The sequence below is a fragment of the Meleagris gallopavo genome, chromosome 9, assembly GCF_000146605.3.
Source record: "Meleagris gallopavo isolate NT-WF06-2002-E0010 breed Aviagen turkey brand Nicholas breeding stock chromosome 9, Turkey_5.1, whole genome shotgun sequence".
Taxonomy (NCBI): domain Eukaryota; kingdom Metazoa; phylum Chordata; class Aves; order Galliformes; family Phasianidae; genus Meleagris; species Meleagris gallopavo.
In genome coordinates, this window is record NC_015019.2 from 12,242,231 (window position 1) to 12,306,378 (window position 64,148).

Sequence of the window (64,148 nt, forward strand, 5' to 3'; positions counted from 1 at the left end):
CGTTCCTGATGCAAGCCAGGATGCCATTGGTCTTCTTGGCCACCTGGGCTCATGTTCAGCTGAGCATCTATCAACACCTCCAGGTCCATTTCCTCTACGCAGTCTTCCAGCCACTCTACTCCAAGCCTGTAGCATTACCTGGTGTTGTTATGGCCAAAGTGCAGGACCCGGCATTTGGTCTTGTTGAACACCTTTGTTTTCTTCCCTTGGAATATAACAACTCAAAGGCAGCTGTAGTGTTTGAGTAGGAGAGAATGGAGTGGTCAGTTGCAAGTTTTTTTCTTATCAGTTTTACTTGCTACAAGATGGGACCACGAAAGGAAATTGATTGGAAACTTGATAGAACTAAGGCCATGATGTCAAAACTATTTCTAAAGGAGCAATCCCAGTTCCATCTGGCTTAGATGTACATCTCCAACTATATTTTTTTGTTGAATTACAGTGTAAAACGTGGAAGCTTATTCCAGCCTGCAAGTGTAGGGATCAAATCTGATACAGCTGACATGATGGATTGGTGATGCCTACTTCAGCATAAAACTTGCATATAGAAGGTTAACTTGTTGTGTTTTATTTAAAGCAAATGGGAGCTGAGAGACTAAGTTTAAATCATGTTAGTACTTTGCAGTATAGCTGCCATGTGGATTGTGCAATACCATAGGATTTACTGTAGGGTCAAACATTAATCACATTAATCGATGTGAGTAAAATTAAAAAAAAAAAAAAAAAGTAGAAAAAAGGGGAGGAATAAGAGTGAATTCAATGTAAAAAAACAATTCTGCAATTTCTAATGCACTGAAATGTTGGTCGCTGGGAGAACTACACCATGATCTTGCTAGGTTTGGGATTTTTTTCCCAGTACTGCAAAGTTCTCAATGCAAATATATTTTCCTCTGCAATCTTTACACTACACTGATGAATAGATGATGAATAGATCTTTTCATGCAGATAGACTCCAGGGTTTATAGAAAATATTGTCTGAAGAGAGAAAGATCCTGTGGTTCGGTATGCAAGCTTTCTTTATTTGGCAGCCATCTAGGCAAAAAATCATTCCAATGTAAAACATCAGTAATTCAGGGAGCAGATGATCAGTGCACAATTGATCCATTTTTATCACAGAAAGCTTTGTGCTGTCAATTGATAAGCCACTGAGTGTCAGCACTGGCAATCGGTAAATCAGCAGGACATCCATCAGAGTACTCCCAACGGTGGACCTTAAAGAACTGAAGAAGCAGGCGGTGGTGGGACTACGACAGTGACTTATGCATGAACACGAGCCTAGTATTTGCTCCCTATCTTTTCTGACTATGAGGCAACGTCAGAGCAGGATAAAAGTGGTTTCGTTATACACCGGTAACCTAAGCAGCAAAATGTTAGAATTATTCAACAAATGGGAAGTGGAGCATATTCTTCCATTTGAAACAAGAGATAAAATAATGCTCCTGGAGCAGTCTCAGAGTATTTTATAATGGTATTTTATGGCATTTGTTTAAGACAAACAAATTGTGTTTGTCTCTTTCTTTTCCCCTCAGTAATGTACGTTGAGTAACCAGCTGAAAATGTAGAACATTATCAAATGGACAGCAGCAGAGGAATGAAAAATACTATACTTTACTTCCATGAGTGAGTTCCTGCTCTTACAGCAGTTTGCTGGGAGATGAATGTCCAGTGATGTGCAGAGATGGCAGCTGAGTTCTGCTGATCCATAGTTCATTTCAGCAGTAAAATCTTGTAACAGAGGACTGGGACAGATGACTGTGGACAAGCACCTCCACACCATCTGCAGCAAGAATGAGTGGAGATGATACACAACTACCCTCACAGGGTCCATCAGATGCAGAACAAGCTCTGATTTTTCAAAACCACTTAGTGGATTTCAGTGCCCAGTTGACATTAATAATAATTAATGGCCTGTGCATGCATATCTCCTTGTCAGCTTCAAAAAAAGCAGGATCAGGGTAGCACTGTATTTCAAACACATTGTAAGGGAAAATATATTTGCATTGAGAACCTTGCAGCAATAAGGAAAAAATTCCAAACCTATAGCAAAATCTTGGTGTAATTCATCCTTAAATGTTTTCAGTTTGGTAATGTATGTACAGCAAACGAGAATTACAGCACTTTTCCATGGTAAGTTTAATGTCGTTTCCTTCAATGAGGGTAAATAAATTTGCTTGAAATCCCCTAGGGTCTTAAAAACTGGTAATTTGGTATGCAGTGATAGATGATGAAGAATGCTTGCTTTTTTTTTTTTTTTTTCCTCTAGAAACATATTAAAATAATTTATTCACAATATAGATAAGTAATAATCCAAATGCAGTGAGGTGAGAAAAATCAAAATCTCTTGGGAGCTTCTAAACCTGAAGCAAGAAAGAAAAAAAAAAAAACAAACAAAAAAAACAACTCAAATCCTTCTATATTCCAAGTGTTAGCAGACCCAGGTACTGAGCAGGCAAATGAATCCAATTTACACTAATATACCAGCCCAGAATAAACCTGAAAGGAAATGTAAGATTATAACAATTCCTAACAGTCTAACTTTGCTATTTTCCACCTCAGTATTGCCTACATTGCTTTATGGTGCTGGTTACAGGCCTTCTTTGTTAGGCAAGCAGAAGAAAGTTCTGTGCTTATGTCTTGCACAACAAAATATTTCCATTCAAACAATATCTCAAGCTGGTCACTTTTTAATCAGCATCAAAGAGATTTAAAGTGCCAGGGGAGGAGAATTTTGCACCTTAAAGAGGCATTTTCAGTAATTTGCTAGACTTAAATGAAATCTGATTGGAGATCTTTTTATTAGACAATGCTGCTCTCTTAAGAGAAGTTATGTATTCATGTGGGTACCATCCCTCCACGTGCTATCTTCTTAATTCTCTGCCTGTCTGGGTAACAGGCAGAAAAGGACAAGCCTGTCTGCATAAGACGTGGTGGGGGTATTACTTCTTGCAGTAAAGCAGGGACCTGTGGGGAAAAATATGACTTTTATCTGAGCAAATGAGGTATATTCCTGTCACACTGATAGCAATTCCAAGCAAAATAACACAGGACTGTTAAAAAGCCTCACTGATAAACCATTTCAAAAGATACTGCAACGTTAGGAAAACTAGGCTTTGTCAATTTAACTAAATATCATGATTTTCAAGTAGTACTGCTGAAATAATAAACCTTCAGTTGGTAAGACAGCTGATCTTGTCTTTCACAATATTTTGACTGAGAAAGAGGAACAATGTAAGTCATATGACAAGTATTAATTGGACTGAAAACTAACCGACAGGTCTCAGAGTGCAATTGTAAGCAGACTCATCACTGAGCACAGCACAGTTTCCTTGCTATCGGTTCTTGACCCTGCACCACTTAATGTGTGATCAATGACCTAAAAGAAAGCACAGAATCATTACTGGTGGTTTGCAGGCAAGCCAAAGTTTGGGGCAGGTCACTGATACAAAACCTCATCTGGATCACTTAATGAGCTAAGCCGAAGCACACAACATGTTTTTAAATGCCAACAGATGTAAAGTCATCTGCCTAAGAATAGAATGGCAGCTAGACTGCAGGTCAGGAGACAAAGTCCTAGAAAACAGGGATTCCCAAGAGGAATAATCAGCTGTGATAAGAGGTTCTAGCACTTCCCTGGAAGCCAGAAGCAAGGACACCAAGGAAGATGACAGAGGTTTTTACCTCTGTTGTAGGCGTGGCTGTGAGTGCTGCTGGGATCCCACAGCCCCTTTGTGGAAAGGAACAGAGGAATACTTCCAAGCGGCTGGGCAGCACACCTGTGTAAGAAACACCCAAGAAGCACAGTTCAGTAAGAAAGAAAAGATTAGTGGACACCTCACATGCAGCCTCAATGAGTGTGCATGAGAAATTTAACATAAAGCCTTCTTTATCTGGCTAAGCGATGTTTGGTAGCTGGGTATCAACACTCCATTGCTGTATATGCACTAGAAAACTTTTAGCGTTGGTGTAAGTTGTCCACTGAAATAGCTCACCAGCAATTTGCCTGCTATGGCAGTGTCCATCATTGAAAATATTTCACAATATGTGTGCACTCTCAGGTGCATGAAAGGGCCATTCACCTCCATTTTTAGATGTAGGCAGTGGTCATCACTGGCTACAGCTTTTCAACACTTTGTCTCACCTTGTCAGCATGAATCATAGCTGCTCTGAGCAACACAAGGTGTGGGACGATCAGCATTTGCAAATAACAAAAAACCAAACAGCTACCAGAACAGCTTTATTGCTGGGCCTTTTGCTCTAACTCTGTGCTGTAAGAACGGTATCAGCTGCTAAGAAACATAAGCATGTTATGATGCAAGGGTACCTCCAAATAACACCAGCTTATTGCTGCCCCTTGGCATTTTGAAAGCACTGGGTGTCTGCTGGGTTTTTACTGTTTGTCCAGGGAATAAGGACTCTGGGCAGGTTTTGTGTTTTTATTTGTGTTGATAAGTTAGAGTGGAGGGTTTTTAAAGTGCTTTTATTTTTTCTTTCTTTTTTTCTTTTTTTTCTTTCCAATATTTTACTTACTGTCCTTAGGAGAAAAATGAGAAGAATAAAAAAGGGGAAAAACAGGACAGGGCCGGGGGGAAGAGAAATCTTTCACAGACATTTTCCTATTCAGTGTTGATGGCCCCCTCTTACTTACATTAAACCCACTGTTTTGGTGGTCCCCCACCAGTCCTTATATTTGGATGGTATTTCTGACATCTCATGTGTCTCCTGAGTGTAAGTGGGTGCCTCTTGGTACTGCCATCTGGTTAATCACTCGAGTAGCAGGGGGTCCCACAAAAAGCTGATGCCTCTTCCTTTTTGCAGCTGTTTCACCAGCAAATGATAATTCCTCTCTCAATGTTTTGCTCTTTCTGAGAATTTAAAAATAACTTGCCTAATGAAGCAGTGCTGAGCAGCTCATGTGTCCAGACAGATAGGAGTGAAATGCTTTGGTTTAAAATGCAAAGTCGTCTGTGGCGGCAGTGCCTTTGAACAAGTTCCCCAAGGCCATTTTACAAATAATCTCAAGACCAGCTGAAATTAATGCAGAAAGAAATTCAGAGAATTGCAGGAGAATCATGTTGGAGGGCCTGGGACTGGGGAAGACAGTCCTGGATGAGCAGTTATCAGGCCCATCCTCCAACGCCCCATTAGCAAGGCTGCTTAATTACTCTGTTGTGGACAGAGTTTCAAGTAAGTGTTCTTTAGCGGGGACATCAGGAAGATGAAAGAAAAGTGTTACTTGTTCTGAACATTTCACGAAAATCAGTTTATCTGTCCTGCTGCTCCCCGGTTAGAGCAATTTGAAGCCAGAGGCTACAAGCTCAGGCATCTCAGAAGAGCTTCGCATGTAGGAAAAAACAACCTGGGGATGTAGGTGCTCCACTGCGGCAGGACACGTCTGTTTGGCCAGGAAGGCAGCACTGAGCATGTCCGTTCAACAGGACAGGGCCTGTGAGAGCTGCGAAGAATGAACAACTGTGTATTTCCAAAAGTAGCTGCAGAGGTGATTAGAAAAATTAGCTGGGCATCATATCTTGATGATCTTAAGGGTTTCTTGCAACACAAGCCATTATGAGATTCTACAATATGCAGGGAGGCAGCACAATGCTATGAAGAGACAGGCACAAGTTCTGGGAGATACTTGGTTTCTTAGCCTGTGCCAAGACTGGATACAGAAACCCCTCCTCTGCCCATTTCTCACTTTTTTAGCTGCTTTGATTGATTTTCAACATATTGTTTTCTTGTTCTTCAGAATCAAATCATTTACAGTGCGAATCCTTGTGGTTTCAGGCTTACTTGTGTGGGTACCATAATGCTTATTAGAGAGCATATGTTATTCTTTCTAGTATATCAATGATAAAATCCTTTTTTTTTCTTTCTTCCCAGCTAGTTGAATGATTATTACATTCTTCAGTTCTCATTTTTCTGTAATTGCTTCTGATGCCCTTGGCCCTTTGAAACGACAGGATCTGTTGTGCAGTGAGTTACGAGAGATCGTTGATCCTAGAGGATGGTGGTTTTACTTGGGCCAGAGAGGGTTTGGGAAGCAACTGCCAAACGAATTTTCCAGACAGAAACTCATGCTACTGCCTATGAGAGCCTACAAGTCCTATATGATGAGCTGCATGTTTGCATGTTTTTATTGAGTTTTCTTTAGGAAATGCCAGCTCTAGAGTGCAATTTGTCATTCCATTGAGTCGTGTGTCAAATATTCTGTAGTATAAAAGATTAACTGAAGCCAAAACAGAAGGATTGTGTGTTTCTTTGACTTTGTGCTCGTAAAAATAACACAAAGCAAAGGGAGTCGAGGGACTTCTGTCACTGAGATGCAGCTGCTCAAAGATTGGGAGTTTTCTCCCTCTGTACAGAGTAATGAATCACCATCACCTCAGCCTGGACCTCTGAGGACACTGTTCATAGCTATTGCCCAGGCACTGAGAGTCACAACAACTTCATGTGCAAATTCTTTATGCATGAGCACACACATCTGTGCAAGGTTGAGGCTTCTCTCTGCAGGCTTAAAATTATAGTGCAGCTCCTTAGGACAAATGGAGGTCCAGTTCACAGGGAGATTTTCCATTAGCAGCTGCAAGTGACCTTTTGTCTCCTCAGGAGGGAGAAATCCCAGAAGCTGTGTCTGCACTGTGGCCTCCAACAGCTGCTGATCACCACTGCTGATCCTTGCCCACGGCAGCCGACTCAACATACCACTGCTGTAGCAGTTGCCTACCATTAAAATGTACCCCTTATCTCTCAGCCTGCAGTTTGTGCTCTTTCTCTTTATTGCCCTCATGTAATCTCAGACATTTCTGGGTTTCATCATGATAAATACCAGAGACTGTTGAATCTCTAGGGCTACCAAGAAATGCATTTCTGCATAGCAGAAATAGAGCTGCTTTTTTTTTTTTTTTTTTTTTTAATAGCTTCCTTTAGTTTAACATTTATTCCTGGTATTGTTGTTCCTAAAAGGATAAATAGGGCTGCATCTTGCTAGCAAGTTACTCCAAATACATTAAATGAAAGAATAAATAATATGATCTATCAAAGGCTATGAAGACTAACTATATTACATAGAGATAATCATGTAAAGGGTATAATAATGTGCTATTATTGTACAGGTGCACTGCAGATTTAAATTAGATTGACTCATCTGTTGGTTTTGCACCTTACAGTGCTCAGAATTGGCAGATATTTTCCTCTGAACCATCAGTGCACTGAAATAGGAGCATGTCAATCACAGCCCTGCATGCTGCATGGTAAAGGCTTTATGATCACACTACATTGCATGATGTAAGGCATGAGAGATCCTGGTCATCACCACTTTGGTAGAACATCTGAAGATGTCTTTTCTATCTCCAACTTTCTAAATGCCATGGGCTTCTCTTTTCCATCTTCTCAAAGAAGATAGGAAATGTGCAATGTGCAAGAAGATAAGAAATACATGGCACGTGATAGACAGGTTGGTAAGTCAGGCATTACTCAACTTATTTGCTCTAGATCATCATCTGAAGGAGCATTCAGCGATGCTGAGTGACTCTCTGAAGTGGGGATGCTTTGATAGACAAAACCAACTCCCACTGACAATTACTGTTTGCCGCTGCAACGACTTGTACTGCAGTTTCAGACAGCAGGACAGACAGTGCTCAGTCAAGCTCAGTTTCCTCTTTTCCTTGATCCAGTCCCCACATTGCCAGCCTGCAGTCAGCATTCCCAAGCCACTTCTGCCACACAACCTAGCTATAATAATTTTTGTGCTCCAAAGAACATGTTCCTCAGATACTTTTCACTGTTGTCTGCAGCTGCATTTATAGCCACCCACTCCAATTGTTATTTCCACTGAAAGGCTAGAAGCCTAATCTTGCATAATCATGCAGTCTAGAAGATCTCTAAGTGAATTTTAATGGTAAAGGGAAAAAACAATGCAGGTATATAAAGGAATTAGAAATAGCTCTTACACTTCATGTGGGGAAAAAAAAAAATAAAAAAATTGATGCATAATGCAGCAGAAACTCACCTACGCTTGTCTCTCTGTAGCACAGAGGCCATGCCCAGGACCAGACCATGCTGTCCTTTGGCGGCTGGGGGAGCCTTGGGATGGCCTCACCCCCGGAAAGGCTTCTGAGCCCTTCTGGCTCTGATGGCCATTCCCTCTCCAGGTGTCAAATTGCTCCCCTTTATACATGTTAAGACAGCTCAATATATGAACTTGAAAAGGAAAATCCAGTCAACCTCACACAGCTTATAGTATCTCATGGTACCAGAGACAGAAAGACTTCGATTTTAATACACCATTTCTTCCTCTGAGTTGCGTTCATGCACATTGCAGTAAAGCAACTAACAATAGTAAAGCAACAGTAAAGCAAAGGACAATCTAAAACCCAGATTCAGTTTTCTCATGAAAACCTGCACTTCCCTTCAAGAACATCCCTACAACCTAGAGGAGCAGGAAATGATCCTCTTTCCTGCCAGTATGTATGAAATAAATTATTATCCAGAGTCCAATCTCCTGTTCTTGAGCCATTTCCAGGGGCCATGTTCAGCCACAACACTGAACACCTCTGCAGCTAGTGACAGTTCCTGTGCTACCGCACAGCCCTGCTATCCTGGAGCCAAGACCATCCCGAGATTGTTTCTGTGAGGCTGTATTGAATGTTGTGGCACCTTTCATCTCCATCTCGAGTACCTTCCCAGAGCAGACCTATCCTTTCATTTCTCCACAGGCAAAAGCTGTGGGTAACATACATCTCAACTTGTTTGACTTCTGCCAGCAAAAAGACAGAAGCATTGCTATAGGAGGATTCTCTATGGCATGAAACCTGTCTATGTCCTTAAATGTAGGGATGGAGACACTCTTGAGCAGAGCTGGAGGGATAAAACATCAACGTGTGGCAGAAAGCAGTAGGTTCAATGAAACCCAAATTTTCAGCTGTTGTCTCAAGACTTGGGATGATGATTCCTGACCAGCGCTCATGGAGAAAGTTGGGAAGAAGGGATTGAGGTTGTTCAGGAGTAGCATAGGGAGCGCAAAATGAAAGGATAGCAGAGGATGGCAGACAAGAAATGTTTGCCTTGATAATGGGGAACAGAGGCTGTGGGATGGCATGCTGGGGAGGAGGAAGAGCACAGATGTTCCTTTCTTTTGGAAGGAACCAGAAAGATGTTGTGCAGAGACAGAAGCACAGAAGGAGGGGAGTGTTTGAGATATAGTTTTTTAGGTGGTAAGAGATAAAAATTGAGGGGGTATTCAATGAAATGAGAAAAATAAGGATTTTGCAGCTTGGCAGATAATGAACCCAAAAGAGAAGAGGAATAAGCTGGCCTCCCCAGTTACTTCCTCACACCCAGGACACAGGCAACAAGGGACATAATGACTCTTATGGTCTGGGAGACATGGTGCAGAGTGCCACCAAACACTGCTGGAATACTTTTCTTGCATTGTGAGGATTTAGACATTTTCCCTTTTTTCAATTTCCTCCAAACATTCTGAGTCTCATTTCCTTCTCTCACATCTGCAAGAGCTTATATCTTCCAAAACCTTGTAGGCAGCTACCACATCTTCCCTCGCATCATTTACTATGTAACTTCAGCAAGGAACAGTAAAATGACAAAAACCCAAAGAAGCAGAAAGGCAAAGAAGCAACATAGACGTTTCACTGCATTTGGCAGTAAATCAGTGACTCCTATAGTTCAGACTGGTATCACTGTTGTGCATTTAAATTACATGCACTTTCCAGGCATGCAATAAAATAAATGTCACAGCAGATATCTCAGACCTATGTGTATTCAGGGCTTTAGAGCATCCCAAACCATCAGCAGTGCAGGAAAGCAGAAGCGAAGTTTCAGCCCCACAGCAAGGTGGTCCCAGTGCTGGTGGGAGCAAACTGCTCTATGGCACCGATGCTCCTGCAGAAGCGGAAGACCAGCTGCTTGCTGGTGTCAAACCTGTTGCAGCTCTGTGTCTCTGGAATCCCCTTTTTCCCCAATTAGGAGAAATTTATCAGGGAATTCAAAAGCTATGGAAGTGACCCCAAAGGCAGGCTGATGATGCAAATTGTTGAAGCTCTCCTTCCTTAGGAAATCAGCTTAAAACACTAATGACTGGAGAAACTGCTTCACAGCCCATTATTTGGTGGCCATTTACATTTCAAGGTCTCTATCTCCAGTGAGAGAGCATGTGTGAATCCTTCCTTTCTCGTAATTAAAGCTTATGAGCTGGAGACTCATTTTTAAAGTGCCTTGTTCTATTGATCTGTAATGCCACTTTAGAGATGAAAACTAATTATATTAGATTTTAATCAACTCAGATTTGGTCATGGATAATGCTTTCAGCTGGAGGAATCGAGTTAACTGTCTCTTGCATTTTCCTATTTACATTTTAACTGCATTGTGCAAGAATAATGTAGCATTTTCATTCCAGAGGAACTAGTCACTTTCTGTATGTAGAAATCTTCAGCATGGAGTAATCTCACACATATTCAGCTAAACAGGTAAGCACATACTGAAGTCTACAATTAAAATCCTTAATTAAATCCCTAAATTAAGCACATACTTAAATGCTCTGCTAAAGAGCGATATACTCTAAAATGCTTAAGATAAAGTGCATGTTTAAGTGTTTTATTGAACGAGTGCAACACAAAGTATGTTTGTGAAGTAATATTACTGTAGGTGTAACCCCCACTGAAACACCTGCAACTTGTCTGTGAAAGCCTACGTGCCCTTATCAACACCAACTCCATTTGGCTTGTGCTGACTGTTCCCACCTGCAATTTGGGACCTGTAAAAGCCTATGTGGCTGTGGCTGGGTTGGAGGAAGTTTGGGGTCTGGCAGGTGGTCCCTGCAGAGCTGGAACCTGTCTCAGCACAGCTGCCAGCATCCCTCCTTGCCTCCAGGAGGCTGACATGAAGCAAATCTTATCTCCTGTAATTGCTACAGCACATGTGATTTCTCTGTCAGATCCCAGTGCTGCTCTGTGTGCAAAGGGGAGCATATTCCCACTTCCCACTTTACTGATGCAGCATGCTGGTAAACACGTGGAACACATGAGGGTACAGCCGTGTGTGAAACTGGCCCTTAAAAATGTGCTTTACCCCTCAGCTGCTCAATGGGTTTACAACATCATTGATTCTGTTTGTGCTGCAACTACTTTGGTAGACCCCCCCCCCTCCGATCTCTATAATACAGTCCACGAAAGCATAGCAAAGGAACTATTAAAACAACATATTGACTTTGAGGAGCAGCCTAAACACTGTCAGGTTCAGCTTCAAACATTGATAGGAGGCAGTGAGATTCCCACAGGTGCTGCCCTATGTATGCAGGAGGAACCGCAGCTGTAGGAAAGGCCAAGAAATTGGATGTTTCCTAACAAATACAATTCCATTGGGACTTACAGGTCAGAAACTGAAAGAACTTTAGGACCGGGGCTGGAGGAAGCAGTAGGGAAGCCAGAGCAATGCTTTTAATTCCAGTGAGCAGTTTGATTTGGCTGTGCAGCATTTCGTGGGTGTTTGTTGTGCTTTGCAGCACGTCAGCACATCCCATCCTGTGACTTCCCCATGTGGGATGGCCCCTCTATGCCCACAGTGAGAGCTCAAGTCCAGCAGCCACATTGGCACTATTGGCCATGAATCACAGCAAATCTAAAGCTCTCAGTCACTTTGACCTGATGCTGCTCAGGATTTGGAAAGCATTTGCATTCTCTCTCTTGCACCTTGATGTCATTAACACTGACAGGCACATTGCTGCGTGCACAATGTCCTGATTTCTGTGCAGGACTTGCACTTGTGCTGGAACTATCTCCAGAGTGGTAGCACTTGTCCCTCTCAGGCCAGTAGCCCCACCACCTTGCGCTTATCAGAGAACAGAGACCAGCTAGCAGTTCCGACTCACCACTCTGCATCTGGCATCCCAGCACTGGCACCACACAACGTGGGAAACATCAAAATCTTGTGCCATCACTTCGGGCTGAGCTTCAGAGGCAGTGCTTGTCTGTCCATGAATCCAGGCAGCTGTCTGCTCGTAGAGGTGCCAGGTCTGACTTCTGAAGGTAGCTTCTCATTCCCTTGTCGACAGACCCAAGAACCCAGTGAGTGCTCACTGCCCACGGCACTGTACCCAGCTTTCTTCTGGCAGAAAGAGAGACCTCACTTCATCATTCACATCAACGTGAAGTGCTAATGAAAGGAATGGCAATTTAGAAAAATGTTTTCCAAGAGACAAAGAAGACCAGCCAGCCTGCGCTGCAGGAAACCTCTGTGCCCTGGGCAGTCCTGCTCCAGGAGGCAGACCCCTACTGCTTCCAGCTCCTGCCCAAGTTTCCATTTTCAGTGCAGAAAGCCTCAGGTGGAGAAGTAAAAGCCATCCGAGCATTTTTTCCCATTTCTTCCAGTCCTGTTGCACCCCTGTTTCCAATGTGATTTATAGTAATTAATGTGAGCCCAATTAAACCAAAGGGCAGAAACCATGAGTGCGTGTGCGAGTGGCAGTAGGACAGTTATTGATTTATTTCTGAGGGTAGCAATTTGTTTAAAGAAACAATTTCTAATATTCAATAAATGGCAGTTTTAATTTCTTCTTCATACGTGATCTTAAAATGAGATTTTAATTTTTTTTATTTATTCCATAAACAATATAACAAAACTCAGCAAGTTAACAATATGACATTTTCACCATACAGAGTCAGTCACAAATATTTAAAACCTTTGCAACAAGAACAACAAAACCAAAAATATTACAAGAATAATTTACAAGAGGATCTATAAAACAGCAAAGCGCTCACAAATTTTCCAGTTTCCTTTACACAATATCACTACACTCTTTCACAACATTTCTTTTTATTACAAAATTTCCAACAAAAGTTTAATTTTTTCTTTGTATTTTGGTTTTTAAAACCAGAAACTTTTAAGTATACATCCTTTTATTAACACCCGAAGGTGCAAAAAAAGGGAAACCTCACACATACAAACACTTCACAGCACTTTTCTAAGAAAAATATACACTTACAAAATATTTTACAAATTGGCACACTTAAAAATATACAAGATTTTGTAGGCGTCTTAGAGTGATCCTTAAGAATTATACTTCAATTGACTCTACAGAATATTTATAAAGCTTATTCTAAAAGAAAAAAGGCAAATAATTTCCAAACATGTTAAAATTGCAGTGTAAAATGTTAAACAGAAATGGATATGTTACATTCATAAAAAGGGCCATTTAATATTTCTTAAATGCTCAAGGGGGATAAAAGTTTTCTTTAGCACCATAAAACAGTAGCAACTTACTCGCGAGGTGCCTCTAGTTCTATGGAAGTTAACTCAAGGAGCAGTACATTCAAATCTCTGTAGGCAGCAGTCAGAACAGCCGCAGCCGGCGCTGTGGGATGTGAAACAGAGCATCTCCTTCAATTCCTACCCTGCTTCCCACGGGGAGTAAAAGACAAAAGGAATTTAACCAGAATCCTTTTTTTTTTTTCCTTTTTCTATTTTATTTTAAAGTCTTCCCTTTGTTGCTTTTTGAAACATTACTTTTTTTTTTCTTTTTCTTTTTTTCCTATCTATCGAAGGGTAACGGTGAATACAAATTTTATTTCTTGTTTCCTTTTGCACCAAGTGTTCAAAGGCTCAGTAAACGTGTCTGGCAACCCAAGTATCCTGTGGGACGGAGGACATCCTCCTTTTCTAGATCTGAATTCCCTTAGATGGCTCTTACTCCACTGTCATTAGTGTCACTTGTTTACCTGAGAAACAGATTTGAAAAGCCTTGCTTCTACCACAGACATTGTACTTTGTTTACTCTATATATTCTTTTTTGCATTGTTTTACACGCTGAAGAGATAAAGAGGCACATTCTCAAATAGATGTCAGCGCCTTGAACCATGCAACTGCCACCGGACTCTGGGAGCTGCACAGGCAAACTCCAACACGCTCAGTTGAGAAAGTAAGACCAAGGCCCTGATCCTGCACCGACTGAAGTCCATACACCTGATCCTTTTCTCACTTACACTGTCTTCAGTGGAGTTTTCTCCTGGCTCACGCCAGAGCAGACTGCGGTCCAGGAAAGCACTCGGGTGAGCAGTGGCCATTTGCTGCAGGTGCTTCTTGCCCAAGTGCTTTGCTAGACTGGGACCTCACAGAAGGAATAACATGGTCCAACAGGCATGGGATTAAAACTCTTAGAATGTCTTGATTTTGGTTCCTGGCTCATTTGAGTGTAATGCCAAAAACATAACAGTGATCTTGATTTTTTTAAAAAACCAGCTGCACGGCAACTGCTGCACAAGTGACTGAACTTGGCTTTCCTCTCCATGCAGGGCTGGGCTCAGCAGGACAGAACCGTGCGGCATGGCTCACCTCCCTCCATCAGATACCTTGCTAAACCTGGTCTGTAATTCACAACTCTCCGTTTTTCAAGAAAACCTCTTATGCTTAGAAATTAAAAACAAAAAGTGAGATGTAAACCTGATTTATTTATTATTTTTTTTTAATGATTACTTGAATCCCCATTGTCGATATTTTTATATTTACAAAACCTCTATATGCAAGTACCTCCAGCAAAACTGTGGCTATCAAGGGTGAGCTGGCTGCTGTCAGCTTGCTGTAGGGTTTCTCGTGGAAGGACATCGTCCTTGCTACGTATTCCCCAAAGGAGAATGGCTGCTTTCTCTGTCCTGTGGGAGACACGCTCTATTGAGGATCGTGTTAAACTGCCCCAGCTTGGTCTCAACCCACTTTTACAGTCATTTTTTGCAAGCAGCTACTTTCTTCCTAATTTTGCTGCTGACTACAGTTTGCCCAGCTGCCGTGGTCCAGCACGGCACAGTTCAAGAGCAGAGCATTACACATCAGAGTCCCTTCACAAGATGCCTCTAAAGCAGGGGTGGAACAAGATCAAGTAGAATAGACATCCTAAGGGATGATGCAAAATAAACATCTTTGTGTAGTTTGAATTAATCACCCTGAACAGCCAGGAGCCTGACAAAAGATGGCTGGAACTGCATGGGGGTCAGATAAGACAACAAGTTTTGGATGGGAAAGCCAAAGTGAATGAGCCTGAGGGGTGCATGGAAAGAGGGTGGAGGAAAGATGGGACAAATATCCCATGGCTGCAAGCAGCACGTGGAGAAATGAAAATTGAACAATCCTGACAAAGGCAAAGGGAAAAACTGAAGTTCTGTGACAGGGAATGAGGCAAAGGTGGGAGTGATTAAAATCTTGAGGTAGTGGTAGGCAGGTGGAGATCAAAACCAAAAGGGAGAAGAACAGATGTTTGGCTCAAGGCAATTGTCCAGATTTGGTAATTTTGGAGCACATTGACAGGGGTATAACTTTCAGACACAGAGAAGGCATCAGGGGTCTTGAAAATTTCCGTAGTCAGATGTGGGATGTGGGATGGCAACCAAAGATGGCAGAGAATAAAAGGAGTGAAGGGAGAGCAGCAAGGAAGGCAGCAGGCAATTGTAACTAACACTGTCCTGAAATGTCTGGCAGCTGTGTTATTCCTTGGTTTTCCGTATTTTGGAGCACCTCTCTTAAGAATAAATGCTGAGGCAGATGGACTTGTTCACCTTGAAGAAGAGAAGCCTCTGGAGAGACCTCACTGTGGCCTTCCAGTACTTAAACAGAGCTTATAAACAGGAGGGAAACCAACTTTTTACACTTTTTACAACGGGGAATGGTTTTAAACTAAAAGAGGGGAAATTTAAATTACATGTAAGAAGGAAATTCTTTACTTGGAGGGTGGTTAGGCCCTGGCACTGCTACCAAGAGAGCTGTGGGTGCCCCATCCGTGGAGGTGCTCAAGGCCAGGTGGGATGGGGCCCTGGCAGCCTGAGCTGGTGGAGGGCAGCCAGCCCATGGCAGGGGGCTGTAGCTGGATGGGCTTTGAGGCTCCTTCCAACCAAAGCTATTCTATGATATACAGTAAAATAGCCGATATATCTTATGACTCATATTCATGCCCTATTGCACATTTCTCAAGTGCAATAAATATTGCTATCTGTTCCAGTACAACTTTGTTATGGATCACATAGCTTAAACGTTCATCATGAAGAACACAGTGTGGGCCAGTGGCCAGTGCTCTCAACGGATGGTTCTGGATCAAAAAGAAGGGACATGCTACACCCTCACTCCAGGCCTGATCTGTCTCCATGGGAGCAGTGGCTGCAATATACCAAAGAGTGGAGCCAGGAGCCCTTCAGTGTGCAGGACGAACATGTTGAGGGCTTGGATCCTGAATGACTGTATGGATAGAAAAGACAGCTACAGGGGGATGCAGGAGAAAGCACCGTGGCACAGGTAAGCCAAACATCCTGGGCTGGAGCCCTTGCACAGTGCTTGTCTCCAAGATTCCAAGCACCTTCCAAAGTCCAGAGGCAGGGTGGCATCGACACTCACTCCTGCCTGCACCAGCTGTTTTTTCATTAAATAAAATGTAATGTGATCGTTGTGCTGTGCTCTCTTGTTGAGGGTGACAGAACACTGGCACAGGCTATCCAGAGAGATTGTGGGGTCTCCTTATCTAGAGACATTCAAAACCCGCTTGGATGTGTTCCTGTGTGACCTGATCAAGGTGTTCCTGCTCCAGGAGGGGAATTGGACTAGATGATCTTTCAAGGTCCCTTCCAATCCCTGATATTCTGCGATTCTGTGATTCTGTGAATTGCTATACTTCAAGATCTGAGAATCCACAACTACTGGAAACACTTTCATGCCGGTTTGACACTTTGCATCTCCAAGTGTTTAATGAGAAACAGTCCATGTTTTTTTGCTAAATCAACCCAAATCTTGTGTTCAGCCACTCCTGATGCTTTGGCTTTCAGCATGGGCTTGTACAGAGAACGAAGTCTAGTCCTGTGATGTGTGCAACACCACCTCTATGCTTGTGAGCATGAGAGTGATCTGTCGGCTACATTAAGGCTCCATTTCTTCACCCCTTTCTATTGCGTAAGTGTGTCTGAGCCTCACACCCCTCTGCTTCCAACAGCTCCCAGCTGGCAGGTCTCTTGCATATCAAGGTTTCATAAGAAATCAGCAGCAAAATGCACAGGCTCTCAGTTGCACAAGGAAGAGATTATTTGTTTGTTTGCTTGTTTTTGTTATTTTCTTGAAGGGCGAGGGTGCAGTGAGTAGGGTTACAAATAAGGCCTTTCAATAATACATTTAGCATTCAATACTTAATGCTGTCTAACAAAGTCCAGTCACGTATGAACCGGCCCTGATCAGTGAGATCACCAATAGTTCTGATTTCCTCCCTACGTTATGAATTGAATCAAAGGAAAGGCTCAGAGTTGCGTTTAAACTAATGATTCTGATTTCAAAATTTCAAACTATACTGGCATTGCAAGGTTAGACATTTAGGAAACACCGAAGATATGAAATGAGAGCGCTTTTGACAGGCTCTGCATCAAAAATATTTAAGAAACTACTCAAAGTAAAAGTAAATAGCAATAAATGTATGAAACATATTAGTTCCGTTTTTATAATTATTTTAGAATTTATCCCAGGTTATTATAAAATATATAAAACTGAGATACAAAGAATTAGCAATGTAACTTTGCATTTCAAATGCTCTTCAGCTACAGGTTTTGCTTTAAGAAAACAGACACTTGAAAAGCAGCTGTTTCGTAGTCTCTAGATGCAGACACTCGAGTTCCTGTCAAACTTACCTGGAGTGTTTTCTGAACTCCTTCACCATTTCAACTCTCTCCTCTAATGAAACTCAACATTTCACCATTATGTTTTTCTGCTCATGGTTTTAAAGAGAGGACATTACAATTTCCCAGCATCAGTTTCAAAGTTCCTTTTTTCTTTTTTTTTTCCTTTTTTTTTTCTCTTTTTTTTTTTTTTTTTTTTCTTTATGAGCTTTAAACCACAGGGTGAATCCATGAAATGAGGTAAGTAAATTTGGCACACTTTTAGTTATGTCCATAAAACTTTTGGTAAGTTGTATAAGTGAACAATATTGTTTTCATTGTGAGTTACAGGTGCTTTCAAAGGGGGTGGTTAGTACTTAATAACTGGAATGTATCTAGTAAAATCAAAAGGCATAGCTGCAGAAAACACTCACAACCCAATGTTGATAGAGAAGTAAAAATATATACAATACAGTCACTTGTTCATAGTTTGGCACAATTTTTTGTTGTTGTGGGTAATAGTGCATAAACTACTGTACAACAGTATGACTTTTAAAACAGTCTTTCACAGAGAATACCAGATTAGGTTCGCTTTCAAATAATAAATTCCCACAATTTCAAACTCTTCGTTTCAGCACTTACATTTCAACATACCACAAGGCATATTTTGAAAGGAACGAACGAAAAAAAAAACAAATGAAAAAAAGAAACATCAAACGTCTTTTTTCTAGAAAAGGGAGTCTCTTCTTCAAATACAGGAAAAACCAAAAATGTTGTTTCTGCTTTAAGAAGAATGGAGTCTGATTCCCTGCAGAAAAACCAAACATTTTATGCCATCTTAGTTAGCTTGTGTGGAGTCACCACGACAGGATCAAATGTGCTAAACTCTGACACAGGAGATGAAGCTTTATGATGCAGGTTAGGAGATAAACAGCAGAGGGGGCTAGAAAGCACTCAAAATTGCCACATGAAGCTCAATTATGAATGAGTTTTCATTTTCAAACTAAAGAGCCTTTAGTTTAGAGATCTTGGCTTTTGGATGCATAACCTCTTTTTTGTGTTTAGTTTTTTACAAAATGTTCAAAAAAAAGTCTTTCCTTTTCAAAATCATTAAAAAGATTGTGTAATCTTCCCCCCCTCCCCCAATAAATAAGGAATTAAAAACTGAAGAAGCCAAACAGCAGAAAAGAGTAGCCTTGTTAGTGTTTTTCTTTTTTTTTTTATAACCCCAGCCAAGCCAGAAAATTGGTCATTCTTTTAGGTAGCTTGCAAGTAATAAGTATTTTTCATGCATTTTAAAAAAAGAAAAAAAGAAAAAAAGAAAAAAAAGAATAAAAAAAGAAAAAAAACCAAAAACTGTAAAAGGGGAATGTCTTTTTCATGCAACTTTTGCTTTCAGGAAGGAAAAAATGAGGAACAGCGGGCTTAGCAGGTAGTAGGAAAGTTAAAGGGGCATTCCAGCCAGTTTGGTGCAGCATTACCTCAGTTTCTCAAAAGAAGCTGTCACAGGTGGGTCCTTATGGGTCTGTTCCCGGTCTGTTCGCTTTATCTTACAGTTCTCATCCCTCAGCGATTTAGAACTTGATTTATGACGGTACAGTTTTTTATGGGTAGGTCCGTTATTGCCTAAAGTGCTCAGGTTACTATAGTTTTTATCAAAAAAGGGAGAGTGAATGTCTGTATTGTACCCAGCTGAACAGTTGGGGCGACCAGGGTCGCAGGTGGCTGCTTTGCTGTTTTTACTCGAGCCCTTGTTGTTCGACTTATGGTTCTTTGCCACTCCCGGCAAGCTGCTGTTCGCCTTCTTCTTAGACTCTTGGGGCGTCCCTGCTAAAATTTTAAGGGTTTTCAGTTTCAGGCTGTTCGACTCGGGTGATCGGAATATGTCTGGCACGCTGTTGTGGTTGACAGGTCCCCACAGGGGCTCGATGGAGGCCATCATGAACCTCTGGACGTCTGCCATTCCCGAGGCGATGTTGGACAGGATGTTGGAGGGCTCCTCGAACTCCCTCTGGTCATCATCCAGCAGGCCTGTGGTGCTCCCAAGGCTTGTTTCTGACCAGGCTGTGCCACTGTCCTTCCCCAGTGCCCATTCTCCAGCCAGGCCGTTGTGCTTGCCCAGCTTGCCAGTGGCTGGGCTGCTGTGCTGAATGCTCTCGGCCAGCCCCTTGGGCACTGAGGCTGGGCTGGCCAGCTGGCTGACGGCCCTGCCCCCACCCACTTGGGCCTTCTCGCTGCTGAGGCTCGCGGCGTTCTTCCCCTTCCTGGTGGATTTGGGTGCCTGCCTAGAGTTCTTCCCTTGCGGCTTATCGGTGCCTTTGTTGGTTTTGGGAGATTTTTTCCTAGTGGTTTTCTGGGAAGAGCTTTGGTTTGTACCCGCATTCTTGCTGGATGAACTTTTCCTCTTAGATTTCGACACTTTGCTATTGGTGCTAATTTGACCAGATGGCTCATTAAATGTTGACAAGCATGGTCTTTTTTCAAGAAGGCTGACAGAATCTTCATCGTTGAACATATGGAACTGAAACTGGTGATTATTTAAAGTAAACCCATTATCTGCCTGCTCCTCGGTCTGCAGGACCCCGCAGTTCCACTTGACCTTCTCGGAGCTGCTCAGAGCAGCCTGGGCACTCTCCGGGAAGCCCTTAAGGGTGCCCAAGGGCTTGTTGTCGGAGCCAGCTATCTGTGGGGACAGGTTGGGAGTGTCCGGAGGGGACATCTCCGAGAGCGATGACTGGCGGAACTTATCGGGTGTGAAGTTGGAAATGTCTAAAAGGTCCGTGGACTCCTTCAGAGGGGTTATTTCATCTATGCTTTGCTGGATCACTAGCTTGGGACTGCAGTGGGCCAAGAAATCGTCATTAATATCATCGTCACCATCCTTTTCGCAGGACTTTAAAGAGCTGTAATTGCTAGAACTAACTGACAATGAACCCACTGAATCAAAGCTAATGAGTCTGCCATCATCTGTACTTAGTGTACCTCGCTGGAAATGAAAGCGCCCCTCTCCATTATTAAAATGACACGACTGATAAGAATCATCAGGCTGCACTTGCTGGCTATCCGGCATGTAATTTTTTTGGTAGAGCAACTTGCTGCTATTCAGATTGACTTGAGGGTAGTTAGAGGCCGGGAGGCCATCAGTGCCTGCTGCACCACCAAACTCGCCTGTCAGTGCTGTGGTATCCTGCAGCTCGCCAGCGAATTCCTGCCGGTTGCCCCCAGCAGCTTTGTTGGCCGGCCACACGCTGCCAAAGGTGCTCTGCTCCATCTCCAGGTGGCCGGGAGACTGCTGCAGCTCGGACTCAGATGGCGGGGACAGCACACAGCTCTGCGAGGGCTGCAGAGCAGTGAATGGTTTGTCTGCTGGGATGATGCTGGGGAGTGGGTGCTGCTGCTCAGAGGGATGCTGTGCGAAGTATGAGATGCCGGTGCTGCTCGACAAATCCGAAGCGTCTAACAGTGTCTGCAGATACCCTCCAGGGATCAGGGGTACATTGGTAGTGATATTAGCAGATGGCAGAGGCTTGTCTGAAGAGGAGGTGGATGGTAGGAAAGGAGAATTTTTAGCAATCTTATCCTCATGGCACTCTGGGAGATGGGAGCTGTCTGAAGCACAAGGAACGTTTTCATCCTTCAGATGCGCTGCAGAGTCCTGGTTTCCCAGAGCCGAGCAACCCTCCACCACGCTGGCAGCAGCTTTGATTTTCTTACATTTCAACCTGGCTTCACTTTTGAATTTGATCCGGCGGAGCACTTTCCTCTCTGTCCCCTTGTATTCTCGTTCCTGCGATTTGCATTTCACAGCAGCGATGTCCGTGATGTCATTTACGTGTAATCCATTTGCACAGCTGGGGGTAGCAATGGCTAACGCCTGCAGCCCTTTCAGGCCTGCATCCTCCTTACTGCTGCAAGGCTGCTTGTGATCAGAGGAGCAGGAGCCCAGCTTGTTCACTGACTGCTCAATGGCTTTAATTCTTTGAATCCTGTGCCTGTTTGCTAGCTTGCATTTTCGCTTCCGTGGGTGAGGGAGGAACGAAGCATCTGAACCGTTAAGATAGAAATTCTGCTTGTGGTAGAGAGACGATCTGAGCAAATCCAGCCGGCTCTGCTGCCTCTCCTGCCAGAAGCCCTTCAGTGGGGCCAGCTTTTCATATTTACTGAGCAGCTCCTCGTTCAGGGTAACAGTTGTCTCGTTGGCATCCACTTTGCTGAGCTTCACCAGCATATGCTTCTCCCCTTTAAACCTGTTAATGATGATGTACTTGATGATAACAGGGGGCTCCTTGCGAGAGACTTTTCGCCGTTTCTTGGGGCACCACTCGTCGTCATCCTCCTCCTTGGGCCCGTCCGGCAGCCACTCCTTCTTGTCCAGGATCTTCTCATTCTCAATGGAGTCCACATCATACAGGTAGTCGTCACTGTATCGCACTTTCCTCTTTGCCCGCAGCCCATAGTTCTGCTGGATGAAGGAGCTGGAGTGGTCCCGGGACAGGTACCGGCTGCAGTCCTTTATATCCCGCAGCACATCATAGGAGGACTCTGTGCACGTGCTGTCATCGCTGAACTCCCCAGAGTCCTCTGTGGAATTCACAGAGTCCAAGAAGTGGCTCCTTTTGGGGCCCACGTACTGCACCACCTCCGTGCTGTTGCAAGATTTATTTAAGGCAGCTTTCTCCTCCTCCTCACCATCCTCTTCCTCGCCGTCCTCCTCCTCTTCCCCCCAGATGATGCCTTCTTCGGACTTGAATTGAGAAGGGTCGGTGGCACCACCGGGTCCCCTTTTCAGGGTGCTCCTGCTGTCCCTTTTGGTGCAGTTGCCGAAGACGCTGGGGAAGAAGTTGAACTGGGCATCCTCTTGTAGGGCGGTGGTCTTCTCCCGCACGTTGTCCTGGAACGACTCGTATCTGATCTTTAAGGAGCAGACGTCGCTTCCCAAGGTTGAATCATCATCATCAAACATGTAATTATCCACATCTTCCTCAGAAAACAGATTTACAGAAAGCTCATTTTTGGAGCATAGGTCAAGCAGCTCAATTTTACTTTCACTAATGAAAGATTCAAAATAGCCCCATTCCTGGTTGGGATTTGTTAGTAAGGGTTCCTCACCATTGCATTTGTCTAATAGTAATCCCTCGTAATAATTTTTCTGAGTGGGGTCCTCTGAATCACTGTCAGATTTTTCTGCATCTCTTTTGTCCGCTGCCCTCGATTTATGCATAGGGAAGCTTAAAAGCTGGTCTGAAAGCAGTTGATCCCCATATCTCATGGTTTCTCCTGTGCTCATGCAGTGAATCCCTATATCAGAGACCGAACAGGTGTCATAATCCCTATTTATATCCCCCACTTTCAAGCTTATTCCCGGCTCCGCATCAATGCCGTCCTTTGATTCAATGAAGCAGCCCAGGCAGGTCCTGCTCGGCTGCATCAGGCAGTCTCCGGTCAGGGCGGACATGCCTCCAGGCTCCATCATGCTGAAGGGAGCCTTCTCACAGTCGCCCGGCAGAGACCAGGAGCTCATGCCCTTCGTCACGCAGGACGTGAGGGAGATGGCGTGTGCCGAGGAGTCGTCTGAGGTGTGCTCAGGGACATCGGTGAGCCGCAGTGGGGACGGCGGGCTCAACGAGCAGGGCTTCTTTGCAGGCAGGGCTGGCAGCACACGGTGGCACGCCTGGGTTTCCTTTGGGGCTGCTGTCAGGGCTGGGAAGGCGTCGGTGGTGTCGGCAATACCGTATGGCCTCTCCTCGCCGTCTGAGGTTCGTAGCTCTGGAACAGTGGGAGGACAGGAAGGGAGAAAAAGGAGAGTTTACAGATCTTGCAGCCCAGTCACCCTACTCTCTCTCTCCCTGGGTTCAGGAGTGACCGTTCCCCTCTGCAGGGTTGCAGGCTCCTTCCCACAAGATCACACTCTCAGAGCTAATTAATTTCATGATGTACAAAAACCAGAGAGGTAAACACTCTGCCCCCCACAGCCAGCTGGAAGAGGTACAAGAGTACGTTTAAAAAACCGAAACCATCCGTTCTTTCCTCCTAATATACATACCGTTACCTGGATACTGCCTTTCAAATCTGACAAGGTTATTAAAAAACAAAACAACTCTAATAAAAATGTTCCCATTAACATTTACAAAATTAATAGAAAAATAAGATTCTTAAAGAAACAAAACATCCTCCTGGCAGTGCCTGCAGCTGAAACGCACCTGAGCTGCTGCAGGGTCACAGAGTAAGGGCTGATTTAAATCCAGAAGCTTTCCTGCCACTGTCCGTGCGCAGGGAAAGCAGGCAGCGGAGTAGAGCTTAAAGCAGTTATTAGAATTACTGCTGTTTTTGCAATTCTTTCCATTTTACCTAATCTTTAAAATGTCTTTTGCATTATGTAAGGTGTTTGTTTTTTTTTTTTAGCTTAAGGATTTTTATTTTCTTTGCCTTATAGTAGATTTTTATGGCAAAATAAAATTATTTATCTGGCTTCTGGCTCAGCAGATGGTATGACCCTTGAAATGGAAATGTCTTTTCATCCATGAACATGCTCTGATATCTCCATATTAAAAAAAAATACACAAATGTGTGATTCATAATAACCAGAGACCTCTGCTACCCTCAAGGTGACTCCCAGTGCTCACATCCTGGCACATCTTACCTGTTTGGCCTTTTCATGGATAGCTGTGGGTTTGTGGGGCAAGGCCCTGTCTTTGTGAGCAGAGAAGCACTGAAAAGAACATGGAGGAGCATGCCCTGGCCCCACCTGCGAGATGGAGCAGCAGCCTCTCCAGCACGGCTGGGACTGGGATACTCACACAGAGCTGGCAAACATGGGAAGGAGCACCCTGCTACACAGTACAGAGCTACTCTGCTGCACGTGTTCCCCAAAATCCCACTGATCTGGCCCCAAAAGCTGCCACTAGTTCTGGGCTCCTGGTAGTCTCAGGAATGGAACCATCACTGAAGACTTCAGTCAAGACAAGGAAGCTACAGAGTAGGCTTGAACAACTTTAAAAATGCTAAACAAACCAAATCAGAAATGCAATGCAATGCCTGTATGCATCCTGAACAGACAGACTTGCTGGAAATTGGTGCTGTTTCCCTCCCTCAAAAAGGGTTAAAAAGCAAAATTAAGCTCATTTCGGGTTCCTCCCACCATTTTTACATTAGAAATGCAGAGGTGGTATCTTTTTCCTTGAGCAGCAAAACAAATTAACCGATGCACTTCCACCTTACAAGTAAAAGAAAATAAGAATCAGCTTGGAGCTGAGAGGAAGCATGGAAAATTTGAAGATAAAAGAAGACTATGAATGCTGCAGCACTTGAAGAAAGGGGGAGGTGGAGAGCTGAAATTCAGTCTTACATAGAGATGCTATAATATAAAATATACTGTCTGTGTGTTTTTTTTAAGGTTTATACTTGTAGAAGTGAACTTAACTCTTGTGAAATACAAATACCAAAACTTGATTTTGTAGAGGTTTTATTGTTCTAAAATCAGGCATATAATCAATGAAACTCCAAAGTAAATAACACTCCAAGAAGACTGCAATTAAAAAAGAAAAATACTGGAACACCAGAAAACCTTTTCAGGTTTAACTCAACAACTGCCCAAAATCAGACAGGCAGCCTTAGCAGAGGAACGCTGATCATCCCACTATGAGTCAGCTCCAAAAGGAGGCCCATCCCCGAGTGTGCATTACAGCATCCTACGGGCTGTTCTGGATTAAGCCCGACCACTGCAGTGAGCACCAACTCACAGTGAGGGTGAGATGATTCAAGAAGCAACACCCCTATGTCATCAACAGGGAGGTGGTGGCATTAGAGCAACTCGCTGCTTGGGATTCAGCAGCAACTCCTACATGACAATGTTTAATTAAGACCTGTTTAATTGACTTTCATAGAAGTGGTGTCAGGTTCTAGAAATCACCTCAGTCTTTATTGAGGAGGTACTGTCTATCAGATGAGACGAGGAGAGCGTGGCCAGAAAACCTCCTCATAGCTCCTGCAGGTGCCACAAGCGTGGTTTTACATCCTGCCTCCACGTTTGCATTTCTGAATGCGATGGGCTGGCGAAGACAGAGATCTTCAGAACTGCATCATACAAGAAAGTGCCGGCGTACTCTTCACCTGCCACCAGCACATGTTGTGGGGACCTCAGGGCACCTGCGTGTCTGGAGTTGCTCCAGGTTTGATGCCTCTGTGCATTCTCACTAAAGTAAACCTCACGTTGACAAGACAGAAGGATTTGAACACATGGCACTGGAGAACAGAGTACTAGATATCTTACAGGGACCAATTTACACACAGTGCAAGATTTGTAGGTCAATACAAATTCAGAAAAGCCATGAAATTAACCATAAAAACACGAAGAACTGAAAACACTGAGCTCTGCTTCAACACCAGACTGCCGCTGCACTTACTGTGGCTAGTGACAGGAAGGCCAAATAAATGACACAAGAAAATGCTCTGAGGAACTTTATTTCAATCAGGTTTTCAGGCAAAACACAGCGCCTGCTACTCCTACCTACCTAATGTTTTTGAAAGCAAGTAAGGAATAGATTACGCCAACATTAGTCAGATAGTTGGGGCAGGCCGCTAGAAGAGGCTGGTTGTTCCCAGCAGTGTTGCAGAGGCTCCCAGGACGGTGACCATGACCAGCAGTATGACTCCTGCACACAGGTGTTACAGGCCAAGCTGGCCAGCGATGGGCTGCAGAACAAAGGTAGCACTGAGCTCCCAGATCTGACCTTCCCTGCCGGCCACAGCTAACCCAGCTCTCTTACTTCTGCCCAAGCTCCAACTTGCCCTGAATTTGTAGGAACTGAAAATCCTCCATCAAATCTGCCTGAGAGTGGCTTATGTAATTGTGAAGAGGGGGAAAGATTCCCAACAGAGGGGATACATAATCGCATAAGACTTTTTTTCCCTAGGAAACCAAACTAAAATCTATAATTCAAATTGCGTGTGCACAAAAACATTTCCAACTATGCATATGCATGGGGAAAAGCAGTACTTGTTAAGACCTAAAAAGCTGTACATCCATAGCTGGAGTACAGAAAATATCCATTTACACTACTGCTCCACATTGTAGAGATACCTGCAAACCACTAAAATTAAATACATGAAAGGAATTAGAAAAATAAGTTGGCTTGTGAGTTGTCACTGCTCCCTCACGTGCTGTAATTAAGTTCCTTACCATTTTCTTTCACCCCATTAATCAGGATAGTTTCTTGGTCTTCTGAGGCACAATCCTGCTCTTGTTGGTCATCCATCAATTTAACCTCTTTCTGTTCATTCCATGCCCCACTGCATCTGGCCAACCTGCACATTTCCAGAAACATAACCACAGTCAGTACAATTCCCAAAATCAGCTCAAGGAACCGTGAATAAAAAATAACAACAATAAAAATAAACACACGACATTACATGCTGCCCTTGCCCTGCTTAAGAGGACAAATGCTATTTATTTAGGCTACCGTATTTTCATTTTTCCACTCCAAAAGCCAAGTCCAACACATTTCAGCAGGGTTAAAATGATATACATCCCAATTTCCTTCCCCAAAGTCCCATTTTAGAAGGTGGAGTGGTGTTCTACACTTCCACAGCACCTTTCATGTCACCTGAAATTGCTTTGCAAAAGCAGGTAAGTGTTATTATCCCTGTTTGGCAGATGGGTGAGCAGACACATACAGACAGGAGGGGACTCGCCCCAGGTCTGACAACAGCAATTCTGTGGCAGAGTTGGAAGAAAAACTTAGATGTCCCGAGTAATAACAGCTCACACAAGCTGCTAGATAGTACTCTCCTCATCCAGACACTGCCAGGCACGAGAAATTTCACCTAAGGAGCTTTCTGGAATAACTATCTGCAGCCTCATTTTTCACTGAAAACACTTCTTCACCATCAGAACTCCTTCCTCAGAGAGCTGCTCTCGTTCCCATGCCACCTGCCTGCACTCACAATCCATACCATGTTAAAATTCATCTTGGTCCTATTTGCATCCATCATTTCTTGGAGGCATCAAACCCAGGATCCAGATCAGGGCCAGGTTCTCTCCATTCCTCTGCTGAAGATGCCCCATGTTGAAATCGCTGCCCACCCAAGGAGAGGAACATGGTGCAGTGGAGAGACACAGCTGAGTCCTGGCACAGGCAGCAGGGAACAACCAGATGAGCAGGACCACACTTCTTCAACCAGAAATCACAAGCAGAATCTGCTTGTAACTTCTGGCAACCTGAACTCAACTTTCTCTCTCTCTCACAACAGATAATAGATGGAAGCACTGGTTTTTTGTTTTTTTTTTTAAATCAACATTTGTCAATGCCTCGTCTTCCCACAGTACTCACTGCGCTGGGTTCAGCAGCCAAACTTCACTGATATTCAGATTTGCAGTGAAGCCCTCTTAATTGTGAAATCTTTACAACCGTCTTAGTAAGCAAAACCTTCACCGAACTTAAAGATGTTGTGACACCAAGAGTAAGATAAGAATAACAAGCATCAGTAACCCAATTCCTTTGCATATTTAGAAGAATATTTAACTAACCCGCCGAGTTCTACTTCTATGCAAATCCATATTTCAAAGCTCACAACAAATCGCTGGCTCCAGTAAGCCTTCTCTCCCTCGCTGGCACCCCAGGCTGCCACCACGGCTGACAAAAGGCAACTGAGCTCAGCTGAGGAGCTGCAAGCTCCAAACCACACACCAGGCTGGATACTTATGTGTAACTTGAAGTAGATTAACTTTTAAGCATGAAAGCTGCTCAGTGTTTTTGAGAAATCATGCCTCCTTAGTAACACCGGCCTGTTGAATGGGAGGCTGAAGCAATATGTGGGCCAGAGAGGCTTCTGGGAGTGGTTGTTAGTGGCATGAGAAAGCTTTGTGAGCAGGAAAAGCTGAGTTATTATTTAAGGTTATCCAATAGACTGTGATTTGCTCGATGGGTTTTGTACACCTCCATGGTTTGCGAGGTGTGAGAGACCTTTCAGGTGAACTGACTGTAGTTGGGTCGGGCTGGAGTCCACAGTACTTGGCTATGGATGCTCACACATCTCAACCTGCTGCTCACGGGTTCGCTTCAAAGCACTCAAAAAGCATTTGTGGATGATCAGACTGGCATCTTTACAACACAAACAGATCCGTATTCCTGTCTTCTCTGATCTCTGCTGTCTCTCTGAAGCACAGAGGTAATGCTCCAGGAGAGCCCCATCTGTGCCGGCTCATGCTGGGGCATTCTTCCTTCCCAAGGAGCAGGACATGGCACCCAGCGGGCACCCACTCTGACTGCAGTCCCTCTGCTGGGACCCAGCTGTGGGGATGGCTGCACTGTGGCAGGCTGATAATTCTGGTCTTGGTTTTTCCTGATGGTCACCAGCAGATGCAAAGTGAAATGGAGAGGCCGTGCTGTAGCACTTCACTTGTGACACTGTACCTGAGGGACTTCCACACTTTAATTTTTTCATTTCCCAGATTATTTTCTACCTTACTGACACGTTGGCCTCCCCTGCACCTTGTGTGGTACGTTCTGTACCCTGCACGTGGTACGTTCTGTGCTCTGTAAAATGAATCACCTTTTGTTCAGTTTCACCCTGCTGACCTCCAAAGGATGGGCACAGAAAAATGGCCTCAGTCCTAGACAGGACTCTGAGTATGACTGTTATATAAATATTTAATAATAATAACATTTATAAAGAGAGTCATGGCAATATTTCATCCAAATACACAATGTAGATGAGGATATTACCAACCCTTTCTCACTGTTCACTGTTTAACCTATAGGAACCAGGCTGAAGGACAAGAGATGATCCAGAACTTGCTGCAGAAAAATTAATTCTGCACATCAAGTCTCTGCTTTAGCAAAACAAGATGAGGCCTATGGCCACATCTTCAATCTACCCACATCACTCAGAAGCACAAGCATCATCTCTGCACCGGTTTGCTGACCTGATTTTTTGCCAGGGTTTATCTGTTTATAGCAATTTGGTGTAAAATGCCACATGTGGCCTGTTTTCAACTGGTAACATAATCATATTAAAATAAGAGCTTGCGATGAATAAAACATAATACAAAAGCAAAAACAATGATTCTCCAATAATGTGGATTTGTCATTTGCAGTGCACAAAAGATCTCCAGAGAGAAAACTAATGTGGACATAAAACACCAGCAGGCTTACAAAGAAGGATCCCAGGCATTATTAGGAAGGCATCGTCCTATTGCCATTGGGACTTCTTGAAGGAGACAGGAGCAAGGTCTTACGTGTGTGTTTGCAGACGCGTCCCTGCCTGCTGGCTTTTTGCTGCTGGGGTGTGACTGTGGTTCGTGCTGCCCTGGGGCTGCCTGCCAGCTGTGCATGTTGGAAGTGGGATCTGCAAGCGAGATGTGAGGGCAGCTTTGCTTTCTGCCCCTCATCACTTCTCACGGCGTGTCACAGGCAAAACCAAATGGAGACAGCGGGACTCAGTGGGCAAAAGCCAAGCTACCAGCAAGCAGGCAGTCGGACAGTCAGAGGCAGAAAAAGACAGCCTACAGGTGGGGAAACTGGGTGATTTTTCATCGCCTGTTGTTATTTTTTGGGATGCAAGTGCACAGGAGGGAGGGAAATGCAAAAGGAAAGTTTCTGGTGGATGTAATCCAAAGACTGGAGAAGAAAAAGAGGATGATGATATGCAAGAATGAAGGGGCTGTGCCTGCAGACAACTGCTTGCCTCGACTGAAGTACCTTGAGCGTAGAGCTGAGTTCTAGAAACGAGCTGGAAAGAACTGAAACGAATTCAGACAGGGGATCTTCAGATATGGCTGAAGAGAGATGAAGTGCAAATGAAACAGACAATTTAAGGTTTGCAGAGACCTGTTGAACAAGAGGACCTTTCCAGAGCGCTGTGATCACAGAAGGTCAGCTCCCAAGGTGGACAGGGAGAAACACCAGCAACTGTGAAATAAAATTGACAAAGGGGCTTGACGCAGTGCAGAACAAGAAGAAACCGAAGACTGGGAATAACAAAGTGGAGAAGAACAGCTGGGTCTCCGGGAAGAAAAGCTAAACCAACAGAGAGCTGGGGTATAAAGGTGATTGGCAGAGAATATAGTGGGTAGCAGGAGAGCTGAACAGAGCCATATGCAGACAGAAGAACAAAGGGGAGAGGCTTCGGCTTGCAGATGGCGTCCAGCTATTGAAGACACACACAACTGAGGTCACACTATTATGAAGAAGCGGCAGGAGGAAATTCAGTCACTAGCTTGAAGTTTATGAACTTGACCGGAGTTGGAGTGGATGGAGGAAGATGATGGTGAAAGCCATGGTGTTGGACTAACTCCAGGTCTCTGGAGGAGGAGAGCAGGAGCACCGCATGCCAGGCTGGGTTTCAAGTGCAGGCAGGGTGGTTCAGTCACAAGGAAGAATTCATAAGGACAGCCTCGTCCCAACTGCACTGTGTACTTTGGGATCTGCTAAGATCACAGCTGGCATAACTGAAAAATGTGCTAGCTATGAAAGGAGATGGAAAGAAAGAAGTTGCAGAAAGCAGGCACTGGAGCTGGAAAATAATCCAACTTGCTTTCAGCAAGAGATGGACAAATTAATGGGCAGAAGGACAGGAAACAATTGCCTGTGATAGCAGCACACAGAACTCCGTGACCAGGAGAAATCCCTTTCAGTCATGCAGCTGATGTCAGCGGAAGGACTGCAAGTGCCTCAGAAAAAACTTCTCCAGCACAGCTGAGAAAATTCTCCCCTTCTCACGTCTCCTGTACATTTTCCCACTACTCATGATAACAGGGTTGTGCAAAAGCTGTTAGCAACAAGATCGTGTACAGATGTCTGGCAGAACACCAACACAGCACCGAAAGTGGATCCTCCCATTTACCTCTGTCACCTCGGGAGCAGGTCCATGGCCTTGGAGCATGTGTTCTTCAGCTCAGCTGGCCACATAGCCCAACAGTTTTTTGTGTTTTTCTTTAAAAACCCACCTGGTGATTGAGAAACCTCATGGGCATTGCTACTGCTGAAACATCTGTCTCAGAAGACAGATGTGGTCAGAGCAATGCCCAAGCTGAGGCTCCATGAGCTCTCTCTGCTCCTGGTGACATGGCAACAGCCCAAGCACACTCAATATGACACATTTTGTCAGCTGGAGTAAAATGAATGTACTTCTTTTCCTGTGAATTCAACAGAGTATGTATGCAAAGCAACAACAACACGAACAACACTCCCTATAAGAAACAAAACTGGGGGGTGCCAATTATTTACCTACAACAGAGGAGGAAATGCTCGAATTACAAAGCTAAAACATTTGGGCATGTTTCCATGTTCAAGTAAAGTAAAGGACAGGCTTTATGTGCACTTAAAGCAGACACATTTTTATACAGCCTGGATTTAAGCACTTTCTTACTGTATCCATTTTACAAGGGTGAAAGGTTTACACAACTGTGAGGGAAAAATGTCTCTGCTCAAAGCTTGTCCTCTACAAAGACAGCACCAAGCTGCTTTGCTCCTTTCTCACTCCAAAAACACCTTTTTCCCAGCAGGGGAATCCTGAAGGCTGTCTGCACGGTGCACATGTGAGGGTCCACCCTTCGCTGCTGCTGGAGGTGCTGTGGAGCGAGGACGTGCCCAGGGCTGCCCATGGAGCAGTCCTGCAGAAAGCCTTCCTCCTGCTCGTGCTCTCCCTTGAGAGGCAGCGGGCTCTGGCTCCTGAACCCCTGCAGCAGCAATGGGCTCAGCAGTAGCCTGGAGGCACTCAGAGCTGGCCATGCCTGCCATGGAACCAGTGCCTGGTAGCGTGGATGATGCCCATGGCTGTGAGCATCTCCTCATTCAGATGTCCCCAGCACCAGTATCATCCTGTTGGAACTTAATATACACCCGAGCAGAGAAAAAAAATCCACCAGGTAAAAATAAACAGCCTACTAGACTGACTGAAAGCCCACCTACACAAATGGGAATTGTATTAGCTGGACTAGATTATGGGTTAATGATAACTGTTCCATAATTAAAGTTGTGAGAGTGTTTCAGCTTGAAGCTGAATAAACAAAAGGTCACAAGCACCCAGACAAAGCCCAGCGTGCCAATTCCTATTTGCACACACCTTTTACAAATCAATGCTTTTATTTGTTGTAGATCATGAGGGTGGATGGAGAGGGAGTATCCACAGTGAAGGAAAATCTTTTTATGGAGAAGTGGGGGAAGAAACGAAGCAGAAGATGTGGCTTTTTTCTGCAGAGTTGTGAATAAGCGCAGGTGTTGGAATGAGTTCTATATATGCAGTTATATCGTTCAGAAAAAGAGCTTTAGAGAAATTAATTACATGTCAGAGCCTCTGACAGGTCTTTCAAGAATTATGATACTTTTGAATGAAAACATTATATACTTAAAAAGAAATACCATGTAAATGTCTCTGAGATATTTACATTCAGTGGAGTAATAGTAGAAAAGAATTCAGCTCTCTCCACGGTACAAATGGATGCTGAACATGCTGCGCTTTTCCTAACAACATCTTCTGCCCTTGGTGGACTTCATTAACTCTCAGGCAGAATTAAAAGATCGAGTTCAAGGCCATCTGCCACGAATCAGATGCAAACAGCAGTAATGCTCTCCCAGAGTCTCCCGGGTGCAGCTCTGACCGCACCGCCCTTCCCAAAGCAAGGCCACCGTGCTGCATGCTTCCTCTGCGTTCACCAGGGCAGCGAGGCCTGCAGAGAAAAATACCTTCTTGCCTTCTCTTCTCCCCATTCTTTTTGTCCCAATAAAACCCGTGCACACCATAAGATAGAAGAAAAAAAAAAAACAACACACTATGCATGAGGTTTCCAGAACCAGTATGGTTCAAAAGGTGAAGTTCCAAAGGAAAGATACAGTGGGAAATGGTCCTCCCACTCTGTTCATCATGGTGCCCATCATGGCCACCATGGCTACGGATGGATGCCAAATTTCAGAGTCCCAGTTTCAAAGCTAGAAAATTCTCATGAGGCAATCGATCTCCTTGTAGTTTTATGCACTTCTGTCCTATCATTGATGATGAGCATGGGAGAAAAGGCCGAGTGAAGGAGAAAGGCAAGACTGAGGTCTTAGAGAATTCATTCCAGCAGCAAGACATCTAAAGCCTGCAGAGAAGGTAGGGTTCAACAGAATAAATGCTAGCTGCGAATAAGTTTGGCAGTCTAGATATAAATATGGATAAAAGCCTCCAATTAGGAAAAAAAACGGGAAAAAACGAAGTTGATAAAAAAAGAGCTTGCAGAGAAAATGGAGAACACAAAAATCATGAGAAGAAACAATTTAAGAACTCGTGTGTTCCCAGAAGGTGTAAAGGATGGATGGCTTGTTAATATTCATAGCAAGCCTCCACTTTCTTCTCAGCTGAAAGCAGATGCAACAATTATCACGGAGCCCGAGCCCCAACTCCAGCAGACCCTGAGACACGATATTAAGAGCTGACTATTTTAGGGCAGATTCTGAAATAAATGGCAGTTTCTGACCTTACTCTGGGAGGACTTAAGGTGCAAGTGTTTCAAGACCTGTCACAAACAACTTTAAGGAAAAGGGAAGGAAGTGAACAAAATTATAGCCTTCCTGACACAGCACACATAAAATACAGAAGAAGCTTTCTCTGTAAATGTATTCTCACACATCATGAACAGCAGTATATCATAAAGGGAAAAAGGCAGCAATTAAAAGCCTCAAGAAGCTGAAACGCATGAAGGAATGTCTGAAATACAGCCCGTTTCAGCTTAATGGTAGAGAAGGGATTGCTGCTAAACCCAGAAGTACCAGGAGATGAGAGCGGGCTGAAAGGTTGGTACAATGTGGGTGTGCAAGAAGATGGGGTGAGGCTGAGGGGAACTGGGGAAAGCTGGAACCATGTGGGTAGAAGAATATGCAAGCAGCAACGTGGAGACTGGAGAGGCTGAAAAAAATGGGAGCAGCAAGGACAGCCTGCGCCCAGCAACAAACAGCAAGGAGCAAGGGGGATGGAAAGGCAATCGGGAAATGCAGACCTGGCCTCAGAGCAGGGCAGTGCTGTGGAAAAAGAAACCACTGACCCCAGTCCAGAGAATGCAAGCGAGCAGTGGGAAAGCTCATTATTTAGGTAAGGAGCACAGTGTGAGGCTGAATGCGTCCGCAGGAGAAGAACCCAGACACCCTGCACCATGGTGCAGGCACTCGATTTAGAGCTGATTTGCTCTGTAGCTCCATGAAGGTCATTAATAACCTGGGCTCATTATTTCCTAGCAGATCTGATTTTAGTAATTAGGAAATCAAAATGGAGCCAATGCTCAGGAAAAGCACAGCTCTGCACTACGCTGTCCCATGCTACAACATCTCCGCAAAGATTGTCAGAAGTATCTAAGAGCAGATTGCTAAGAAATGGTTATGGGAGGCTGGCAGGGCCAGGACAAGAGGGACTGACTGCATACAGCTTCAAACCGCAAACCGCAGCCACCAGCAATAAGCCACAAAGCACAACATGGGCCAGAACGGGGGAAGGCCCTTTGTAAAGCACCCCTGCCTCACTGCCTGCATTTCCCTGCTTGTGCTCAGCCTGCTGGAGCCCTGGCCATCTCGGTATGGCCGCACACAGACCACAACACCACTGCCCTCCTTAAAAGCAACTGCATTCTGAACACGTGGCTCTCACTCAATGGAGGGATCTAAAGTTAAGATGAATCAGAAAAGTTAAGGGCCCACATTTCTGAGAAAATGAGGCTAGAATAATTAAAAACGCCAGCTCCTGTAAACCTGCAGGGGTTGAGAATGCAGAGTGATTTGGGGGTGTTAACATGACAAAAACACAAGGACCTCTCCAAAGCTAATTATGTATCAGTCTAGCCTAAAACAACAAAAGCCATTAAGGAAGTGTTCTGGGTGGAGATTTCTTGATGGGAAGAATTGCTTCATTTAAATAAAATTATTTTACCAAAATTCTCATTCTATTGCAGTATTTACGTATAGGTCTACAAGGCAGTATCTTAAAAGCTTAGCAAAGCCTTCCTGTGAACCTAATCAGGAAATACGAGAGACCAAGGTTAAGTACATTAATATTACTGAAGCTTTCTAAGAAAAGAGATGCTTCACGGTTCCCTGCACACTGATATTATCAAATAACTCAGCTGAAGAACGGTGTGTAAAATGTTGTTTAAAGACATGGATTAATACAGAGCCAGAATAGCATGAGGAAACGCATTTCACAGAGGTATGCTGAAGAAAAGGCTCCATTCTAAACATCAAGATTCCCTGCTAGAAAAGTTTCTTCTCCTTGCTGTTAAGAACCTGGTTTAAAAAAAAAAAAAAGAGAGAGAGAGAGAAAAAAAATGTGTATGAATTTGTAATACATTGAAGTTTGGACTAAAGAGGGCAATTAAGCTGGTTGGTGTTGGAGGAGGATAGGAAAGCTCATCAGGACAGCTGCAGTAACCCTAGTGAGGTAAACGTCTCTTCTCCAATACTTTCAAATTAGAAATTTTATGGTGAAAAACAAATCTTAGACGAGCTCATTTTTCTCTTATTAGCAATTAACACACATGGATGTGGGATAAAAAGGTGCTCATTTACAAAGTCCACAGAATTTTCTTAAAAGCACGGGTAGAAGAACAAAACTGATGAGGCAGGGGAAGGAATAAGAGTTGCCATGAGGCGTGGAAGGGCTCCTTCATGCTACGGTCACACAGGGACCATCCAGTGCACAAGGGGGCCCTTTTCTGTGTGGCTGCTTTGCCCAAATGTACCCAGATGCATCCAGCTGTGCCCAGCTGTGCCAAGTGGGACCATTCTCCGCACCACCCAGGCTGCAGGGCTGCGGGTCACAGCAGCCCTCGAGAATCCAGGAGAGCCAAGCTGCTAGGGAACAGGCAAAGACAACAGTGGTCCCCAGAATGGCTTTACTTCCCTCCTCCACACGGAAGCTTTCAGCCATTAAAAGTGATTTCTTAGCCAGTCCTACTGGGTCCCCCAGACGAGGAGAATGCAGGAGGGACGTGCACACAGCCCTATGCAGCACCCACTGACCTGAGCGTGTTTCATGGCAGAGCAAGCAGGCTCAGCCAGCTTGCACAGCTGGAGCACCGCGTCCTACAGGGAAAACAGCTTCAAAGTCTCATCCCGTGATGTGCACCTGAAGGAGCTAATGCTTCTGACTAAAAAGGGAAGGGGTAGGTAGGAAAAGCAAATGATCAAAACACTTATCGCACTGCGAAAAGAAGTTATGGGGCCTGATAAGGTGTCTGAATTGATGATGATTATAAGATACCATCCATTTTTAGCTAATAATTCAGAAAAAGGATGAATTATTTGAGGAATAATATGTGATCATTTATTTAAAGACTTATTATAATGTATATGTTCTAGGAAGCAGAGCTAGGGCTGCACGAACACATTAACACTTGCTTGTCTGGACTGCTGTACGTTTAACCAAAGGCAGAGATTTCATAGCCCTGTATGAGGCTTTAAAACCAAGTGGCTGGTTTAGTTTATAGGGCTCCTGCATTTATAAAACAGCAAGTGATTTTACAAGGCCGTTTTATACACACTCTAGTTTTCCTCCACTTCTCTATTCACACTCAATAAATGTGCCAACATTTGCCTTTGAGAACTGGTTCATTTATTTAAAATTCCCAAACAACCCCATCCACAACTCCGCATGCCTTAGCGGTTCACCCAATTAGTTGAGAGTGTCAATTAAATATGAAGATACGTCTCTTAATTTTCACTCAGAAAGATGTTGGGTTCAGCCCAGCACTGGGGGCGATTTCTGAAAGCAAAATCCTGCCTTGGGAGAGCCTGCAGCTCCTAAGAGATCAGTCCAAGTCTCTGCCTGTATCCAGGTAACAATTTGGAATGCTGATATTTAAGAGGAGAACTATCTGGACAGCTGCCCCAACTCCCTAGGAAGCAATGTTTAGTTAAAGTCCTTGGATATCACTGAAAGAATATGTGGAGATGTCACACTGTGGCTGAAGCATTTTTTCAAGTGCTGAATTATTCACCCGTGTATCTCTGATGTGAAATCCAAATGCTCTGGTACTGCCCTGGCTTTAGACAATGTCTAATTCCTTTCTGTGTCACGGCGGGGTCCCTTCATCAGCCTTCTTTCATCTCTAATCACAGTGAGGTCATGGATTATTACTCATATTCACCGCACAGCTCGGAGTTGCTGAGCCCAGGACTCTCAGTGCTCCGCCTGCACCAGCCCAGCACCACCAGCAGCGCGCAGCATCCCGTCCGGCCACCCTTCTGCAGCCAGGAGGATGTCAATATGTTTCCCTGCTCTTTCCCTGTGAAAGCATAGTGGGAAGAAAAATCATAAACAAAGGCATTTATCAGCTTTTGCTGGAGGTGTTGCTCTGCATATCCAGTTGCGATTGTTTCATTAGGAGGAGCTGGGTTACGTCTGCGACGTTAACGAGTCTTGGAGAACAGAGGGAACGAGTACTACAGGCATTGCCACAGCGAAGATACATACGTAAACATCCTGTGCCTGACACTGGTTAATACATCACAGCTTTATTCACTTAAGGCAGCCATGAAATCAATTCTTCAGTAAAAATATAAAATTTGTATCCAAATCTGTGCTCGTTGTATTAGTGAGGCGCAAAATGATGGAACAGGAGGAAATCCACATCTGTGCAGCAGGCTTTATGTCTGCTGGTTTGCCTTTGCCTCATGCAAAGCCCCACTAGGTACTTTGTTTTCCACAAACCATCACCTTTTTTCTTCATTTTTCCTTAAAACCAAATAATTCATCTTTGTTCAGGCTCCTCACACAGCACACTGCCACATTCTCAGCCCCTCGAGGACAGTGCACACTGTGGTTGCGAAAGGATCTTGGGCCAACCAGCAGCACTGATACAAACGACAGGAACTACTACAAGTAAAAAACCCTTTGAAAATGCTAAAAAAGAATTAACAGAACACATTCTAAACCAGTCGAAATCATTCTGGATAAAATTCTGAGCCTTGCACCCTAGAGAGTGAGACAAGGACAAAGCCAAAAAACAACTGTCGGTTCAAGCGTAACCCCAAGGATGAAGTCACAGTCCCTTTCAGGCTGAGGTTCTTATTCCCCAGTCTGCAGTTAAAGATTGCAAGGAGATCTTGGGGATCCCATGCTTTGTGCAAACAACTTGAATCCCGTTTCAGATTTTCCAAACTATGTAGTGCTTTTTGGACAGCAGCCGTCAATTACATGGGAGCTTTCAACTATTTCGAGCTAAAATTGATCAGCAATTTTTGAAGAACGCACTGCAAATTGCTCTGCTAATCACAGCAACTCAAGCCATGCAACTGTATTAAAATAACATCAGTGCTAAGCCAGAAGCCAAAGACAGCAAAGAAATGCTGAGTTCAAGTTTCCTGCTTTGGGTTCTTCATCTTGCCCACTTGTATCTGCATGCTGTCGCCTCCGTGGCTTTTTCCTGGCGATATTTCGAGATTCCAGATGGCTGCTCACCAATTCAGTGCTAACACCACTTTGTGTTTCAATGATGCTTTAGTTCCTCAAGCACTGGGGCATGCTTTTGGAGGATGGCCTTGTTTGGAGCACTGAGTACTGACCTCCCTGGGCTGCCGGCACGTGGCACTTACCAATAAGGATCTGCAGCCACGCAGTTTCACAGCGCAAGCATCAGCTGCACCTGGAAAAGACTTAGCTGAAAAATAACATAACCCTTTGAGGAAACATTGACATGCAGAATAAGAAGAAGATATTAAATTCCTTTCATGCTAACTTGCCTCCAAGCCCTCTAATGGAGACCAGGAGAGACAGAGACACCACAGGTACACAGGGTGATTTGCTCCTGGGTGATGATGTCTGCTCTGCCTCCCTCCCAGCACTCCAACCCTGAACTCCAAGAGCACTACAGAGATGAACAATCGAAGCACCCAGCCTGCAGTGTGCTCTAAAAGCACTTTCTTCTTTCCCTGTGTATTATTTTCCAGCTATGCAGTTGAGAGGAGAAAAAAATCAAGATGCAGAGCTTCATCCAGACAAAGCAAACATCTTCCAGATGTGAACCCAAAGCTGGTTCCGGTCATGCCATGCATCCCCATCACTGGATACCCCCATCACTGAGGGTCCCTATCACTGGGCATGCCCATCACCAACTGTCCCTATCGCAGAACCAATCACTGCCTGTCCCCATCACCGAATGCCCTCATCAACAGGCAAGGACAGGGGAACAATTCCCTTGCCACCAAGGTGACAAACACAAAGGTGATGAAGGAAGGAATAATAACCCAGCACTCCCCTTCCGTGCATTACACTTACGCTGGTGGAGAAGTCTCCACAATGGATTAAATCAAAGTCCGTCGCCAAGTTCAAGAACACGTTTAATGCAGATCTATTCATTTCAAGGAGGGTCTGCACAATGGATAGCTTTCCCCTTCAAAAATTATTCAGACCTGCACGCTTCCTTTTCATTCTTCTGTATCTTAACATTTAAAGGAGAAATACAACATATTTGTAACTGGAGAAACATTGCACAAATCATAGCTTGCTGTAAAAGTGTATTTCACAAAGACTTTACATGGTAAAGGGACAAGGACCACTTGTTGATAAATTACTTTCACTCAGAGAGGAATGACATATTTGTGTGCACTGTAAGTGGTGCCATTGTGGAGCAATTTGATGGAAGTCCAGTAAAACATGGTGTGCAGGTTCCATTTAACCTCTTCTACATCAAATTAATGGACAGGGATGATGTTGGTGGACAAAGTAGACAGCTGTGTATGCATGCACCAAAGCACCAAAACACCCAAACACCCATCCTGCACCATCCCCTATCGCTCCCTTCATTCCTTTGGACCTGCCCACAGAACGAGGAAGCAAGTAGCTGCATACTGGGGACAAAGTGACGGCCTACAGGGGAAACTTATCAACCAGCAACACAGAAATTAAGTACTGAAGTGGTGCCCGAGCTGTGTCCACAGCTATCGTTTAAGGCAATGTTAGCATAACATCCTAAAGTCACTGAGGGGATTTCTGTCCGTTACCACAGAGAGATGATGCTGTGAACGACGCAGCAGGCAGTGCCTGATTTTTCACCCTGGATCTTAAAAATGGGGATTGGCACATCAAAGTCCATCCAAAGGACGGAGAAAGGCTGCTTTCACAGCAGGACAAGGCTTGCAGCAATTTAAAGTGATGGCTTTTGGCATGCCACGTTTGAGAGGTTAATGGAGAAGGTATTGGATGGCATGTCTCAGCCAGTTTGTTAAACCTACATGATGTCCTGGTGCACGCTAAAAATCTCTGAACAGGAACCAGTAAATGGGCTGCAGCAAGCTCCGGGCTGCAGTGCTGAAAGCAGACCCAAAGAGATGTGAGCTGTTTCAGAAAGAGCCAATTTACCCCTGGCACGGCAAGGCGAAGCTGGCAGCATCAGGTGCAGCAGCAGCTGCAGCCAGTCAGCCCCGTGCATGGGGACACGCAGAGCTCAGAGGGGCTTGGGTCAGGTTATCCAGGCTTATTTGAGGTTTCACATCAGGTATGAACTGCCTGAGAAAACAGAATGGTTTTCTCAGACGGTTCGATGTGACTTCCACCCCAGAAGTAACAGCTGGGCTCACCTCCAGATTGATATGCTTTCATAGGACTCTATGGGATGGCAAGTTTGGGGATCATGGGTCAGGTTCACACTTACTTAAAAACAACAGTCCTGACAAGAGTGGCTTATTATAGCAAAAAACTGATCACTAAGGAAAAGAAGTAAATAAACCACTTGGTGAATAATCTACAACACATCCTTGTTGCTATTTGGTTGGGAATAACCTTCTGGAAATGACAGAGCACCCCAATGCACAACAGGCTCAGGAAGCTCCAGAAATCCCAGATGGCAGCATGATGGCTCTACAAAGCCCAGGGCTCCCACGCGTCTGCATAGACTCTGTGGCTGTAAATCCTGCTCCAAGGGAAAGGGCACGGGGAAGAAGTGTGCACAGAAAGATCCCTGAATGATGGAAACCTGCATTAAGAAGCAGATGCAGCCCAAACGCAGACAGATAGAGGGCTTTGGCTGAGTGGTGCTTTTGCAGAGGGACACATATGCAGCATCAGTGAAGAAAGCCCACCCCAAGCAAGCACGGAACCACAGCTAGAGGCTTAAGCTAACTGAAGGCATCTCCAAAAGCTGTCAGCACAAAACACGGCCTGGTGTTTTGGTGTGTACCAAGGACATGCCCTGCCAGCACAAAGCAGCTCTCCTTTAGGGTCAGGCACAGGGCCAGGTGCTGTGGGCATGGTGCTGTATCTGTCTGCCAGCAGACAAATGCCCACAGCTCCCAGCCACATCAAGCTGCATCGAACGCCCATCAGAAATCAAACCTCTTCAGCCTGAGGGAAATGATGAATGTTTTGTTGCACAATCTCCATGCCCATTATGCCCATTACTGAACGCAGGTGTCACTGCTGGTCACCTCCACCCACTGAAGGGCTGTGGTCCTCTCTGCTCTCAGCAAGCAGCACTCCTATGAATAGCGAGCAGATCTCTGGGTTGAATGCTGCCAGCAGGTCAGGTCACCGCTGCAACTCCTCTGCCTGCAGCATGCTGTTGCTTTTCCTGGTGTTGATTTGCCAATATTTCACTAATACATCCCTGATATGGGTTCTTTGAATAGCTCAGGAAGAAATGACACCGTTACTCTCGCTCTTTAGATCCGATTGTGTGCGGGAGGTGAAGTGCCACTGAATTTATGCTAAGGTTTTAAAGGATGCTATCAATTTGAAACTCACAAAGTACTTCAATTTTTTTTCACCTCAGTTAACAATCTCGCAGCACTGCAGAAGTGAAGGGTTTCAAACTATCTAAATTTAGTGCTTCCTGCTCCCTGGCACCACCATCTTCGCCTGCCTGGTGCTCTGCCAGTGCTTACCCTCCTGGAGTTGGCAACAACGTGACAGCATCACCTGCAATGCAACACTGTGCCCGTCCTGCCAGGCCACAAAAAGCACTTAAAATGCGTCCCAGATATGGCCCAGAGGCTCAGACAGCAAAGTCACATAAACGGAATAAAGATTTATGGTCTTCTAAATGATGCAATTTAAGCCAGTCCTACAAGTGCTGCACGCAGAGGGATCAGCCCCATTCCTCCTGCAGATCTCTGCCAGCCTGGCTGCACATCACCCCAGCTCGTCCTCCTGAGCAAATGGACTTAGACAGAACAGAGTGCAAACAGGTGTAGATTGCACCAGTTCACTATGCAGAGGTCCGTGACCTGTGCATGTCATCATGCTGCAAGATACAGGAAAGCCAAAGGAGTGCAAGATTTTCTTTGGAAGTCTTGAGGATCTTACAATGTGCAGATGCGCATCACCCATAAAAATAGATCAGAGCAAGTTAAAATCTATCTTATAAAAACACTCTCTAAAATGCTTCAATGGATGGAAACCATTTTTAGTTTTCTTTCTTTTTTTTTTTTCTTAAATTGCATCTGGGCTGACAGCTTGAACACTGAGCTGCAGCCCGTGAGACAGAAATACCAACTCCGTGCTAACAGTAGTGCTGCTCCCATCGCTGTAATGATCTTAATCAAAGCGTATTGTGATAAAAAAGGGATTCTGGTTTGACTGCCTTCAGTGTGCTCTAGCTATCTGAGTGTCCAGATTCCATATTACTCAGGGAAGCTGCCTCAAATGTTTTCCAGGAACAGCAGCAACAGCTTTTCAAGGTGCCAATGGCATATCACGGTGCAGAGTGAAGAACAGCCCCTGTGCAGATCCTTGCTGCGTGCGGTCCCCAAGGCACGCAGGCAGCATCCAGCCCTGTGGCAATGGCAACTGGAGTCCAAAGTAACAGCACAAACCATCCCTGCTGCGAACACGCTGTGCTCTAATTTGTGGCAAAATGCAACAGGTGCTACAACACAGGCGGGGGAATGTGAGGAGGAGGAGAGCAGCGCAAATGGGAACAAGCGCCTGGAAAATGAGACGTACCCAGGGAGATGCTCTATTTAAGTGCTATGCCAGCTAAAAGTTAAGCAAACAAGCTGATGAAACAAATAATGCATTGCTACCTCCCACCTGCTGCTAGATTCCATGGCAGAAGTGGGTCACACAAGTGCAGGTACTGATAGCAGGTAATGAAATACTCTGTGTCACGCGCAGCTCTGTGAGGCATTATCTCTGCCAGACTGCCAAGGAACAGGCTGGTTTGTGGCCAGAACACCACATCTGGGTATTCAGGTAGGATATGAGGAAAAATTTCTTCTCAGAAAGAATAGTGCTGCATTGGCACAGGCTGCCTGTTGGGGAACAGGGGGGTGTGACACTGCCCCTGGAGGTGTGCAAAAACGTACAGATGCAGCACTGAGGGATATGGTTAATGATATGGTAGTGATGGGTTGACAGCTGGAATTGATCTTAGATGTCTTTTCCAACCTTGATGATTCTATGATTTTATCTCATGGGCTCCAGACACGAAGCAGCACTGCAATGCCAACAAGGTGCAGCTGGAAGGCACTGTGCATGCAGGCTATCCAGGTGTCCCCTTGGGGGCCAAGGGCTGCATGCCCCACTGCCACGCTGACCTGCTCTCTTCTCACAGAACTGGTTTGCACAGGAGGGAGCCCAACTGTGGAAGTGGTTTGGCTCCATGATGGCATTTCTAGCATCCTGCTGTACAGCCAACTATGAAAAATAGGAGAAATTACAGAAATTCAGTTCCCTTCATGCTGTCTCTAAGCACTGATTAATTACCGTGGTTTAGATAATAGCAACAGCTCCTGTGCAGAGACAGGAAGAAAGGTATTTATGGGCAGCCCCGAGACATGGCCAGGCCATTACATTACAGCTGCAACCTGTGGCAGCTCTCCTCCCTTTGCAAGGCACAAACTCTATCCTTTCCTGATTTGCACACCAATCTACGTCAGTGCATGAAGCTGACATTTATTTCACTGTATCACCAAAGGACGTAACCGGGTTCCGTTACCTGAGCGTGCAGGCACTAAAACAACTCTGAAGATTGCTGGTTGCAGGACAACTCAAAACAAAACTTACATTAGATTGCTGAGAACTAGTACAAAAAAAAAAAAAAAGTAGTAATTACGCTGCTGCCTGGTAAACTGTGATTCTGCACTGTCTGGGCACAATGTTAGGATTTATTGTTAGACATACGAGACCAAAGCAGAGAGCAGCTAAGGTGTGGAGGTGGGGTGGTCTACCTTTCAAGCCTCCACGTGAAAAGCAGGTTTCCTTAGAATTTCACAGCCTCGCAGACACAACCAGAGAGATTCAGGAGACACTCCTGCCCTTTCCCAGCAGCTTATGTATTATTCCTTAAAAATAAAATAAAAAAGAAGAAAAAAAAAAAAATCAGAGAAATGCAGTGCCTTTATTCCCTTGTGTTGCTTAAAGCTCTTCTCATGGCACCACACAATGAGCTTCTTCAGGAAGTAGAGCAGCAGCCTTGCCTAACCACAGCAACGCAGTTCCAGCTTCAGTGCTTTGAGAAGGTGTTGGATAAAAAAAGAAAAAAAAGGAGAAGGAAAAGAAACCAAAAGAGAGAGAAAATGAATGAGAGCACAATAGGGAACATGAATTGCTGAGGGAGAAAAAAAAAAAAAAAAAAGGAATCATGTGTAGGTATAATTGCAAAGCACCAGCACGCTTCTGGCGCTGGGGAAAAAAGGAATTGCGGGTGATTCAGGAGTATGACAAAGAATCCCTTCAACAAGTTGTCTTTTATCACAACTTTGCTGCTATACGGCTACACTGCAACAGGGAGAAATTGCATCATGTCAACAGCAAGTTTATAGAGATAAACTGACTGAAGACAGTAGCAATACGCTGGCAGTTACTTTGTGTTTTGCTTATCGCGCTGCAATAAATTCACTGAGAACAGCATAAACACGAGATTAGAAACAAAAATACGTCGTGCTCAGGAAAGCCAGCTCCTCCACAGCCTCCACTGCTGCCCAGCCATGGATGTGAGTTGCCCTCGGGCTTCCAAACCGCAGGCCTGATGGAGCGTGGCAAGCACCTCTGGCCCCTCCAGTGCAGGCTGGGGCTGCAAAGGAGCCCCCCACTGCTCCAGCCCCCAGGCTGCAGCTCCACACTGCTGGGGCTTCTCCAGCACGGCTCCTGGTCCTTCTGGTCTGGACACAAATAGTGAGCATGCAGTCATCAGATTCTGTTTTTGCATTCTGAAAGCTGAGACTTCTAAGTTTATCTCAGAAGGACATTGGAAAGATGAATAGAGAGAAATTATGCAGAGAAAGAGAAAATATTCAAAGAGTAGAATTATGTATGCATAATTGCCTGGCTCCCTGGGGTGCATGGGCGAGTACACCAAGTCACTTTGTGAAATCATTCCCCACAACTCCTGTATCCTAATTATAGTGCTGCAAGTGGGGAGAAGCTAATTTTTCAACAGTCCTGACGGGGTAACTGGAAGAGCTGAGAGGACACAGTTAACCCCTCGCCCACCCCAGGCCTGCAAGCAGAGGTGCAAACAGAGAAAAGAAGCGTGCAGGAAGCACGCACCCCGGGGCAGTAGGATCATTTAACGCTGTCAGCGCTCGGTTCAGCACTCTTGGAGCCCAGCCAGGCAGCCTGTACGACCAACCGAATCCTGGTGCCATTTAGGGGCAGCAATGCAACCACAACGGCACGTCCGACAGCTCGGCACCAGCCTGGTTGGGATCTGTTACCTCTTCTGCAGGAGGGGCCTGTGCCCCAGGACAGCCCAGCCCACCCCCTGCTGGGGCTGAGCCAGCACGGAAACCAGCCGGCTGCTGGCACCGCTTAATGTGCACTGCAGGTTTACGCTCACTGAAAACACTCCTGGAAGTCCCTAAACTCCCCTATTTTGACTAAAGCTGTCGCTACTATTTTGACCACAGTCCCTCTAAATTTCTCGTGCTTGTTCTCATTTACTACAAATCCCTCAGAAGGTTGCAGTTAGGATTGTTTTTCCTTATCGAAACAGATGCAGGTACATAATATTAAGAAGAAGAAAGATGCAACTGCACTCCAACTACCCATCTTGAGAAGGCAAGGACTGCTTTCCCTTGGCCAGCCTGTACACAGTACCACCAAAAGCACGGCAACATCACGTCCAGCTTCCTTGCCAGGGCTGGCAGGGATGAGGCGGCAGGCTGAGTGACCACTCAATCCCTAGGAAAGCTGTCTCCAAACATTACAAATATTCACAGGATTTAAGACCAGAAGGGACCACCAGCTCATTTAAGACCTCCTACCATAATAGACAATTACATTTTGCCCAGTCACCTCCTCATTGGGGCCAATTATTCGTTCAGAGGATAATTTTCACAGAGACAGGTTTGACTTGAAGCACTGATCTCAGCATACGAAGAACTCTTAGCGCAGCCTTATAAGCTATGAACTCTCTGCCAAGCCCATATTAATATATCTAACCCTTAAGTTCCAAAAATTAAATATTTGAGCCAAACTGTTTTGTCTTTTTCCCCCAAAATAATAGACACAATTTTATTACCTAATCCTCTAGCATTGTCTCAAGCTCCTTCAAATTACTGCCATTTGAATGTGATCTGAGTTCTCCTCTGTTTAACAAACCTGTGAGACCAAGGGTGGCCAAGCTTCCCAACTTCCTAACTACTTAAATCCTTGTCTGGCCAAGAGCCAGGAAGGAGCAGCTCTGGGCGTGCAAAGGATGGAAAGCAGCAAGAAGCAGACCTGGGTCCTGGAAGGGTGGCTTGGCCCCACATCCCCACCAGGCACTATAATGTAGGGAAATGAATGACTACATCGTACTGAAAAAAATAAAACCAATACAGACTGGAAGAGATTTTTATCCTCTTGCATATTTTCTCTGTTTCTTCTGAAAGAAAAGATCACTCTGGAGAAAAATCCCATTAGACGTGTGGAGTACCGGGCCTGCAAAGGACAGCAACGGTCACTGGACTTCTTCAGATGAGGAGGTTCTGGTTCAGAGCCTTTCTTGGGGTGATGTGAGCTTCACACTCTCCCCAAGGATGCTGCCTTTGTTAACCTCAATGAGAAGTGCTCCATCTGCCCACTCAGGCAAGCACCTTGTGTCATCCGCCCTCATGTCTTCCCCAGCAAAGGGAGGGCAACATGACCACATAAATGACATCACCACATACACTGAGCAGATTGGAGATGGCATCTAGCTGCAGCACACAAGGTCAGTGCTGCAAAGTACAGATGCACAATACTGTCTGCACAAATGTATATCTTGCCCTTGGGAGAACTCCCAGGATAAGAGCATTTAAAAAACAGATGCAAAAAAGAATCAAAAGATGAGAAGTAGGGCTGGAACCACAACAGGGTAATAGGAGCAGCTCACCTCTTGCTCAGATCTGAGCCCAAAGCAGCAGCAAAGCAGGAATTTCCCAACAGATGGTTTATTGCTGAGCACGTTTCTGAGCCTGCCGTAAACATCAGCAGCACGATAGCCTCCTGCTTGATGGTACAACATAAGTGACAACACCTAAATGAAGACTTGAACTGCTGTCTGCATTGAAAAGTGGTCCTGTCTGAACCACGACTTGTAACTCAATTGGTACAAGTTTATTTAGGTTCTCTGGGTGAGCTTCAGGAGTGTCAATACAGGACCCATCAACCAGGCTAACTTCCTATCTCTATTATTTGTCAAAGGCCCAAATATGTTCTCAAACTAAAGCACGTACAGATGTCACAATGATGTACTCTATATTCAGTTTGCTGCAGCGCTATCAGCAGACAACAGGGAGGTTGGCTGGGCAGAGTGGTTACACGGGTGAGGCCACAGACCTCCGTAACGCCGAACATGTGCACTTCTTGCTGATAAAGGGAAGAGCTTTTAGGGAGGAGCTGTAGGTTTGGGAGACATTCCTGCAGGAATCTGCTCAAACACTTTCAGCATAACACAGGAATGGATGTGCAAATGTTAGAAGGACACAGCCAGGCTATTCACCAGGACACGCATCACTGTGCAATGGAAAATGAAAAATGGGCAAAGAGGCTGTGACTGCAGGATGCAGGGAGCATTGGGCAAGGGTAGCAAAGAAGAACCCTGGTAGTGCACTGCAGGACCTCAGTAATACAACTGCAGCGTACTGCAAAGTAAGACATTAAAAATAAAAGCCCCAATGGAAGATCAAATTTAGGCAAATGCCCCCACGCATTGCCAGCTGGTCATGAGGATGTAAGGGCATGGAGAACAAAACCTCTCCATTTGCTGAGCCAGGCCCTTGGCACCTCCTGGGGACAGACCATGTGGAACGGGGCTTTACAGCACAGGGATGCTCTGAGACAGTCACCCTGTAAAGCATGCTTCAGTTATGGCACATCCTCAGCCGTAAGCACAGGGCAGGCCTGCAGGAAGGGAGGACTGCATCACTCCTCAATACTTGGTGTTCCAGTTAGGTACGGATGATGTTCTGACAAAAATCAATGGATCCAGATATAGCAGCACTTGAGGTAAATGTTGCTTCAGAAGGGCTCTTCTGTCAGTATCTGGAGCGATGAGGAGTTTTTTGGGGGAATTGAGAAATAAAGGAACATCAAGAAGCGTTGGAAGTGCTGTACCAGCATTTGTATAATAAAATGTTTCTCAAGGTGAGACTTAACACTATCTGGAAAGTTATTCACTTTTTCCAAATCTTCTTCCCTTGGCACTTGCAAAGCCCTTTTCCTATCTGTGCAGAAAACTGCCGTGGATGCATACAAGGACAGTCAGTCCCTTGGTATCTCTCTCATGGGCTCCATAATGCCTTTAACTTCTGCAGCCCCATCTGCGAGGGCAGCGGCCATAGTGCTCCACCAAAAGCCTCGTGTTCTTAAGAGGGATGTACTCCCAAATGCCACAACCACGTACTGCTGCCAGCCTCCCACTGGGACACTGCAATGGTTACGCACCTGTGCTCCCCCACACTGCCAACAGACCCGAAAGATGCATCTCTGGAACACCTCTGGTAAAGCACAGTCACGTCACCAGGAAAACAGCCCTCTCAAGACAGAACTGCTGGGAAAGCAAAGCCATTGGTGAGCACTACATACAGCAACAGCAACCCCAAACTGCAGCACAGCAGCGGAGCTGGCGAGGAGCCGAGGCACACGAGCTCAGATACGGACTGGGTGCACAATCTGGCACACATCAAAGTTCCGATTCACACCGCCACATAGTTCTTAATTTCTGTTTTGAATTAAAAAAAAACAAAAACAAACAAAAAAAAAAACCACAACAACAAACAAAAAATTGAGAATCCTCCCCTGCCTTTTGCCCAGCATTGATCAGCTCAAGCTCCCAGCCCTAGCTGGCACAACAGACAGTGCCACGAAGGGAAGGGATGTTTAGAAAACGTTTTTAAACAATTCAATTTTAAAGCAATTTGTGCGCAGTGGCATCCGGCATTCTTGACTGCAGAACAGACAGCAGGCTGGATCAATTGTGGGGTGGAGGTGGGTGCAGGAACGCAGGAGCAGCAGACTGTGGCATTGAGGCTAATAGCTTTGTAGCAATTTATTCAGTGAGAAATGCTGCACAGAGCGACGCGGGGTTCTGGCAGAACGCGGGCAGAGAGAACTGGGAGGGGCATAGGCCCCAGCTCCAGAGTGGCAGAGAGCAGAGGGGGTTGATATTGAGCACTCCAGGAAAAGCAGGCAGCTTACAAAATGAAAGGAGTGACAATTAATGGCTCCAAACGGCCCATCTGCAAAATAAAATCTCACTGAAGAAACATCACATGAAAAAAACCCAACATGAGAAAAGCTTCAGTGCTGTCACAGCACCACTTCATGTCCAGTGCTTCCTTATGGTTTCTGGTTCATGGCTGTGCCACCCCTAAGCAAAATCACGCTGCCAGCCAGGAGTGGGACTCTACATTTTTCATACCAATCACAGGGGAAACCCCACCAAGTCATCTCCAACCCTGCCATAGTTTGGTCCCTGTCACCTCATCAGCAGCAAAGCCTGACCTGCAGATGTGCCCCATCTTCCTCTTCTCCCTGGTAGCATTCATCCATGCTTTGCTGTTGTGTTTGTGTTGCGTTGTGTCCTTGTCATGGACAAGGAGAGCTAATTTTGCAATAGAACAAAAGGAAATGGCTTCGTGGAACCTGGTTTTAACAAATGAGCAAAAAAAACCAAACCAAAACAAAAAAAACACAACACGTTTGATCATCATGAATGCCCTGTGATGCAAGCTTGAGAGCTCTACATCTTGCAGACAAGATTTGCTCCTGCTGGTGTTTGCAGCCCAAGGATAACGTGATGCTCTTTCCACATCGCACTAGCTCCATGCCCAAGCACATATGGTCTGGCTAAATAAGAAGCCTTGGAAAGGCTGTCAACAAGACTAGGGGAAGGTGTGCATCTGTGCAGAAACATATGTGTGCCCCGGCACTGCATGCTGAGCCACACAGAGGCTGCCATGCCCAGAGCCCCAATGCTACCTGCCCAGCTGTGGCAGCAGCACAGCGCAGGAACGGGTTCTGCTGCCATCTGCTTCCACTCCCCTTCCCTCACTGCCATCATGCAGCACAGCAGTCTGCCTCTAAGGTCCCTCTTGCCATGGTATCTAAAGAGGATGCTCCTGCTAATGCCACCAATGCGGGCTTTCACAGCATAGCTGCTGCTGTCCTGATTGTGTACCTGCTGACATGACTGCCTGAAAGCTTTGTGTGTGTCTATGAAAATCTCCCCCGGTACTAAAAGCAATGGAATAATCTACTATTGCAACTTGCATCCCTTAGAGAATTCTGCAGTTAAAAAAAAAAAAAAGACTGGTTGAATTTGATTAAACCTTTGGAACCTCTCCAATATTTCCAGTTATTCCATCTGTAGAAACACTCTACTGGCACTTGGCACATTTATAGCATTAACTGCCTTCTAAATCAGCAGCAGTTCTGCCTAACAATTTGGCATTTGCACATTGCCTTGTAAATTACCCACCTTACATCTTTGGGTATGAGGACAGTCCCCTCCAAAAAGCCTATTACTGCTTTGTAGAAATTCTTGAGGAAGAAAATATCTTATGGGCTTGTTTTCTGACCAAAAAAAAAAGGGGGGGGGTGGCATTCAGTGGGCATGGTATTAATACTGTGGCTCATAGTGTTACTATGGCAGTAAAATGAAACCCAGTGCAACCAGCTGGTTGCTACACTGCTATTAGATCCTCTTTTCTGTTTTTGACCTTTCTAGAACACTCCGAAATACATTAATCTATTCAAAATCCATTTAGGATCTAAAGCACGATGCAAGGTGAAGGTGTTTGTGAAGCAGTCTTTCTATCGGGCAGTGCTTACAAAACAATTGCAATTCCACAGGCAAGGATTTGCTTGCTTTTGTGTCCTACTACAACAGAAACGGGAACCAGGTTGGGAACAACGGCGGATCCAAATCAAACTACAGAACAGCAGGAAACCACTCAGCAGTATCAGCAGTGATTTGTGCATTTCTTGCTTGAAAACAAGAGCAGGGAAGGTCAGCGTTGTTACCTCCCCAGCTCCAAGCACTTCTCCTCTTTTGTCTACCCAAATCGTCAGAGGCAAGAAAATCCCCTTTCCCAAACAGCTCTCAGCCCTGAGCTCTTCCAAAAACCTCTTCTCCATATCTGTAACCACACCAGACCCATTCTTCTTGAGCCTCCTCGTCAACACAGCGTAAGAGAGTCTCCAAAGGAAGGGCCCAGTTCCTGCAGAACAGCCTTTCCCTGGCCTGTGCTTGGCTGCCTCCTGTTGGCTTGGCCAACACGCTGCTTCTTTGTAATGGAGGGGAGATGGACAAGGCACTGCAGTAACTCTCCGCTTGCCATTTGCTTCTGAAATACGCCTTACTGATTTTTACATATAGTATGACCCTGTAGCTTTAGAAGCCCACTGTCACCTGAGGACTTCAAGATGGTCCCTGTGCCGTGCATCATGACTACTTGGAATCTGACACAGAGCTCAGACGCTGTTCAGATCTCTGTGCTTAAGAAGTGCTGGCTGCTATTGTTGGGGCTAAAAACAATTTCTTGCTTCCTACTTTGCAGGTTCAGCTCCAACATGCGGAGCTGTATTGCTCTGATCCCATTGCCACAAGAAGCAGTGACTCAAACTGCCTTACTCACTGCTTGATCTTGAAATTAGCAACTTAGTTAATGCTCCCCATGCTAACATTAAAAAAAAAATTGCATTTTTCTGTTCTTCCGTATTCTACCTTCTTCCCTCACTTGGCTTGTTTCCTATTGTAACTCCAGGAAGAACTGATTTCCCTTGGCTGCACTTAACTTCTCACCTAACCGCAAGCAGCCACCTGCAGCACCAAGGACCCACCACCTCCTCACCCACTGTCAGAGACCCCCCCACATAATGATGTCCCACCACACATCTCAACCTGCATTGGCCTGTGCCCTATGCCTTGCTGGCACTGGGTGTCCTGGGGACACCAAGGGACATGCAGGTCGCCGAGCTTGGCCACAAGACCCAGTGTGCCCCTTGTGCCTGCCCCCAGGGTGCTGTCAGAGTGCTCCCACAGCACCACCAGCCATGCCCCCAGCACAGCAACAATGAGGATCTAGGCCTTGAGGCAAGGAGATGGCCTGAGCTCAGCACTTCCACCAACAGGGCTGCTTGCCAAAAAAAGGGACAACCACCAAGAAAGGGACGACCCTGCAGCTCCATTGCACTTGATGAAAATGTCTGCTCCCTCACAAAAAAACAAACAGACAAACAACAAACCTCTCCCTGCAGCCATCGACGCATACTAGATGACTGCCTTCTCAACATGAGAGCAAAAGGGCAAATGAATCACATTACACTCCATGAATAAAAGCAGCCTTAATGCAACAGCTACTTAATGACTTTGTTTTCAACGTGCCAGGCAGCGCAGCCTCATTTGCATGGGTGCTGAGCACCCGAGTCCCACTGCAGGTATAGGAACCACCAGTCCCACACCTCAGGGTTCCCCGAGCCCCCTTCTTGCTCAGGGCCTCCCAGGAGAATTTCCTGAGTTAAAAGCTGGCAGTCCCACAGATGCGGTTTTGTGGGTATGGTGATGGGGTGACAGTTGGACTAGATTTTAGTGCCCTTTTCCAAGCTTAATGATTCTGGCTGTCCCCACTTCAGCTCAGGCAGCACGCAGAGTGAGGGGAGTCTCACCATGCTGTGGGACCAAGTGTCAGGCTTTCCGCCAGCAGGAACATTGCACCCTCCCCTGGAGGAGAGAAGGACCTGCAGAATGCTCTGACGTCTGTTGGTGAAATACATTGGAGGACAACCCCTCCAAAGCAATACCAGTCCTCTGCCAAACAAAAACAAGTCCAATGTAAACGATGCATTGCCAAAATACCTTCCTTCATTGTAAAGTACTGCTTAATTGCATCCCTTAGGCATCTATCATCTCACAACCCATACTATTTTTCCACCTATTACTGCTTAATTTTCCCCATCCAAAAAGTACGTACAGGAACAAGCCAATTTCTTTCACGGCACAATTGTTGATGAGAATCAGGCAGCTGTTTTGCCAGGGTCCTAATGATCAGGCCATGAAGCAACGCTCCCCAATCCTTCATTACCACCGTGCAGGAGGGGGTAAAGAATCTGAAATCTGTCAAGGTAGAGAATCTGAAGCCCTCTTATGTTGGAGAATCAGCACTGTGACTGCTGGTGAGATGCACCCAGAACAAACCCAAACATCAGCACAGGACAAATTACAGCACATAGACTCCAGAACTCAGGTTAAAAATCATTGAAACAGTCACAAAACATGCCTTAAGACAGTCACAAAATATTGCAAAGGCAAAAATTAAGCCAGCCAGAGTTCATAGTGAAAGCACAGGTGAGCAGTAAAAGAGAAAGAAAGCTGGGTGTTGATTCAGGGCTGTGTTCCTCCAGATATTTTTCATTCAGAAATAATGCAGTCTGTAAGTCCTGTTTGGGTTAAATGTTTGCTTAAAAATTGCTTCTCCTTTTTGCATGAGGCTATTTACAGCAGCCTTGGGATGCTCAGTGCTCGTGGGGCTCATGCGGCACTTCCCATCAGCAAAGCACCTGCACCTCTAAGGCCTCTGTATAATCAGCAAATATACGGATGTTATAATTAAGAAATATACAAGAAAGTTAGGCTAAACAGGTTATCACACTAAAGAAGAATGGATGGAAAGCTCATGCTTGTCCTGGGCTCACTGAGAAGACTCCAAGAGGAGCAATCTCCAAAAGAGATCCCTCCCCAGTGGCAGTCAGCTTTTAAATGGGGTCTAGGAGAGGTGCAGCCAGGCTCCACCCCTTCCAGCAGCACAGGTGAATTGCCTTCACCTGTGCTCCAAGGGCTGACTCAGTGCTTGCTTCAGGTGCTCAATCAGAGGTTCAGGCTATGATTCAGCAGTTCCAATACAGCCTCCCAGACAGTGGACAGACGTGGGACAAAGGAAGGGCAAGGGAAGCATTTCCTAGAAACCAGCAAGTTCTGGAACTGGTCTGGTACCCCTGGCCTGGCACCTAGATGTGCAGATGACCACCTCCCATTGGGACCCTGCTGCAGCCCCTGGGGCTCTGCCCAATGTGGTTCTTCTGCTTTGCCTTCACTGAATACTTCATTCGTACTTCCTACCACAGCAAAAGGCATCACTGCTGTTTTCCACTCTGTTGCTATCCTGCCTTTAGATGCTCAATTAAAAAAGAAGCTTAAAAAGCAGCTGCAAGCATCAGCAAGCATCAGTGCTTGCAGGCACTCCTGTCTTGTCCAGGGGGTGTTACCACAGCAAATAGAAATTGCAAGCAGAGGCTGCACGGCCATGAGTCAGGAAGGCAGAAAGGCGTGAAAGAAAAATGAATGGAAAGGCAACAAACCCGCAATATTTCAGTGCCGGCCCCAAGCTCCTGGCTGGCCTCCATCTATCAGCACCACCAGTGCCAGGGAACTACTGGGGCTGTAATTACTGTATGCCAGGGGCAGCACCAGGCTGTGGCCACGTGGCACTGCTGGGGCCACGATGAGTGACAGCAAGGGCGAGGGAAACCCACCTTCCTTGAGATCTCTGCGCACCTGTGGGAGTGGCCGACTCCCCTCGGCATTGTGGGGTGCCCAGCAGCCAGTGGGGAAAGGGCTTTTTAAAGAGATGCAAAAAGAGGATTTGGTATTGAAACACATGCCACAGATGGTGTAGCAGACGAGGATTAATTCATGAATCATATTTCTTAAGTGATACAATCTCTCTTTTCACTTCCATGCTTTCCCTTTTTGACTCAGAAGCGGGGATCTGAGATGCCCTGCCCAGATATGAATTTTGCATGAACAAACATTGCAGGGGAAAAAAAAAGAAAAAAAAAAAAGCAGCAATAAAACAGAAAACCCAGATGTGTAAAGCGAAGTTTTCAGATCCAAGCAAACGCATATCCTGTCTGTCTAGGGAAAAAGGTGAGTGGAAATGCAATACATGCAGGATACGCACCGAGTGTGCTGCTGGCACTGCATGGAGCAAAGAGCATCAGCCACACTGCATGGTGCAGGCGTCCACCATTCCCAGCTCATTCAGCTTTCTCAGAAGATGCCACTACCCCTGGCTTTCATCACCAGTTCAGCTTTTTCAGTCAGTTTGACAGAGCAGCTCTGTATATGCTTAACAGCTCACGCTTACTGGTACAGCTTTACCCTAAGCACAAAGCTTTAAGTTAGAATAAGGGTGAAAAATTACTTACCCTTAAATTACTTCAACCTTTCTCTGCTTTGTGTGTGATGTGGGCTTCTCTTTTGGTTACTATTTCCAGATTTGGTCTTTGGGTAGGTGAATGGAGGAGGAGAATGAAAGGAGTTGTATTTGATGACGATGGAGACTGCAAAATAAAGAGAAGCACTTTAGTGCGGAACAGGCCTCTCCATACATACGCATCAGATTAAATTAAATTAGCGACACCTACATAAATGCTTCCTGGTGTTTTTATGCACAAGTACAAACATCACAACTGCTAAAAAGCAGCACTTCCCAAACCACACAGACACTGCGCTCGGTCGTGGAAAGAACCGGGCTGGGGCTTCCAGAGTGGGACACAGAACCCCGTGCTAACGCTGCAGAGTACCAACATAACACCCAACAGTGCTTCCTATAAGCGGTGCGGCGCTCAGCCCCTGCCCACCGGCCTCGGCCAAACCCTAAGTGTGCTAACAAAGGCAGGAAGCTTTTCCGTTCTGTTTAGCAGAGCGGGGAAGGGAAAGCACAAATGAATAGAGCTGCTTGAGGCATGGAGGACAGCGCAGAAACAAGAAGCCGGGTCTGCTAACCCAGCGCCTCCACCTTGCCACGCTGCAACGGAAGGCTGCTGGGAGTGCCCAGCAATGCATGAGTTATGTTTCTTCTAGTGCTACCAAACGTAGCACCTGGTGAGAGGTTTGTCTGGAAACGTGGCTAATGCAAATTACCTGTGGGCAGCAGAAAATGACCATTTTCCATGTGTGTTTAACGTGTGTAGCAAGTATGTGAGTAACACTGGGAAGCAGAGGAACCTGGCACTAGAGGAGACACGGCATGTGGGATCTCTGCAGTGGGACTCCAGCAAACACACAGCTAGAGTAGAAATAACTCCCCTGGTTCAGGCCGGCAGGTGGGTCCAGTGAGGACAGGGCTGCAGGGCAGCGCCCTGGAGACTGGGGCTGCTGGGGGCCGCTCAGTGCAGCCAGGAGAGCACGTAGAGGGAAACCCGCAGGCAGGAGGATGCTCAGACAGAGACCAGGGATTCATACAGGGAAGAGCAATCAGAGGCAGACATCGACGTGCAAGACCACGTCTGTGTACCGCACCCTGTTTGTCACCAAACACAAGTATAGGGAGAATGCAGAGGGTTTTTGATCTCCATACACACTGCTGCTTAGTGAGACAACTGCATGACCTCAGGTGGCCTTGGGCTGCCTCGGACAAAATACGATGGGTGGAGGCAAGCAGGGAGAAGAAATAGCTTCACCTTTTTCATCATTGGAAGAGTTTCTGTATAGCCAGCCTTTTACAGGCTGTTATTTCAGATTGATCTTTAGGGTTTGTGGTGGGGAAAAGGAAGATGGAGGAGGATTTCGGCAGCTCAAAGCCATGGGCACACTGCAATTTTCCCTGGCAAACTTCAGCTGCTGGCCCAGGCAGGTAAGAGTGCAGAGCATGCACCATCCCCGCTGTCACTGCAGGTCTGTGCTGCCCAGAACGGGCAACACAGAGAGATCTGGATTTGGGATTTGAGTATAAATTACAGAGCAACATAAAGAGAACTGAAGAGGCAGCTCCACTCTTTCCTGCATCATCTCTTTCACACTTATAAGCCCATTCCACCCCTTCCCATTTAACTGCTTCATTTTGGCTCCTCACTGCACCAAATTGTTTCACGTTCACAAAGCAATGAAACTGAATAAATAATCACAAACTCACATGCAAGAACTCTGAGAGCTGCAAGGGAAAGAAGAGAGGGTATCAGCAGATAGAGACAACTCGGAGGCAACCTGAGGTTTGGTATTCTGTGTCAGCCTGACACACAGGGGAAATAACCCTTTAATCCAGTGCAGTGTATTTCATTTACTGTAGTGTTATCCAGTTCGAAGATGTTATGAAAGGAATCCCCAGAGAGACTTAAGACTTCAAAACCAGCCTGAGTTTGAACTTAATTCCACCATTGCAAAGGCTGCAGTCGGGGAAGATGACCTTTTCTGTACCTTGCATGCCAGGAGCCATTCTGCCTCATAATGTCACGCCAAATTAGAATATTCCCTTTTTGTTTTATGCGGGATTTTGTTTTGTCTTTTCTTTTTAATTAAAAGCATCTGTCACTATTAATGAAACAGCAAAAAAAAAAAAAAAAGAGCGAGCGAAATCAATAACCCAAGCAAGCGCAGGTGGTGGGGCTGGGAGGTGGTGGGGTGGTGCTGGGGGTCCTCCTGCCTGAGGAAGGACAAAGACACACTGAAGTGTGGGTCTCCAAGCTGCTGAGCTCCTGCTGGCCTCACCTGCAGAGAAAGCTGACGTGCGTTTTCAAGATGACCTTAACTGTGGGACAGCAGAACAGAATGTGAGGAGGGGTTGTGCCCTGGGCTCCCCTGCAGCCCCTCGGTGTTGGGGCCCTGCAGCAGTGCTGAACCTTCCCCATGCACCGGGAACATGCCTAAAGCTGTTCTCTTGCATCCACCACATCCATGGGCCTTCCTACTGCGAGGTGAAAGGCCAGCATGCACTCAGTGCGGCTTAGCATTCAGATTTAGTGTGTAATTAAATGTAAATGTGTGTTTTTCAAAATCTGCTCTCACGCAGAACAGTAAATTAATTACAAAAAGTCTTCATAATGTGAAATTATTTAGCCCGCTATATGCAGTACAAATAGCTTTATTATATCATTAATAATTAGAACTGTTCAGTCAGCACAGTTGAAAAAAATGTAAACGAAATATGTCAAGGATACGTTGCTTTCTATTTTTCCTGGTTTCTAATGCCTTATTTCATGGTAGATAAGTGAAAAATCTCTTTACCTGACTTAGTGAGAAGCTCATTTACTCATGCAAATTTAAAACTGACTGTCATAATACAATGAAATTACAAAAACATATCAAGAAGAAGTTAGCGAGTCACTAAATTTAGCTCCTAATGGAGCTCAGCTTGCCTTGCACTGCAGGTTAGGGACCAGCTACCATGCGCACATATACGCAGTGCTCCAGAGCCCTGTGCAAGGGCAGGGATGGCACTGGGCAGGTGTGCCGCCTTCCCCTGCCGTGTGGCACTCCATGCTTCACCCCAGGACTGGAATACACCGAGCAAAACTCATTATGAAGCACCACAATGCTGCCCATGAGCATCCCGCAGACCAGGCAGGACCGCCAGCTGTGCTGCGTTACCTGCAGACAGAGCAGGGACACTGCAGGCCCAGGTCAGGAGCCATCTCTGGGACCTGGAGGAGCCCAGGAGGCGGTTGAGGGCTGGGACCCCACCACTGCCCCCACAGCGTGATGGGAAGAGGAGATCCCCACGCTCCTGAGGCAGCAGAGTGACATGAAAATAACACACTGTAATGAGAAGCAGGACGAGAATGAATGGAAAAACATCAAGTTCCATTAAGGGCTGTGTTAAAGGTTTGTAACGGTCTCCAGACAAGCCCGCTGATATTCCCGAACCTTTATCGATCCACAGGTCAAACCAGAAACAAAAATATCTATTTTAGAAAACAGCGCTTGGAGCTTTTCGTGCATCTGCACCACAAAGGCATCCTTCCCTTCCTTGCTCTGGCACAGCAGCCCTTCCCCACACCTCACTGTCACCACCCCGTCCTCCTCCTGCAAAGCGCAGCCCCTTAGGAGGCAGGGAGACGTCCTGCACAAGGGCTGCAATTGAGGTGGTGTATTCTGCGCCCATGTGGGGCGCGTGACACGGTGCTCGCTGCATTTTGCTCTCTTAGATTGCCACAGTTGTCAATTTTATTTTTATCCTGAGTTAGATATGAATCAGGAATTGCAGAAGACAAAACAACACACTGCAATCATCCAGCGTGCCAATTAAGCTAAAAGATACCCGGGAAATCAAAATTAAATGCCATATCTATGAAAAGAAACAGACAGCTTCCTCAGAAACAAAAAAAAACATATTCCAGGAATGCATTTGTGGCAGCCCAAAATGGATCCAGAGCAGTTCTGCAACTTACTGTCATCCCTCACATCTGCATATTGTAGATCTTCATCAAATTGTGTATGTTTTTGCACATTTATCATCAAGATTTATTGAAGTTGATTCCATAAATTTCATTTAGTTGTTCAGTGCTGCTATTTGTTTCCAAGGCAACAAACGCACTTTGCCCAAGCCGCACAGTACATCACGGCTGTTTGGGATTTGGGGGTCCCTGCCCCTCGTGGCACCCACCATCATCAGGGATGGGTCTGGATCCATACGCTACTCCCAGGCAAAGGCAGCACCCAGCCGACAAAAGCCATGGGCTCTGCGAGCCAGGAGGCGGTTTGCTTGGCACATACAGGGCCACCCTGAGGAGGAAGGCAGAGTTGGCTCAGTGCTGCTCCCAGTGTGCTGGCGAATGTGAAACAACCTCGTGCCGTCCCCTGCAGCTGCACAGTGACAAGGAACACGCTTACTGTTGGCCTGGGACGCAACGAGCAACCTACTTCAGCTGTATGAACCACTGCTCTTATTATTCTTGGGCATGCAAGTGTTACACTCCACACATGGCGTCCCCTGCACAGCCAGGGGTGTCACTGCAACTACAAAAGCCACCAGGTCTGGGTGCCCAGGCTGGTAGGCTCACCGCTTTGCTCATGGCCATGGATTCTGGTGTTTGCAAAGGAGTATGGAAAGCAGCCTGTCCCAGCATTAGCTTACATGAGCACCAGTGAAAGGCACAGTGAAGATGTCACAGCGCACAGCATTGGAGGTGCATGGCCCTACAATTGTCAGCCGGGGGATATTGTATCCTCTATCCAGCAGCAGGCAGACGATATAACCAGCCACAGGTAACACCTGTGTATTATAAAAACTGGTGCTTATACCAGGCTTTGCAAGCACTGCTGTGCTTCTCGTAGAGCTCCCAGCAAGGCCACAGGGACCAGAGTGGGGTGCACTGGGCGGCAGCACACAGGGCCAGGGTGCAGCGTGTTCTCCCCAGCAGGAGCCAGGGAGCTGTGCTTGCTGGGTGCTGCTCCCTCTCTCCTCACAATAAACACTGCCTGTACTCTGAAGCACTGCTTGCGAGCTACCAGCCAGGCAAAGCCACGTGAGTGACACAGCATAGAGTACCTCGCTGCCCCTCGCACCCTCCTGCTCGTGGGTTCCGTTCCTATGAACTAGCAGAGGATAAAAATGCTCAGAAAAGGGAATCCCCTCTGTGTCTATTTACTGGGGTGGCTGCAGCAAGGGCAGGCTGCTACCTATGTAGTGGCAGCCCCAGTCCTGCCTGCAGCCCAGCTCCATCACACTCAGCACTTTCCCTACTCCAGAACGCTCTGCAGGAGGAAGACTTCTGCTTCTCTCCCAGATGAAGGTGTCCTGGCGTCCATCTGGACCTTGGTCACGGCCAGCTGGGTGGCCAAGCAATGAGGTCACCTCCAACATAATGCCATGTGGGTTCTGGCCCCACCACCTCTCTAGGGGCTGTGGGAGAAGGCCCAGCAGCAAGCTATAGCCCACAGCATGCAGGTGGCAGCTCCCAACCTGGCCAGCCTTGCTCCCCTCCACTCCATGCCAGGCCCAGCTCCGCACAGCGCGGGGTCACCCGGCAGTCTACGAGTTTGTGCTCCCTCCTGCACCCACCGATGTTTGTGAGAGAATGAAAGAGCTAATTCAGGGCTTTGGTGAGATGAAAGGAAAAGCCTTAATTAAAATCAGTTTTAAAACGCATCAGGATTTTTTTCACCTTGTTCAGATTAGCAGCCATCCTAAGAGTACGCTGTGAATTGAAATGCACTGCTTCTCCTCAGACAGTGTGGGCTTTGCAACAACAGGAAACCCAGGCCAACCTAACAAAATATATGTGAGAGGAGAGTACACCTCACAGTAACCACAATGATTCAGGCTTCCTCTAAAACACAAGTAGTGCCCCTCTTTTGTCCAAACTTCATCTCTGTCAACCCAGCTCTGAGCAAGCCCTCCTGGAAGTGAACCACTGCTATTGCGGGGCACAAGCAGTAGTTTTCCTTGCACAAGAGAGCCAGTGGTGAGGTCTACCACAGAGCCATCGCACCGACATTCTACAGGGCAGAAGACACCGAAGGGAGTAACTTACTGAGAGGTCCCATGCTGGGGCTTTTGTCCCATCTCAGTGCAGGAGGGCTGGGAAAAGCACGTGTTTCCACAGCAGGCTGATTTTTAAAGAAAATGAATTCCCAAACAAGAGTCACCGAAGCTCTTTGAGCGTTTGTAGCACTCACATGAATCTCAACAGAGATGAAATAATGAGAGATCAACAGTGCATGATAAATGCAATTTTTCATCCCGGTCCCACAACCCATTGCTTAGCTCTCCCAAATGTCGCACACCCACTGCCACCTTCTGCAGCGAGGTTTTGGGATAAAAGCAGAGGAGTTGTGGCCATGGCCTCACACCAGCATGTCCCGCAGTGAACAGCAAGCACAGAGAGGAGTCGTCTCCTTAATCCCAACTACAAAAATCACATCGCTCTTTCAAAAACCCTTCCTGCTTGGTTTGTCCAGCAGCTCCCGTCCTTGCTGTCTGCATATCACCTGGACCATCAGTCTGATATTGAGCTTTCTTTAAGAAAAAGAAGAACCAAATCAATTTCTTGGGAGGATAAACTTGCAGCTAAAGGGAAAAACTACAATTACACTTTCCAGCCATGAAAAGTAAATCAGATGGCACTGAAATCCCAGCAGAAAACACAGATTAATTAAAGTCTGCACTTTCTAAATCTGTTATTCAACTAAACACAGCTGTTAAAAAAATGATGCCTTTGCTGTAATTTTCACATACATTCAAACCATTGAAATCCAGTGAAAAACACTATGAAGTGCATTTGCTTAGCTGTTGAAGTTGCTTGGGCAAAGAAATTGCAGTGTGGCGAGGACTCACTGATGGACTGGTCTGCTCCATGCCAGACTTCTTTTGCACATGCCCCATACGAGGACACAGGAATTAGAGATGGAGACAATGGCTGACCCTAATGGGCTTCACGTAGCCAGTTCAGTTCCCATTGCAGATTTCCAGTAGTGGGGTAGGCTGAAGGACAGTGAGCACCTGAAACACTGTGGCCACTGCAGCAGGCCAACACAAGCAGCCAGAAAGGCCTGCAGTTGTTGCCCTACAGAGCTGCTGTGACAGCCCATGCAGTACTTTGGCCACCTGACTGCTGCAGCCTATGGTGCAGGCAGGGCACAGCTGTTGCCAACATGCCATCGTGTGCAAAGAAAAACAACAAGCCTGAAACAAAAGCTTTGCTTCTCTGTTTTCTGCCTCTCCAAGTCAACATCAATGACCAAAGTGGAGAGCTCCTTGTTCTGTTCACTGAGAGAAGTGAAATTGCCCTGATTTGAATGCAACCTAAAATGCACTCTGCAATTCAACTCAATCATTATGAACTTACTTCATAGCCCCGGCACAGCTGTTCCTCCCCTCTGGAAGAGAAAATAATACTTGAACCTTGCTTCCTTTTGAAGAGAGAGAAGGCCTGGGAGAGCCCTCATTTCCTCTCCATGTTTCTGAAATCACTGTGGCTTAAAATACTATTAGCGTGCTCTAATACAGTAATATATTAATATTGGCAATAACTCCTCGCCTTTATCAGCCCATAAAGCCTCTCCTCATTTGGACTCATGGTGGCTGCAGCAAATGGCATCTGATGACGAGCGCTGGATACAGATGAATGCAACACTGTGCTGCATGGGACACCGCCAGCACGGGTATCCATACCAGGACATCCTGTTGTTAGCACAGGACGCGGACCCATCACCTTCCCATGGAGAAGGGCTGCCAGACTCGTGCCAGCTGCAGGGCTGTGGCTGTGGAATCGCAGTGTTTCTGTGATATTTCTACCACAAAGGCAATGGCCATCACCCAGTGCCCAAGGACACCAGCAGGCACCAAGCAGCAGCACCTGGGACAGCGGTTTCAACTCCAGGGGGTAGGAGTGCTGACCAGCGGTTAGCCAGCAGGATGAAAATCTCTGCTTTTTCAGGTTAAAAAA

The 64,148-nt window shown here is 45.7% G+C and overlaps 1 protein-coding gene across 1 annotated transcript; it reads right to left on the reverse strand.

The window, feature by feature from the left end:
- Positions 1-15,798: 15,798 nt before the first annotated feature.
- NEXMIF (neurite extension and migration factor) lies at positions 15,799-56,395 on the reverse strand. The gene is made up of 4 exons (XM_031554678.1): positions 56,190-56,395; positions 26,800-26,924; positions 19,103-23,387; positions 15,799-18,429 (listed from the first exon to the last, which is right to left on the reverse strand). Exons 2-4 carry the CDS (start codon positions 26,873-26,875, stop codon positions 18,267-18,269), a joined length of 4,524 nt encoding a protein of 1,507 aa, XP_031410538.1. The 5' UTR covers positions 26,876-26,924; positions 56,190-56,395; the 3' UTR covers positions 15,799-18,266.
- Positions 56,396-64,148: the final 7,753 nt, after the last annotated feature.

What these genes read in the sequence shown, in the direction of transcription:
- NEXMIF (XM_031554678.1), bottom strand. Translation starts at nt 26,875, where the DNA reads ATGGATGACCAACAAGAGCAGGATTGTGCCTCAGAAGACCAAGAAACT. An exon ending in TAATGGGGTGAAAGAAAATG is followed by an intron (nt 23,388 to 26,799) that starts GTAAGGAACTTA and finishes CCACTGTTCCAG; the next exon opens with AGCTACGAACCTCAGACGGC. An exon ending in GCTTCTTTTGAGAAACTGAG is followed by an intron (nt 18,430 to 19,102) that starts GTAATGCTGCAC and finishes GTTTTTCTGCAG; the next exon opens with GGAATCAGACTCCATTCTTC.